The sequence below is a fragment of the Dermochelys coriacea genome, chromosome 7 (assembly GCF_009764565.3).
Source record: "Dermochelys coriacea isolate rDerCor1 chromosome 7, rDerCor1.pri.v4, whole genome shotgun sequence".
Lineage (NCBI taxonomy): Eukaryota > Metazoa > Chordata > Testudines > Dermochelyidae > Dermochelys > Dermochelys coriacea.
The window spans coordinates 883136-951043 of record NC_050074.1 but is presented as its reverse complement, the minus strand read 5'-3'; the positions used below and the strand labels follow the sequence as shown (position 1 = coordinate 951043).

At 59.8% G+C, this 67908-nt stretch overlaps 3 protein-coding genes across 11 annotated transcripts; 1 reads left to right on the top strand and 2 right to left on the bottom strand.

Moving 5' to 3' along the window:
* Positions 1-8439: 8439 nt before the first annotated feature.
* On the top strand, positions 8440-21554 carry PRRT3 (proline rich transmembrane protein 3). 4 transcript variants are annotated; one of them, XM_043519226.1, is made up of 4 exons: positions 8440-8533; positions 12324-13882; positions 14128-14259; positions 16408-21554. In XM_043519226.1, exons 2-4 carry the CDS (start codon positions 12346-12348, stop codon positions 18420-18422), a joined length of 3684 nt encoding a protein of 1227 aa, XP_043375161.1. In that variant the 5' UTR covers positions 8440-8533; positions 12324-12345; the 3' UTR covers positions 18423-21554. The 4 variants fall into 4 exon arrangements, with proteins under 4 accessions (XP_043375161.1, XP_038264623.1, XP_038264622.1 ...); XM_038408695.2 differs by having other exon boundaries at positions 8446-8540; XM_038408694.2 differs by lacking the exon at positions 8440-8533 and adding an exon at positions 8548-8669.
* A 998-nt stretch (positions 21555-22552) lies between these two features.
* On the bottom strand, positions 22553-37364 carry CRELD1 (cysteine rich with EGF like domains 1). 2 transcript variants are annotated; one of them, XM_038408721.2, is made up of 11 exons: positions 37250-37364; positions 35576-35722; positions 35225-35307; positions 33608-33718; positions 33126-33217; positions 32231-32407; positions 30577-30672; positions 29596-29679; positions 28942-29037; positions 28546-28689; positions 22553-27078 (listed from the first exon to the last, which is right to left on the bottom strand). In XM_038408721.2, exons 2-11 carry the CDS (start codon positions 35702-35704, stop codon positions 26858-26860), a joined length of 1233 nt encoding a protein of 410 aa, XP_038264649.1. In that variant the 5' UTR covers positions 35705-35722; positions 37250-37364; the 3' UTR covers positions 22553-26857. The 2 variants fall into 2 exon arrangements, with proteins under 2 accessions (XP_038264649.1, XP_043375180.1); XM_043519245.1 differs by lacking the exon at positions 37250-37364 and having other exon boundaries at positions 35576-36069.
* A 649-nt stretch (positions 37365-38013) lies between these two features.
* IL17RC (interleukin 17 receptor C) lies at positions 38014-60150 on the bottom strand. 5 transcript variants are annotated; one of them, XM_043519244.1, is made up of 19 exons: positions 60028-60150; positions 54645-54666; positions 47356-47508; positions 46207-46281; positions 46000-46109; positions 45438-45549; positions 45098-45142; positions 44572-44702; positions 44160-44219; positions 43782-43836; positions 42680-42864; positions 42439-42489; positions 41989-42034; positions 41762-41883; positions 41554-41619; positions 41409-41466; positions 39822-39917; positions 39384-39422; positions 38014-38981 (listed from the first exon to the last, which is right to left on the bottom strand). In XM_043519244.1, exons 3-19 carry the CDS (start codon positions 47438-47440, stop codon positions 38287-38289), a joined length of 2031 nt encoding a protein of 676 aa, XP_043375179.1. In that variant the 5' UTR covers positions 47441-47508; positions 54645-54666; positions 60028-60150; the 3' UTR covers positions 38014-38286. The 5 variants fall into 5 exon arrangements, with proteins under 5 accessions (XP_043375179.1, XP_038264640.1, XP_038264639.1 ...); XM_038408712.2 differs by lacking the exon at positions 60028-60150 and adding an exon at positions 59363-59864; XM_038408711.2 differs by lacking the exon at positions 60028-60150 and adding an exon at positions 59363-59820 and having other exon boundaries at positions 41409-41619.
* Between the last annotated feature and the right edge of the window lie 7758 nt (positions 60151-67908).

Here is a 67908-nt window from a genome sequence, read left to right as displayed (position 1 = left end):
TCATAATGCCACTATATAAATCCATGGTGTATCCAGACCTTAAATACTGTGTCTGGTTCTGGTCACTCCATCTCTAAAAGGATATAGTGGAACTGGAAATGGTTCAGAGAATGGCAACAAAGGTGATCAACAGCTTCCATACAAGGAAAAATAAATATTACTGGCAGTGTTCATCTTGGAAAAGAGACGACTAAGGGGGGATATGACGGGGGTCTATAAAATCATGGCGGGTGTGTTAATTGAAGAGAGAAATGCTATTTATCCTTTCCTGCAATACAACAACCAAGGATCACCTGATTGAAATGAATAGGCAGCAGGTTGAATACAAACAAGTGGAAGCACTTTTTCACACAACGTACAATTAACCTGTGGAACTCACTGCCAGGGGAAGTTGTGAAGACCAGAAGTATAACTGGGTTCAAAAAAGAACTAGATAAGTTCATGGAAGATAGGTCCCTCGATGGGTAGTAGCAAAGATGGTCAGGGATGCAACCCCATGCTTGAGGCCATGCTAAAACTCTGACTGCCAGAAGCCGGGAGGGGAAGCCTGGTGGATCATTCCAGCTGCCTTGTTCTGTACACCCCTGTACACCCTCTGAAGCTCTGGCACTGGTCTCTGCCAGAGACAGGACACTGGCTTAGATGGACCATTGGTTTGACCGTGTATGGCCATTCTTAGGTTCTTATGCTTTGAAGGCATATATAGCTGTACGACTTTTACATTAGTGTGGAGCCCCTCGAATAAATGTAATTGGTGGAATTATTTTGTATTGCAAAACATTCTATTTCAAAGTGATTTTGGCTGTTGAATTAGTATTTGTTGAATTGTTGTTACATTTTGGTTAAAGGAGGTGCCTTCTTTAAGAACAGGTGGGGCACTGGATTGCAGAGGGAGTCTGAAGGAGATGGAGCAGCATGTGGAACATTTTGCCCGTGCATCTGGTATACCTATGCCACTCCAAAAAGCTCAGGACATAATTTAATTGACTCCTCTTTCCAGACAGCAGCCTGGTTCTTGAAAGTGCAACATTAGCTCTAGCTCTTCTTGGGGGACAGACTGTTTGAAGTTTTTGCTCATGCACTACAGGTTGCCTTTCACGTGGAGTCACCAGTCAGAACCCCGCCCAGCTCATTAGCCTTCCAAGCTGTCCCATCTAATGGAGATTTGATGCCCCTGTTTGAGATGAGTTTGGTGGGGCTCAGCTCCAGGTTTATTCACACAGCTTCACCACCAGGCTTTGTACTAATAACAATGGTGCATATTTGTCAGCCTAGTGGCATAATGCTGCCCTCAGGCAGACGGTGGGCAGAGAGGGCTTTTTAAGGTCCACATCCTTCTGCTTTTTGGCCCCATTTGCTGCAGCTGCCTGTGTGGGGCACTGTGGCTAAGCAGAGTGGGGCTGGCAGTCTTTCCCCTCCTGCCAAGGCGTGGCCCTCAGAGGCTCTGTGCATGAGGCGAGTCAGGGTGCAAGTGTAACCCACACACATCCTGGGTGTGGTGCTCTGACCCCTCTGGTCTGCTACAGCCTGAGCTATGTGCTATGTGGCTTTTCGCTCATGCAGTAGAGGCTCCTGTATTTAGCTCCAGAGGTCCCAGGTTCAATCCCACTCACTGACGACGGGGGTCTGTTGGTGTTACACAAGGCAGAATCTTGGGGATCAGAAGGGATGCTGAGGGCTAGTAACTAGCAGTAGCAATGCTGCAGAGGTGGGGTCCTGCTGGGCACCTCGTTGTGAGGTCAGGGTGTCAGGAAGGGATCACTTTGAGGTTTGGCCCTCCTTCCTACCTACACATGCAGCTGATAACTTCACCAGAGCCGTGCATCTGCAGAGACCTCACTTGCCTATTGTTTAATTGCCAGCTGAAGTGACACTGGTATTATGTTTCCATGGTAATATGTATGTCAGTGCTGTTATTTTGGGGGCTAAGAATGTCTATACAAAGGAAAACAAAATAAGAAACCTTGTCAGGTTTGTCAGGTTTAGAAAGTTTTCTGCTATTGAAAGTAAAGAAAATGTTACCAAACATTTCCCACTCTTCTCCCCTGCCCTTACACACTGGGGTGAAACACTTGGGTTATGTGTTCTCGTGGCCTCCGTGCTGGAAAGCCCAGCAACTGACTCCAAACTCTGCCCTGAAATCCAGAGTACAAGCTAGAGTCTTACAGTGCATCTTCACTATAGCACCCTTTGGCTGTGTACCGGGTCCCTGAATCCCAGCCCCCAGTCTGACAGCCCCACCCCCTCCACCTGGGGCTGACATTTTGATTGTCCTTTCACTATAATGAACACAAGGCTTGGACCCGGCAGGTTCTTTATAGCAAGGGTGTTCTGTGCTTGGTATGAGGCCATCCGGTCCCAGTCTAGAGGACTACACAAACCAGTCCCTGCAAAGCCCAGGGGGCTGCATCCTGGGAGAAGGTGGAACATCTGGAAAAACAATGTGAGTTGCTGCAGAGAAGACAGCAGAGCTGAGCACTTGTCATTCCCACCATCCTCCGGGGGAGCTGGGCCTGCTCAGCGCCTCTGAAAAGCAGGCCAGTGACAATTCAATGCTGTGCTGTTAGCAGGGATCACTGGAGATGACCCAAATGTTTGTTGATTGATTACTAAGTATGCAGGCAGCTGTCTGCAAAGGGTGGGAGTGCGTGCGCTTCATTTCTCACTGCAGAGGGCTCAATTAAACTTGTTCCATGGTTACAAACAGCCTGGCACAAGCTGCAGATGAATGATGTGTGTCTATGCATTGTTCTGCACTTCCCCCAGCAATGTAGCCTAGGTGTGGGGCTCTCTTTGCTGGCTGGGTCTAGCCTTTGCCACTTCTACCTCCTTTTGCAGCCTCTCAGAACTGATTGCCATGCTGCCCGTCCACGTGCATGGCCCACGGCTAGGCCCTGTGGAACGGAGAGCACTCCCGCATTTCCAATGCCAGGGAGAACGTCCTGGCATGGCTACAGAAATGAGAGATGGAAAGGGCTTTGCTCAGCTCTGCTCCTCTCTCCCCTGCCACTGCCCAGACAGGGTCAATCCCTGCAGTTAATGCTCTAGGGCAGTTTTCAGGGGCGCATTAATCAGGGTTGCCAGCTCTAATAAGCACTGTGACTTTGGCCTTATTTGTGGACTGTCTCACAGGGATGTGAAAATCTGCGGTCTTTACCAGATTTGAGAGAGACAGAGAGACTGACCAGCAGCCTTGTGGAAGGTGCACTACTAAATAGAAGCCCCTTATGCCACGAGCTCTATCTTGTTTCAGTTTTCACCAAGAGGGTTGGTGGCGATTGGACATCTAACATAGCGAATGCCAGTGAAAATGAGGTAGGATCAGAGGCTAAAATAGGGAAAGAACAAGTCAAAAATTACTTAGACAAGTTAGATGTCTTCAAATCACCAGGGCCTGATGAAATGCATCCAAGAATATTCAAGGAGCTGGCTGAGGAAATAGCTGAGCCATTAGCAATTATCTTTGAGAAGTCTTTGAGAGATTCCAGAGGACTGGAAAAGGGCAAATATAGTGCCCATCTATAAAAAGGGGAATAAGGAAAACCTGGGGAATTACAGACCAGTCAGCTTAACTTCAGTATCCGGAAAGATAATGGAGCAAATAATTAAGCAATCAATTTGCAAACACCAAGAAGTTAATAAGGTGATAAATAACAGTCAGCATGGATTTGTCAAGAACAAATTGTGTCAAACCAACCTGACAGCTTTCTTTGACAGGGTAACAAGCCTTGTGGATGGGGGGAAGCAGTAGAAGAGGTATATCTTGATTTTAATAAAGCTTTTGATACAGTCTCACACGACCTTCTCATAAACAAACTAGGGAAATGCAACCTAGATGGAGCTACTATAAGGTGGGTGCCTAACTGGTTGGAAAATCATTCCCAGAGAGTAATCAGTGGTTCAGAGTCATGGTGGAAGGGCATAACGAGTGGGGTTCTGCAGGGATCAGTTCAGGGTCTGGTTCTGTTCAATATCTCCATCAATGATTTACATAATGACACAGCAAGTTTGCGGACAATACCAAGCTGAGAGGGGTTGCAAAGTGCTTTGGAGGATAGGATTAAAATTCAAAATGATCTGGACAAACTGGAGAAATGGTCTGAAGTAAAAAAGGATGAAATTCAATAAGGACAAATGCAAAGTACTCCATTTAGGAAGGAACAATCAGTTGCACACATACAAAATGGGAAATGACTGCCTAGGAAGGAGAACTGCGGAAAGGGATCTGGGGGCCATAGTGGACCACAAGCTAAATAGGAGTCAATAGGGTAATGCTGTTGCAAAAAAAGCAAACATCCTTCTGGGATGTATTAGCAGGAGTATTGTAAGCAAGACACGGGAAGTAATTCTTCTGCTCTACTCCACATTTGTTAGGCCTCAACTGGAGTATTGTGTCCAGTTCTGGGTGCCACATTTCAGGAAAGATGTGGACAAATTGGAGAAAGTCCAGACAAGAGCAACAAAAGTGATTAAAGGTCTAGAAAACATGACCTATGAGGGAAGATTAAAAAAGTTGGGTTTGTTTAGTCTGGAGAAGAGAAGACTGAGTGGGGACATGAGAACAATTTCCAAGTACATAAAAGTTTGTTACAAGGAGGAGGGAGGTAAATTATTCTCGTTAACCTCTGAGGACAGGACAAGAAGCAATGGGCTTAAATTGCAGCAAGGGCGGTTTAGGTTGGACATTAGGAAAAACTTCCTACCTGTCAGGGTGGTTCAGCACTGGAATAAATTGCCCAGGGAGGTTGTGGAATCTCCATCATTGGAGATTTTTAAGAGCAGGTTGGACAAACACCTCTCAGGGACGGTCTAGATAATACTTAGTCCTGTCATGAGTGCAGGGGACTGGACTAGAGACTTCTCGAGGTCCCTTTCAGTCCTATGATTCTATGAATGGCCCCAGTCTAAGATGGACTCCACCCCATGGCGGGATGGGAGCTGGGTCAGCAGGTTGGAGCAGGCGGGCTGGGAGTCAGGACTCCTGGGTTCTGTTCCCAGCTCTGGGATGGGGTTAGAGCCTTGGGTCAAGACTCTTGAGTTCTTGTCCCAGCTCTGCCAGTAACTCTCCAGTGATGTTGGCCAAGTCCTTTCCTCCCTCTGTGCCTTAGTTTCCCCATTTGAAAGATGGTGCTAGAAGCCCTGTCCTTCCGAACTCCAGGACACAGCACTCTCTGACCCCCTGGCCAGAGCGGAGAGGTACACAGGTCCAGCAGAACTAGTGCTTTATGCTGATTTCTGCTGGCTGTCCCTATGCAGGGGCCCAAACTGGGTCTGTGTGCTCTGCCCCACCACCCCGTCTGCTCTGCCCTCCCCTCCCCCTCTGAGCACCGCTCTCCCCTCTTGGCTCCCAGCCTCCCCTGCACTGATCCCTTGGGATTAGTTGCCAGGCCCCTCTGAAGCCGGCAGCGCCTCTGGCATTGCCCAGCGCTGGGCTCACAGCCCCTGCCAATCACATGCTCTGCAAATCCCTTGGAGATTGGGGTCATGGGGCTCTGCTGGGCGGCTGCACGGAGGGCGGGGGCGGGGCCGGGAGCAGCTGTGCTGTGGGGTGAGACACAATTTGCAGAGGTCTGTGGGTCTCCTGTGGGTCCTTGAGGGGCCCAGGTGCTGCCCACGCCTCCCCCAGCCAGCTCCCAGCTGCTCTTCTGCCTGAGATCCAGGTTGGGTCCGTGTCTCCTCCGTGCTAGGGGGGGTGGGGGCACTCATGGGGGAGATGCCCATTTCCCAGGGGCAAGGGCCGCAGGAGGGGGAGGTGCCCTCTTCCTGGGGTGCTAGTGGGTGTCTGTGGCTCTGTGCCCTGACCTGCCTAGTGAGGAGAAAGGGCTCGGTGCCCAGGGCATCCCCTGTGTCTGGGGCAGGTCCTGAGCTGGGAGCTTGTCCCCCAGCCCCTCCTGGCAGGTAGTAGCTCTGTGCCCTCACCCCTCTCAGCTGAGCCAGGTCTCAGGGCTCTGCCACAGGAGTAGACATCACACCCCCATTGCGGGGTGCATGGCAGGCAGACTGCCCTGACTGTAACCACTAGACAACACTGCTCCCAGAGCCAGGCCAGCGCAGGAATCCTGCTCTCCGACATTCCTCCCGTGACACCCTCCACACACAGGCAACTGCCTCGTCCTCCCCCATTGCTCCCGTGCCCCAGGGGACGAGGGTCTAGGCTGTAGAGTGGCAGGGCTGGAAAATAGCATGGGAGCATGTGAGTAAGGATTGGCCCAGGGCACACACTCGGCTGGGCAGGTACCCGGAAAGCTGGTGTTGCCTAAGGGCTGAGTGCCTGACAGTGCCACCTACACTGTGTGTGTGCACGCTGGGAGGGGTGTGCACATTGGGGGTGCGCATGGGGGTGTGAGTATGTGTGCAGGTGTGTGTGTGCACAGGGGTATGTGTGAGCGCAGGGAGAGGGGGTGCACACATGGGGTGTGAGCGCACGGGGGGTGCGCATGGTGGTGTGTGAGAGCAGGGGGGTGCATGTGGGGGGGTCAACAGGTGTGCGTGTGTGTGTGCAGGAATAAGCACGTGTGTATCTACACGCATGTGGGGGGGTGCACTCAGGGCATGAGCGTGCAGGGGGATGAGTGGGTGTGCGTGTGCAGGAATAAGCACTTGTGTATCTACACACATGTGGGGGGTGCTGAAGTTTCTGTGAGGCTACACGAGTGGAGGAATTGCAGTTGTTGACATGATGTTCTTTTGCCACTGCCTGTTTGCCAGGTGTGTTGCGTTGCAGGGTGGGTGTTGTTTGCCCCTTAGGCACTACTGGGGCCCTGCACTGCAGCAGCCGGGGGGAGACTGTGTCAGCTCCAGCCAGCCCAGGTCCTTGTCTGAGAAACGAATCATCCAGACAACAGCTGGTACCTGAAGGTGCAACATTCGCTCCTTGGGGGACCAGCTGCGTCAGGCCCTGAACTGCAGGTCACCTTCCCCGTGGGGTCACGGAGCTCCGCACTGCTCCCCTCTACTGGTGGGCTCAGCTCCAGCTCTTGCATGCGACGACCTACGAAGAGGGCAGGAGCTGCTTGTTTCCCCTGCGGCAGCCCCCGCTCAGGGCTGGCCACGCTGGCAGGGCGGCATGGGCAGGCAGTCTGTCCTGTAGACACACAGCTCCGTTCTCCAGGGCCTGGCACTACAGTCCCCCATTTGTAAATGGCAGGGTTAGAAGTGAATTGTTTGCAAATTATCTCACACAGGCTGCAGCCCAGGGGTCCCGCCACAGAATCCGCTTCTTCCCGGATTCCCTAGGACTGTGGCCTGCTAACCCTATGGGGAGGTGGGGGCTCTGGCCTGCTCACTGACCTACACGACCATTACACAGCCCCTCAGGCAGCCTGGGTTTGCAGTGCAGACACACCCGGAGTGTCACAGCTAATCACAAGGTGGACAGATTGTTCAGCAGAAGTAAACACGTATTTCATGGTGCCTTGGCCCATTAGTGCCTCTCTCCTCACAGGACAACGAGGGCATTAGTGGGGTTCCGCTTGTGTCTTTCTTAAACCCATGAGTTTTAGTGTCTAGCAAAGTGGGGAATTGACGCTTCCCGGCTCTGCTCTTGAAGGTTCTGGGCAGGCTCCTTGGAGGAGGAGGGCCGAGAGGTCAGACATGGAGGGATCATTTGGGGAAGTGTTTTCCCCCAAGCCATGGCGGAGTCTTATTTTTTATCATTTTCCTGTGAGTGCCTTCGAAACCCCAGTGACTGTCTGAGCTCAGAGCTGGCACTAGGGCGCTGAATGCCCTGGGCGAGGTGCCCATATGTTGTATGCTGGCGGGTGTTCATCAGTGTACCAGTGGAGATGTGGCTGCAGGTTTTGCCTCTGTCCTGGCAGGGTCTGGTGCTGCGCTGAGTCAGCGCATCCTGACTTGTGGGGGGGGGGCTTCTGATGATGAGCTTGGGGGGTTGTTTGCAGGCCGGAGAAGGGGGTTGGGAAAGATTTCTTTCCGGATTGGGTCCTTATCGCGTACGGCTTGTAATTGTTCAATGACACCCCAGATGGGCTCCTGTGGCAGGCAGCAGTGGTCAACTAAGGGGGTGCAGCCAGCAAGTTTGGATTTCTTCCCTATATTAAAGCAGGTTCTTGCTGCCCCCTTCCATGATGTGATCTGCTTCTTGGGTGGGGGGGGCGAGAATCCTTTTGGTGAGGGCAGCTTTAAGTGCAAGTCACCCATTTAGACAGACAGATGGGCAGAAAGAAAGACGGAGCTGGGCAGACATCCTTAAACCCTGTCCAAACCCTGGGATCCCCCTCCCCAGAGCTCTGCCGGTGCCCCTCGCTCCCGACCCGCAGCCCCCTGCCAGCCCAGCCCTGCCCCCCAGCCCTGCCGGTGCCCCCCGCTCCCGACCCTCTAGCCCACCGCCCCTGGGCCCTCCATATGCCTCAGTCCCCCTCCTTTCTACCCCCCCGTTGCTCCGGCTCGGGGCAGGTTGAAGCCCACGTGGCCCGTGACTAATCCCGGCGCGGGGGGGCCCGGCCCGGCCCAGTAGCAGCTGGTGCCGCGGCACGTGACTGAAGCGACCCGGGATCCCCAGCAGCGCCGGAGCCAGGTGCCAGGTGAGGGGCTGGGGGCGGGAACCGGCCGGGGGGCCCCGCCACGGTGATGGGCGCGGTTGGTCCGGCGGGGCCGGGCCGGGCGCTTCTGCGCTTGGCGTCGCTGCGGAGCCGCAGGAGCGGAGGCCCCAGGTGAGGGGAGGCGGCCCCGGGGGGGTCTGTGCTGCCCCCCCCCGAGGGGGCCGGGACTGGGGCGGGCCGAGCTGGGCACTGGCCCCTGCTTCTGCCGGGCGGACGGGGGGGTGGGGGTTGCACTGGGGGGATGGGAGATGCGAGGGATGGGGGGGTTATGGGGCAGGAAGGGGGTTGTGTGGGAATTGCACTGGGGGGATGGGAGATATGGGGGTTATGGGGCGGGGGGTTATGGGGCAGGAAGGGGGTGTGCACGTAGCATGGGGAGGGATGGGAGATGCGGGGGGTGAGGGGATGGGGGTTATGAGGCAGGAAGGGGGGTGGAAGTTGCACTGGGGGATGGGAAATATGGGGGTTGTGAGACAGGAAGGGGGAGTGGGAATTGCACTGGGGGGATGGCAGATATGGGGGGTTATGGGGCAAGAAGGGGGGTGGAAGTTGCATTGGGGGGATGGCAGATATCGGGGGTTATGGGGCAGGAAGGGGGGGTGGGAGTTGCACTGGGGGGATGGGTTTCAGAGTAGCAGCCGTGTTAGTCTGTATTCGCAAAAAGAACAGGAGGACTTGTGGCACCTTAGAGACTCACAAATGTATTTGAGCATAAGCTTTCGTGAGCGACAGCTCACTTCATCGGATGCATTTGGTGGAAAAAACAGACCTCTGTATTTTCCACCAATTGCATCCGATGAAGTGGGCTGTAGCTCACGAAAGCTTATGCTCAAATACATTTGTGAGTCTCTAAGGTGCCACAAGTCCTCCTGTTCTTACTGGGGGGATGGGAGATGTGGGGGATGGGGGGATTATGGGGCAGGAAGGGGGGTGTGGGAGTTGCATGGGGAGGGATGGGAGATGCAGGGGATGGGGGCTTATGGGGCAGGAAGGGGGGATGGGGGGATCTGGCACGTTCTCCTGGTGAGGTCATACAGCATCCTAGCCCCTGGGGACAGCTCAGCGCTGACTCAGCCCAGCCACGCTGTTTGTGAACGCTGAGCTAATGCCTGGGTGTGCTCCCCGCACGCTCCCCGCCCAGCAGCCCCCCACTGCCCTGCTGGGCACATTCTAGCCAGCTTGGGCCTTGGGTGCACACCAGGCCCAGGGCTGCTGGAGAGAGGCAGAAAACAGAGTCTGAGAAAAGTGAGGCTGGAAGGGACCTGGAACGGTCGTCAAGTGCAGCCCCCGCGCTGGGGAAGGGCTAAGTAACCCCAGACCCTCCCTGGCGGGGGTTTGTCCAACCTGTGCTCAAAACCCTCCAGTGACAGGGATCCCACAGCCTCCCCTGGAAGCCTATTGCAGAGCTTAGCTCCCCTCAGAGGGAGAAAGGGTTTCCGAATATGTGCCCGAGATCTCCCTGGCTGCAGATTGAGCCCATCACTTCGTGTCCTGCCTTCCGTGGACATAGAGAACAATTGATCCCCGTCCTCTTCAGAACAGCCCTTAACAGACATGACGACTGTTCTCAGGTCCCCCTCAGTCCTCGTCTCTCCAGGTTGACAGGTCCTGGTTTTAAACCTTTCCTCACAGGGCAGGTTTTCTAAACCTTTCATCATTTGCATTGCTCTGCACTGGATTCTCACCAGTTTGTCCACATCTGCCCTACACTGCGGCCCCCAGACCTGGACACGAACCCCCACTGAGGCCTCGCCAGTGCCGAGCAGAGCTGGACAATCACCTCCTGTGTCTGACACACTCCAGCTAATGCCCCAGAATGACACCAGCCCTTCTCCCAGCTGCAGCTGGAGGCTGATGTGCAGTGCAGGACCCCCAGGTGTGGGGCCAAGAAGGGCAGCACCAGCCCTCGCTAGCTATACACCTCACCTCAGAGCTTCCAGGCCAGCCCCACCATAAGCTGGGAATTCCCCGGTGGTCCGAGCTGGCAGCCACTGCTCTCTTCGCATCTTTGCTGGCTGACTATCCTCTTGCTCTGAGATGTGGGGCGAATGGTACTGCTGGGCTGGGCTCCATGGCTACGGGGACAGTAGCGCCAAAGCCAAGCTGCTGATGGCAGCATTTACCTGGCCTAAAACCTGCCATGCCCACCAGAGACAGCCTGGGCCCAGCTGGAAACAGGCCAGAGAGAGGAGGGGCGTGGGGCATCCCTGGCCAGCCTGGCCCGGCGGCTGGGCAGTGAGAGCTGGGGCATGGCATGTGCATGCGTGAGGGCAGTGTCTCACCGTGTTGCAGGCAGAGACTCTGTGTGCAGCTGTGGGGCAGCAAGGATATCAGGTGTGGGTGATGTGTGGGGCAGGGAGGGGGAACCCATCACTCCAATGGGAGTTCGCGCTGCCCAGGACATGTCAGAGGGCAGGGGAGAAGAGCCTGGCTTGGCTGGAGACTCTGTCATTCAGCAACAGGTCTGGGTGTTCATCCCACTGCAGACCTCAGCCCTAGCCCTTTGGGGGCAGCCCTGGCCCCACAGGATGTCGAGGGCAGAGGCAGGGTCAGCAGTGTCCAGTGCTTCAGCCATGGTGCTGGTCCCCCCTACCCGGGCACTCCCAGACCCTGCACTGCCCCAAGATACCCGTGAGAGAGGCCAGACTGGGTCAGACCAAGGGTCCATCCAGCCCAGTGTCCTGTCGGCCAACATTGGCCAGTGCCAGGTGGCCCAGAGGGGCCTGTACAGAACAGGTAACCATCAAGTGATCCCTCCTCTGTCGCCCATTCCCCGTTTCTGGCAAACAGAGGCCAGGGACACCCTCCCTGCCCATGTCAGGCCAGGCCCCGCATTGCCTGGCACAGGCCCTGGGCAGGAGGTGCCTGGGGCTGGAATTCAGGATGCCCCAGGCCTGTGCTGAGCCTGCTAGCCCTGTGGCGGGGAAGGGTTAACAGCTGTTTCCGATCAGGTGTGCTGGGCTCCATTAGCTGTGCCTGAGCATCCCCATCACCGGGCTGCTGCTGGAGCTGGAGGATGCTGCCAAGGTGAACTTGGCCCTGGGCTGCCAGGGGAGAGGGGCCGTGGCCTCAGGCTGGCACATCCCTGCCCACGGGCTGTGGTGCCTCGAGGCAGCCAGCTGCAACTCCTGTGCCCCTGCGTGGCGGCCCCAGGGCTAGCTGTCTCTTCCAGCTGGCTGGGGGTGGCCTGCGCAGGGCATTGCTGCAGGGAAGTGCACAACAGGGTGGTGGCTGTGCATGGCACCCAGCGGGACCCTCCCCAAGGAGGACTGATCCCCACCCCTAGTGGTCCCACTGCCCCCACCTGCGCGTGCTGGCTCTGCAGCAGTGGGTGCCATGGGCACTGTGGTGGGAGCTGAGGCCTTGAGCCCAGCCCTGCAGTAGGGGCTGCTAACAAGGTTCCTCCGGTGGGGAGGGGAACCCTGGGGAAGGAACAACAGGCCTGAGCGTCCCCTTTTCCGGGGCCATGGGCAGGCCTCCTTCTCAAGAAGCTGCCTGGTCCAGCTGGGGAGGCTGGTGCCCAGAGTTTTGGCAGGCAATCCAGCAGCTGGGGGTCCTCGCAGCATCCAGAAGAGCAGATGTTGGGGGCACATGCAAGCTGGGGGTGCTCCTGCATGTGTGCATGGCTCCTGGCTCTGCCTCCTTTGCAGACACCCGTAAGTTGGCTGCAAGGCCCGACCTGTCCCCGAGAGTGGAGGGCTGCCCGGGCTGGCTGCTCACTTGCGGCCAGCTCGCCCTGAGGCTGCCTCTTGCTTTCCCTTGCAGGGTGAAGAGCGAGGAGTTTGCCATGGCGGCTGCAGTGCACCTCCTTGCCTGGAGCCTAGTCCTGGTGCCGGCGCTGCTCCCAGTCTCTCCCCTGCCCCACACCAGGCCGCAGGCTGCAGGAGCCTCCCTGGGCCCCAGCTGGGTACAGAAGCTGGCTGGGTGGCCCCTTCTGGGCAGCCCCTCCCAACAGGCTCTCTGGACCCGCCAGGCTCTGCCAGCCCTCTCCCCATTGGCTCTGGCTGCCCCTGGGGGGAGCCTGGTCTTCAGTGGGGCTGGGGAGCCAGACGATGAGCTGTCGCAAGGCTCCAGCCCTGGCCACTCTGCAGCCACCAGCCACGACTCGGGGACCTCTCCTGCCCCAGCAGAAAGCTCTGTTCTCCCACCCCCTGTATGGCCCCTGCTCCTGGGGGCTGATGACTCTTGGCAGATGCTGGAGGTGCCCCCGGCTCTGGGACCTGCTGGCACTGAGGGGGCTCGGGTCCCTGGCCCAGCCACTGCCACGTTCCAGGGACACACTGGACTTGGCTCGGGGAGCTGGCTCCTCACACCCGCACCTGGCTCCGGGGCTCTGCTGTCCCCTGGTTGGGCTCTGAGAAGCGGAGGCAGCCCGGCAGCCTTGGCTTTCGAGAGCAGAGAACTGCCCTCAGGCTCGGAGCCCAGGAGCCTGCAGCCAGCTTCCCCCAGCCCAGCCAGGCTGCCCGGGGCAGGGAGCGGCCCAGGCCCTGCTGGGCAGGACAGCCTGGGCACACCCAGGCCAACGGTGTCCACCGTCGCCTTGGCGGCCAGGCCAGGCTCCACGGCAGGAGCCAGCAGCGCCGAGTGGTGGCAGGCGGCAGACGCGGGTTCTGGGGGAGCGGGTCAGGAGGGCCGGCCTGTGAGCTGGGCTTCAGGGAAGGGGCAGCCTGTACCTAGGGCCAATGCCCCCTGGGAACCGCTGGAGCATGCCTGGGGAAAGGGCCAGGCTTCCTACACTCAGGGTTACTCCCTCTCTCAGCGCAGGGGCAGCACCCTCCCTCCCTGGGGTGATGCCCCGGGGCTGCTCCCGTACCCAACGGGCAGGGATGGCCAGCCTCAGCCAGAGGCGCGGTGGGTCCCTGGAGCCAGCCTGGCTGCCCTGCCTGCTGCTACCTCCCAGCCGCAGCAGACGGCGGGAGCAGGGGGCTCCGTGGCCGGTAGGTGGCCTGGTCTCGCTCCTGCTGTGCTCAGCGCTGGCCGACTGGAGCTTGGGGATGGAGCCTGGGAGCTCCCGCCAGGCCTGGCTCCAGTGCAGGGCCGCCTGACAGAGCCGGCTCCCCCGGCACAAGGGAGCCCCGCCTGGAGGCTCACCCCAGCCCGGGCAGAGGGGGCCATGCTGGAAACCAGAGCCCCGGCCTGGACAGAGGGGCTCTCGGCTCATCAGAGAAGCACTCGGCGGGCAGTGCCCGGATCCGCGACCCAGCCACCGCACCTCCCCGGAAAAGCTGCTCCTGGTGCAGAACAGGGACTGGAGCACCCCCACGCCAGGCCTGCCCTCCACACCAGCCTGGGAACGTCGCCCGCCCCAACGTCTCCTCGCCCAGGTACGTGTGACCAGCCCTGGGCTCCCTGTGGCTGGTGGGGGCTGCTCCCAGGGGTCCCCTCTCCTCCCTCCTTTGGAACCCCAGGCACCGCACCATGTTCCCACAAGCCTTCTGCCACCCCCTGGCCCCTCTGCCAGAGGCACCGGGACGCCCTGTTGCTGTGGGCGAGCGAGGCTGTGTCTGCACGGCTGTGGGGGCAGCAGGTGCAGCCACCTGAGGCCCCCGGGCCCTTGGTTCTGTTTCAGGGGCTGCAGCAGAGGAGGAGATTGGGGCCCCGCAGCAAGTCCGGGGAGCTGTGGACCCAAGGGCCCCCGTGAACAACACCTCCACGGCCACCTCTGCCCCCAACCTGCTGCCTCCGGGGACCAGGCACTCAGGTGATGGGGGACCCCGCCCCTGTGACTCAGCCAGCCCTTTTCTCCCACCACCATGGACGGCTGGGCCCGGGGGTTGCCCCTGGCAGGGCCTGGGCACTGGGGGCTCAGAGATGGCCCCAGTGGGTCCCAGACAGCCCAGTCCTACCTAGCCCTGCGGGGACTAAGATTGCCGAGTTTAGAGGCGCTCCTCGGGGGGGCTGCTGGGACCTGCCTTGCGAGGTGCCCGTGGGAATGTCTAGGTGCTCTCCACCTGGCACCTCTGGGGTGGGGCAGGGGCAAGCCCTGGCAGCCTGAACGCCCGCAGAGCAGGGAGGTTCGTCAGAGGCCTGGCCCGGACAGGAGCTGTAGGGCCGGCTGGGCTTTGGCCCCCAGCCAGGCAGTCTGGGTGCTCCCCCCCATGGGCGGTTAGGCCAGAGCATGGCTGGACCCTGGGGGTCACAGGGGGCACTGATGCCGTCAGAAGCACCAGGCTGTCCCTAAGGGGATGGGGGGGGGCAGGGAGCAGCTATATCTGGCTGGGGCTCAGTGACAACTTCCATCAGGGCTGTGACCAATGATGGCGCCTAATCCCCTCCCCCCCATGGGGATCAGCGCTGGCTCCCGCCTGCACCCCCATCCCCCCATCTGGTTGGGCTTCCAATGGACCCTGATCCTGCCTGGGACAAACCCTCATTCCTGGGGCCTGCAGCCCCTACGGTTCCTGGGGGGTGGCCCTGAGTACAGGCCTGGCCCAGCACTCACGCTCTGCATGCCTGGCCCTGGACCCAATTCTCCCATCTCTGTGATGGGAGCAGCCCTTTCCTGCTGCCCCCAAAAGCCATGGGCAGGAGGTGCCCCACATCAGGGCTGCCTGCAAGAGCCCTATGGGGGCAGGACCAGGCCTTGCCCAGGTGCTGGGAACAGAAGCAGGTGGAAGCAAATGCGAGCCAGGGCTGGGGACAGGCTGGGTTGGAGCCAGCTCTGCCGAGCGGGAGCCGGAGCTGGCAGTGCCGGGACCTGGGCCAGAGACAGGGAGCAGGCCCCCCCTTGTGCAGAGCATGGGTGCAATGCGGGGGTCTGGCCAGTTCTGACTGGCCCCCAGCACCCTGGGCATGGGGAACGCCCGGGCACAACCAGAACCTGAGCAGGGCCGCGCTCTGGGGAGTGGGGGCCAGTTACTCACAGGGGCTTGGCAGTGGAGGCACTTGGGCTGCGTGCCCAGAGGCCGGCGGGGGGAGGGGGATGTGAATGGTCCAGCCCCAGGGGATTCCCCCCAATGCAAGACAGGGCTTGGCCCAAAGTCCTCAGCGAGCTGGTGGGGGGAGCGGAGCTGGGCTCCCTGCTGGTGATGGGCTCGGCCTTGCTGGGAGCAGGGACATCCTGCCCCATCCATGGGCAGCTGGCGACTGGCCCAAGGGCGCCTGGGGCTGAACTCGGCAGGGAGAGAAGGACAGAGCCCCTCTCCCTCTCTGCTCCCAGCAGGCCAATCTGGGGGGGCACTTGACCCCGCATGCCCCCCCTAAATGTCACATCTCTGCTGATGCCCCTCACTCCCGACCCGCAGCCCCTGCTAACCCAGCCCTGGGGTCTCTACTCCCTGCCAGTGTCCCTCTGTCTGCATTCCCGTGCTGGGGTGCAACAAGGCGATGGTGGGCCTCGAACAGGTGGAGGCAGGCTGCTGGGGTTTGGGGCTTTTAAATGGGTCAGCAGCGGGTCTGCCAGGGCAGGGGCTGTTCCCCCTCCCCCCCGCCTGCCCCAGCACTCAGGTATCTCCCACTGCAGCCCCATGCCCCTTGCTGCTCCTGCTGGTGCCCAGCTCCGTTGGGAGGGCTGAAGGGCCATAACAGGCAGCCCACGGGACGGGTGAGGGGCTCAGGCTGCTGTATGGCGAACCCCGGCACCAGCTGATTGGAAGCTGCTGCAGGATGCAAGTTGCGATGGCAACGTGGATGCAAGGAATGGGACTTGGATGCAGGGAGCCTGGCCTGCTCCTGTATCTGCTGGCAGAGCCATACAGAACGGGCACAGAGACCAGGGGGTGGGGTAAAGGGTCCAGGGGCCCCTGGGCCCGGAGAGGGCTAGTGGGTGGGGAGCAGCCCAGCTGTGGGATGTTCTGCAGGGAGGTGGCACACGCTGCCCTGGTGACAATGTGCTCCTTGCTGTTTGCAGATGGGACCCAACCTCCTGGCCATGGCAGCACCATGGCCCCTGTGCCCACCTCGCCCCAGCCCCCAGCCACTCCCCGGCGGGGCCTGATCAGAGTCACCACCCAGCGAGCTCTCCAGCGCCCCCCTCTGCCCGAGCCTGGGCCCAGCCTCCCAGCTGTAGCGCCTGCCTCCAGCCCACCCTGTCTCCGTGCCAGCGGGGCCTGCAGCCTCCTGCAGCCTAACCGGACGCTGCTGCGCTGGGCCGACCTGCAGCACACGCTCGGCTTTGCCTGGGAGCTGCACCTCTATGGCACCAGCACCCTCTTCCTGCTGCTCAGCCTGCTCTGCATGGCCAGCCTCATCAGCTCACCCATCCTGGGCCTGCCCCACCTGCCCTACACCCTGGGCGCCAGCGCCCTGCTGCTGGGCGTCGGCCTGCTCCGTGCCACCTTCCTCCTCGCCGACCCCTACGGCGCCAGGGCCAGGCTGCCCGCCCCGGCGGTGCGGCTGCTCTACAACGCGCCCTTCCCGCTGCTGCTCAGCGCCTTCGCCCTGCTGCTGCCCCTGCGCATGGCCCAGCGGCTGCTGCTGCCGCGCCCCCTGCGGAGCCTGCCCCTGCTGACCGCGCTGGCCTCGCTCCAGAGCACCGTGCTGCTGGGCGCCGACCTGCTCTCGCCCCTGCTGAGCCCCATACTGGGCATGGGGCTGCACCTGCTCTCCTGCATCTGCGGCACCTCCCTGCTGCTGGCCAACCTGGCTGCGTACTGGCAGCTGCGGCCTGGCAGGCCAGGCGAGGCCCAGCGCGTGTCGCTCGGCTGTGAGGAGCCCCGGGAGCTGCCTGGGCATGGCGGGGCTCTCCAGGGCCTAGGCCCCTGCCCGCGGGTGCTGCTGGGGTGCAGTGCTCTGGGGCTGCTGTGCTGTGGGTTCCAGGTATACGGGGCCCTGTGGCTGGGGGGGGTGCTGGGCCCCCCGGGGGAGTTCTCCTGGCCCTGGTGGTTCGTGCAGTTCTGGTTCCGGATCTGCGAGCTGCTGCTGGCCTTCGCCCTGTGCTTCGTGGCCTCGCACCCCTTCTGCCAGCGCTGCGGCTCTGCTGACCACACCTGCTGGGCCAAGCTCGTCCGCTACTTCTGCACCTACCGCAAGGCCGAGGGGCCCGAGTACCCCAACAGCTGCTACAACTGGGCCAACAGCGCGCAGGAGCAGGCAGCCAACGATAGCAGTGGCAAGGGCCTGATCCGCAACCCGCCCGAGCAGGTGCACCTGCAGGTGCTGAAGGACAGCAACGAGGTGAGGGTGACGGGGGCCTTCTCGGCTGGGGGCTCCCCCTCCTCGCTGTGCAGGCCTGGCATCAGTCCCACGTGCCCCACCGCCGCGCGCGTGGGGCACTCCCACACCAGCGTCTGCTTCGAGAGGGAGTCGGTGCTGTCGCTGGGGGCACTGGAGTTCCGCCCGCCCTCGCCCATCAACCTGAGCCGCAGCATCGATGAGGCCCTCTTCAAGGAGCACCTGGTGCGCGATAGCATCTTCCTGCACTCCAGCCTGCAGTGCCCCGGGCGCCTGGCGCGCCAGGACTCCTGCTCCTCGCTGCGCAGGAGCTCTGCCCTCCAGCCCACGGCTGAGCCGCTGCTGCCCGCCAAGGCCTGGCAGCGACGCAGCGGCGACCCTGACCAGTGGTACAGCCTGGCGCGCTGCAGCTCGCTCAGTGACCTGCCCTCCCAGAGCGCCAGCCTGCCCCCGAGCCAGGGCCTGCCCAGCGAGCCCCCCACCGAGGGTGCCATCTCAGGCAGCTCCCTCGACAGCTTCTCCAAGGGCTCCCTGAAGATCAGCTGGAACCCCTGGCGGCATGGCCTCTCCTCGCTGGAGAGCTTGCCCCAGGAGGAGACTCCCAGCCGGGCCCCGTTGCTCCCTGAGGAAGCCCCTGGGCCCAGCCCCACAGGAGGGGCCGGAGACTCTGAGTGTGAAGCCGGCAGGAGCTTCCTGGCACTCAGCAAGCAGGTGGATTCCCGCAGCCTGTCGAGTGACACCATTGAGCTGTGAGGGGCTGGGCCAGGGCAGGCCTTCGGCGCAGCGCCTAGGCCAGCAGCTGGAGCCCTGCCGGGGGCAGTGCCAGGGAGAGCCCACAACCGGCAGGCCCCCGCATGGCCCTGCCCTGTGCCAACCCCCCCCCGTCAGTGATGTTTATGTAGCTCTAGTTTCCCAGCTCAATTTTTGCACCTTGTTCCGGGCTGCACGGGGCTGGGCCAGCCCGGGATGAATCAACAGCGAGGGGGCAGGACGTGCTTTGCCAGCACACGCTGCAGAGCCAGGCCCGGGGGGGCAGCACTGGCTCTGGCTGAGCGAGGGCCTAGGCCAAGGCCAGGGAGGAGCCTCCTACCGAGCAGGCCCGGAGGTGGCGGGGGGGCATCAAGCCAGGGCTGTTACAGCATGGGGGGGACAGGTGGCCTTAGCCCTGCTGTGCCCATGGGTCCCACTTGGCTGAGCCCCCCACAGGCCAGACCCTAGGGAGAGGCTCTGGGGTGAGGTTGCCCCAGGAACAACACTGCACACGCACCACGGCACTGCAGCAGGAGCCACCAGCCCTGACCCTAAGGAGGCAGCCCCACCTAGCCCTCTCGGTGCATGCCAAGGGGGTGCCTGACCACTGCAGGGGGGGGGGGGCTGTTGCTGTGGGTCGGTTTGTGCCAAACACAGAAATAAACTGAGCCTCCCAGGCCCCCCGCAGTGCTGGAGCGATTCTTCCCAGGAGTAGGGTCAGCAGCTCCGGGCTAGGGGTAGCCTCTGCCCCACCCCAGGGACAGGTGCCAAATGCCTTGGGGCAGAGGCATCCCCATGAGCTACGCAGTTGCAAGGCGGGGAGGACAGGCCCTGCCAGTGCCTGGGAAGCTGAAGGAAGCAGCCCCACACTGTGGCCCAAGCCAGGGTGGCCTGGTTTACGGTGCCCCCACTCCTGCAAGCCCAAAGCTGGCCCAAGCCCCCCTTCCACCAGTCTCACAAGCTGTTTGCCCCAGGGCACAGCAGGGAGCAAGCGCCTCCAGGCCCGGGGCCACAGGGGGGAGTCTGGTACTCGGGCATCCCCTTCTGCCAGGGATGGGGGTCACAGGAGCTGGCCAGCAGAAGCCAGTGGGGGGCAGGTGCCCAGGGCCCCATGGCTATTCTGTCACCTGGACCCAGCATACACAGGGCTTGAACCTTCAGCTGGCCAAGCTAGTGCATAACCCACCCCTGGGAGCCCCTAGACACATGGGGGCCCTGGCTGCGCACAAGCTCCCCCCCCCCAATTGCTGGCACCCAGCAGGAGGTGGGTTCCTAACTTCCCCCCCCAAACTAGGGCTGCCAAGGCACTGACCTGCCAGGGAAAGGGCAGGCACTAGCAGGGGGGAGGGGACTAGTCTTGGATGCTGCCCCACCCACTGGGCTTGCTCACCCCACCTCCCCATTTGCCAGCCCCATCCAGTAGCCCCACACATGCTGAGCTGCCCCAGACCATGTTCCTGTAACACCAGGCACCCCTATGGGCTGGGGAGGGGTCTGGGCACAGGACTGTGTCTCTGGGGGGGGGCAGGGCAGGGCAGGGCTGTGTCTCTGGGGGGTGGCCCTTCTGGGTTTGCTAGGCCCAGGGAGACCCATCACAGGGCCACTCAGCTGTGTACCCCCCCCAAGCGTCTTTTGCCCTGGAGCACCAGCTCCCCTGCAGTCTGACTCTGACTACCCCACATACACAGAGCACCCCAGGGCCTCCTCCTTGCTCTCACTCCCAGGTATCTCTGCCATGCCTGGACCCCGGGCTGCAGTCCCCCCCAACAGGCCAAGGACCACAGCGCCCAGCCAGGCGTGAACACATTTATTTTCCTGAGGCAGACAGACAAACAGCCATGCCAGAGCCGGACAATGCAGCAGCCCTGGGCACGGACAAGGTTGGGGCCCGCTGGCTTGTGCCACCCCCACTGACAGCTCAAGGAAGGGGTGGGAAAGAGTGAGACTCGGGGTGGAAGCAGCTGGGCCTGGAGAGCACGCCCCTGCAGTGGAGTGGGGGCTCTCAGTTCAGAAAGAAACCAAGCTGGGGGGAGAAGGGGGCCCCATTCTGACTTGAGGGGGAAGCTCCTCAAAGACCCACAGCTGCCATGACCAGCCACTCCCACCCCAGTGCCCCTTGTTTTCCATCCCCCCTCCCTGCACTGCTGGTCTCCCCCAGCCCCAGCCCACTGACCCCATGAGCTCTGTTAAGCAGGCTCCTCCCATGCACCCCACCAGACTTCATGTGGGGGGCTGAGGGCAGGGCCTAGCCCCAGCCTGCACTCTGCAGGCCCCAGCCTTCTCTTTGTCAAAGCACATGTGGATCCCTGCCTGGTGCAGATGCCTCCAGCCAGTGCTTGGTGCCTCTGGTTGGCAGGGTGCCTACCCCACATGTGCAAACACTTCCTCTCTACCCCAGAGCAGCATGCACGTGCCCCGGCAGCAGAATTAAGGCAGGGCCTGTTCTTGGTTATACACCCCATGGACTGGTACAAATATAATCACAGTTAGCTCTTACCATTAACCCAGAAAAACTAATCACAATTTTTTAAATTGTGATTAATCACAATAGAATACCAATTGAAATTTATTAAATATAGTTGGATGTTTTTCAACATTTTCAAACATATTGATTTCTATTACCATTAATTAAATACCACCATTACCCACCATTGAAGCATGAAGGGACATATGAATTTTAGCACATCTGGCACATAAATATCTTGAATACACTGCTCACTTTATGTTATTTTTTAATTACAAATATTCACATGGTAAAAATGATAAAAAAGTATTTTTCAATTCACCTCATACAAGTACTGTAATGCAATCTCTATCACGAAAGTTGAACTTCCAATGTAGAACTATGTACAAAAAATGCATTAAAAAATAAACATGTAAAACTTTAGAGCCTACAAGTCCACTCAGTCCTACTTCTTGTTCAGCCAATCGCTCAGACAAACAAGTTTATCTCCTGCAAATGTAAACAATGCTGCCCACTTCTTGTTTACCATGTCACCTGAAAGTGAGAACAGGTGTTTGCATGAGACTTCTGTAGCCAGTGTTGTAAGGTATTTAGATGCCAGATATTTGTATGTCCCTTCGTGGTTCAGCCACCATTCCAGAGGACATGCTTCCATGCTGATGACACTCATTTAAAAAAAAAAAAAAAAAAAAGTTCATTAAATTTGAGACTGAACTCCTTAGGGGAGAATGGTATGTCTCCTGCTGTTTTACCCACATTCTACCATCTATTTCATGTTCTAGCAGTCTTGGATGATGACCCAGCACATGTAATTTTTAGAACACTTTCACTGCAGATTTGACAAAATGCAAAGAAGGTACCAACGTGAGATTTCTAAAGATAGCTACAGCACTCGACCCAAGGTTTAAGAATCAGAAGTGCCTTCCAAAATCTGAGAGGGACAAGGTGTGGAGCATGCTTTCAGAAGTCTTAAAAGAGCAACGCTCCAGTGTAAAAACTACAGAACCTGAACCCCCTAAAAAGAAAATCAACCTTCTGCTGGTGGCATCTGACTCAGATGATGAAAATGAACATGCATCAGTCTGCACTGCTTTGGATCGTTATTGAGCAAAATCTGTCATCAGCATGGATGCATGTCCTCTGGAATGGTGGTTGAAGCATGAAGGGACATACGAATCTTTAGTGCTTCTGGCACATAAATATCTTGCGACACCGGCTACAACAGTGCCATGAGAATGCCTGTTCTCACTTTCATGTGACATTGTGAACAAGAAGTGGGCAGCATTACCTCTTGGAAATGTAAACAAACTTGTTTGGCTGAGCGATTGGCTGAACAAGAAGTAGGACTGAGTGGACTTATGGGCTCTAAAGTTTTACATTGTTTTATTTTTTAATGCATTTTTGGTACATAATTTCTAAATTCAACTTTCATGATAAAGAGATTGCACAACGGTACTTGTGTTAGGTGAACTGAAAATAACATGGCTGCTACTCTGAAACCCATTTCTTTTGTCTTTTTACAGTGCAAATATTTGTAATCAAATATAAAGTGAGCATTGCACACTTTGTATTCTGTGTTATAATTGAAATTTATTTGAAAGTGTAGAAAACATCCAAAAATATTTTAATAAATGACATTCTATTAACAGTGTGATTTTTTTTTTAAGTCGCTTGACAGCTCTAGTGCTAATGGATCTAGGCTGCAGGGGCTGTATTCATACTAACCCCCTTTGCCCCTCCAGTGCCTGGCCCTTCAGTGCTGGAGGGTGGAGAGGGCGCAGGCATGGCCAGGGCCCTGAGCAGCACCAGAGTGAAGGCCTGGGCCAGGCCTTGCTGATCAGGGCACCATCTCAAGCTGTTGCTCCTGGGGCAATCACTGTGGGCTAGGCCACAGCCAGCTGGCCCCACTCCCCAAACCCCACCCAGCTCCCACAGGACCTGGGGGCAGTCTGGAGAGCAGGCCCCGCGGCTAGTATTAAACCTGCTTTTCTAGGATTGGGGCCCCGCATCTGGCACTCAGCCAAGACCAGCCCTCACTTTCTCCAGTATTGGCTCGGGGTCATGAGGCCACACATGCAGGGGCAGGACAGAGCACTCTTTAAAAGCCCCCTCCCCCGGCCCCGGTGCCTGCCCTTCCCAGACTCTGCGAGTGGCCACTATATCTGGTCCTGCCCCATGGGCCCTGGGCACTGCCAGATGGTGAGCTCCTGGCACCACTCTGCTGCCCCCGAGAGACCAGAGCCCCAAGAGTCTGGGGCCTTGTGCTGAACAGGACCACTGCTGTTCTCAGCTAGCCCAGTGCCAGCTCCGAGCCTCGCTGGATGCTCAGCTCCACTACTCCAGCAGGACTTGGCCCTGCCCACAGGCTCCCGTCCTTGAGCAGGGACCCCGCTCCTGCATCCCACCCCCAACAGGGCAGGGCAGGCTCCAGCCAGGGATACAGAAGACAAAGGCTCAGTTCCCAGTCACTTCATCTCCCTGTGCCTCTCTCCCCTCAGTGCCAAGGGGGGCACCCCCCTGCATTGCCAGGCCTGTAATTACATTCTACATGGCAAGGTGCTTCACCACCACGGTGATGGGTCCCTAGACCAAGGCTCATTCCAAAGGGGCCACCTGGACAGATACTGGGGCGGGAGCCTCTGTTCAGCCGATTCAGCCACGTGGTGAGCAGGATCTCGGTCCCCTGCTGTGTCCAACCCAGGGACACCCCCACACCGAACGAGGACAAGTTAGAAGAGGTCGCTGGGGAGGAGTTTCACAGTCCGGCTCTTTCTCCACGTAAGGACCCTTCATCCTCACCCCCTATGGAGCAGGCATCAAGACCCTTGAGCAGAAGAGCAGATGCTGGAGACTGAGATCACAGCCGTACAAGGGAAGGCTCAGCAGCAGCTTGATATTCACCCCCCTTTGCCCAGGGCGCTGGCCATGCACGGCAGTAGGGCCTCTGGGAGACAGCAACCCACAGCAGAGTCCAGCACGCTCCTCTCCACAGGTACATGCGGGCACACTTAACGCTCACCCTGCCAGGCCACATCCTCCTCCACCTGCCAGCGGGAAGTGCCAGGCGCAATGTGACAGACAGAAGTGCTTCACGTGGGCAGGATCACGGTCCCACAAGGCTGAGCTGATTTCAGTCAATGGAGTCAGGCCTGATCCCCAGCAGCCCCAGGAGAGTGTCATGGCTTCAAGCCTCTGGCTCATGCAGGGGTTCACACTCCAGTCAGTCCCCACAGCGACTCCTCCCTCATGCCTTGAAGGGCTCTGGGCAACCTCAGGATCCCCAGGACTAGGGACTCCAGCGCCCAGGGCCAAGAACATCTGCCCCTCAGCACCCCACGGTCCGTGCAGATGCAGCCTGTTTTCCAGAGCACCTGCATTCAGCCTCCTTCCTCAGCCAGGAGCTGGTCGGACATACAGGGCAAGGGCCTCCTGCCCGGCCTTCGGTGTCAGCTCACCTACATCTTCCGGGCTTGGTCTGGAACCAGCCAGCTGTCGGCTAGAGTTTGTTTCCAATAGGCTCTCCAGACACCGCCAGTCTCTGCCCCAAACACTCCCGCTCCCCACCTCTTCAGGGACTCTCTCATGACAGACAAGCAGCAGCCTCCAGACACCCCTGCCCCCCATTAAAATACCTGGAGACTTTGGGGGGCTGCTTCATATTCTGGAGCCAAGCCAGCTAAGCTCAGTGCTGCCTCCATTGTCCTCACTGGAGATGCTCAAGGTTGGTTTGTGGCTCTGGCTATTCCCCCTGGAACCCAGTGCACCCGTGGCGACCGGTTCTCAGCGCAGCTCTGCCGGCAGGAGCCAGAGCCTCCCCCGCCGAGTCAACAGGGCTGCTCACAACCACCAGTGTCAACTGGCTCAACTGAGGGAAATCAGGAGCCCTCCAGAGACTCAGGGTTCAAGGCCAGAAGGGGCCATTCGATCACATCTGACTCCTGTCCAGCACAGGCCAGTCACCCCTGTGCTGGGCACAGCAGCTTTCAGAGCTGGTCAACCCCCCCGTTCCTGGGGTCAGTCACGTGCCCGACTTCTGATTTGAACGTGTCTGGCCTCCACTGCCAGCTGCCCAGCACCACTCTCCGTTCCCATCTGCCCCACTCCAGGCAGACACCAGTGCAGACCGCATAGCGCTGAGCAGGGCCCCCCCCCGGGGGAGACACCCACCCCACCACCACCTGCAGGGCAAATCCCAAACCGCACCAAAGACCTGCCTCAAATGACTGGGCCACAAGCCAGCCTGGGCATATGCTGTACCTCCTGCCAGACTTCCCCGGGACCCCTTCCTGGCCACTCAGATCCGTGTCCCAGCCCCCAAAGATCACATGGGCCCTGACCTCGCAGCTCTGCCCTGGTGCAGCCACCTCCATCCCCATGTGCAGCCCTGAGCAGAGCCTTCCACGGCCACATGGCAAGCTCCCCAAGCCCTCCAGGAACAAAGGCAGCTGTGCTGGCACTCCAAGCCATCCACCACCACCTCATCTACGGTCCGGCTCCTCGCAGACAGCACTGCCGCAGAGCAGTCAACAGATGGGAGACGCCTGCCCCTCCTCTTGGCCAGCAGCAGTGTTGAATCCCCAGGATAACCCAGCCACTCTCCATTGACCAGCCATCAGCCTGGCAGACTCTCCACAGCCAGCACATAGTCAGCCTGAGAGGTCCCCGGAGGACTCTGGTCTCAACCCCCCTCTGCAACTAGGGCTCTCGGGGACTGCCCTGCTCGCCACTGACAGACACAAAACACCCCTATTGCACTCCAGAGCAGGCCCCTGCCGGGGATCCCACCAGGCCCTTCTCTCACTCCTTCCCCATCCCAGAGACATGAGATCAGGCAGGCTGCAGCCACAGGAACTCACAGCCTGACTGTGCAACTCTCCATCCATCCACCAGTTCCCGCTCTCCCAAGACCCATGGCCGTGCTCTCCACCCAGAGCCCCAGGCTGCACCCGAGGGCTGGCTGAGCTCTGCCAGGAGCCTGCATGGGGAGCTCTGCTCTGCCCTTGGCCGAGGCAGCTCGGACGGTCTCAGCATGCCACCCTCACTCAGTGGGGATCCCACGGCTGGACTCCGGCTGATGGATCCCCATTCCGGCCCCTGCTGCAGTGCTCTCTTCACGTCTCCCCCAGCTGGCACGGGCCTACCCTGCACCACATGTGGAGATGTGGGCACATTCTACGTCAATCCGCCAGCCACCCTCCCTGGTGTCTTTCCTAAAGCTCCAGCCCCAGACAGCATGAGAGGCAACAGGACCAAACCCGTCAGACAAGTCCCTGCCTCTCGCATGGGACAAAGCCCCTGGCCACCCCTGCCAAAGGTTGCCGGAGTGGCACCAGGCGGTACCAGCAGCCTGTGCACCCGGACAGCAGCCCGTTCCCCCAGTCGGCAGGCTACTCTCTGCATGGGGGGCCCTGGCACACTGCCCATTGCTGTGCCAGACACAAGGCCCCCGACTGGGCAGATGACATCTTCAGACTGCTGCACTCGGTCTCCTGTGGCCTGCCTGCTGATTGGGCACCACCAGCGGGAACCACCACCTACCCTGCAGCCCCATGCGCGGAAGGGGGGCACACACAGGGCACAGCCCCAGTAACACGGCATGAAGCGTTTGCACCGCAAGTGGGATACACATGGATGGAACATCTCCAATGGGAAAGCGACTTTCTGAGAACCCTGGCACAGGCCTGGCCAGGGGGTGCCAGATCCTGCCCTGCACCACCCCACCCCCTGGGGCCACCCAGAGCCAGGGACCCCCACCAGCTTCCCACCCCACCCTCAGGCCTGGGGCCCCCTGTCCCTCAGGCCACCCAGAGCCAGGGACCCCCACCGGCTTCCCACCCTACCCCCTCAGTCCTGGGACCCCCTGGAGCCAGGCGCCCCCTGCTCCCCATCACAAGGACAGTCCCCAAGCTGGTGCTAAGAGCCTCGCCCTCCCAGGCCCTGTGGTGGGGGGCAGGAAGGAGCCCCCCACCTGGAACTATCTGCCCTTCAGGAACCCGTCGAGCACGCGGTCACTGCGCTCCGAGAGCCAGTAGCCAGCCATGGCTGCCACCGCCCCAATGAAGATGGCGGTGAAGACCATGTCGCCCTTGGCAGCCAGCGTGGCCAGTGCGCAGATCACCACGCCGAAGAACATCTGCTGCAGCACCACCACCTCGTCCTCCGTCACCTCGTCAAAAAAGCCCTTTGCCGGGGTGTCTGCGGGGAGCAAAGGGGGGCAGTCAGGGGGTAAAGCCCCAGGCCAGGAACCCATGGGAACGGCCAGACTGAGTCAGACCCAAGGTCCATCCAGCCCAGTGTCCTGTCTGCTGACAGTGGCCAATGCCAGGTGCCCCAAAGGGAATGAACAGGGAATCCCCAAGTGATCCATCCCCTCGCCCATTCCCAGCTTCTGGCAAACAGAGGGTACTGCCGGGATCACCTCCAGAGCCCTTTTTAAAAATTGGCGTCACTCAGCTATCCTCCAGTCATTTGGAACAGAAGCTAATTGAAATGGTAGGTTACGGACTACAGTTAGTAGTTCTGCAATTTCATATTTGAGTTCCTTCAGAACTCTTGGGTGATACCATCTGGTCCTGGTGACTTACTACTGTTTAGTTCATCAATTTGTTCCAAAACCTTCTCTAAAGACACCTCAATCTGGGACAGTTCCTCAGATTTGTCACCTAAAAAGAATAGCTCAGGTTTGGGAATCTCCCTCTCATCCTCAGCTGTGAAGACCGATGCAAAGAATTTATTTAGTTTCTCCGCAACGGCCTTATCGTCCTTGAGTGCTCCCTTAGCATCTCGACCATCCAGTGGCCCCACTGGTTGTTTCATAGGCTTCCTGCTTCTGATGCACTTAAAAAAAATTTCCTATTATTTTTTGCCTCTCACTGCTTCTTTTACTTCATTGTTTAGCTACCGTGGCTCTTTTTTGGTTCTCCTGCTATGTTTTTTAATTTGGGGTATACATTTAAGTTGAGCCTCTATTATGAGTCCCGGACAATGGGAGCTGTGTGGAGGCAGCACACAGAGCTGCCTGGCCATGCCCTCGCCTAGCAGCTGAGTGAGGGGGATGTCACTGCTTCTGGGGAGCCCCACTGGTAAGCACCACCCAGAGCCCCCTCATCCTATCCCATGCTCCAACCTCCTGCTCCCTCCCACACCCTGCTGGGGGGTGGGGTGGGGAGCGCGGTGGCCCAAGACTGCCCCAGCAGCGGCTGGTACGACTGGCGCAGGGACTGCCTGAGCTGCCCCAGAGCCAGGTGCACTGGCCGCTGCAGAAGTCACGGAATCTGTGACCTCCGTGACAAACTCTTAGCCTTACTCATCAGATCCTGCCTGTGTGTTATCTTCCATCCTCTCCTGACTAGGACAGAGAATCTCCAGAGAACCACCCCCACCCCCAGGAGCAGCTTCCCACCCCCCAGCTGCAAACTCCCCTCCCCCTGCCCCCGGGAGCAGCACTGCGCCCCAGGCTGGAACCCCAGCCCAGCCCCCGGGGCCAGAAACTCCCACCCCTCTGGGCAGCAGCAACACCCTCAGCCCAGAACCCCCCACCAAGTTATCCCCCAGAACCCCATCAGGTAGACAGTGCCACCCTCATGTGAGACCCCTCCCACCCAGAATCCCCCCAGAGTCCACAGAGGGGGAAGAGCCAGGGGGGTCCCTGCAGAGTCTCACCTGGGGGTTTGTCCTCCACGCACTCGCCATCCCTGCGCACATGGCCCTCTGCACACATGCACCAGTAGCTGCCATCCGTGTTCTCACAGACCTCTTGGGCCCCGGCACAGACAGGTTCCTGCACGCTGGCACACTCGTCCACGTCTGCTGGGGTAGCGGAGATTAGAACTAGTGGGGTGGGGCGGTTAGAGTCGGTGAGGAGGGGCAGGGCTGGGGAGGCGAGATTAGAACCGGTGGGGCAAGGGGTGGGGTGGGGGAAGATTAGAACTGGTGGGGCGGGGTGAGACGAGATTAGAACCAGTGGGGCAAGGGGTGGGGTGGGGCGGGGGGAAGAGGTTAGAGCTGGTGGGGCGGGGGGGAGATTAGAGCCGGTGGGGCAGGGGGCACGGCACTCACCCAGGCACTTTGCTCCGTCCCGCTGGTAGCCTTTGTTGCACCTCTTGCAGCGGGCAGGCCCAGCGCCCATGCAGCCAACACAGGCCGTGGAGCAGTCTGGGGACAGAGCAGGCATGAGGGCACCGCCAGGCACCCACCCGTCCTTCCCCCGGGGACAAACAGACCCACCTGGCCGTGGATTGTGGTGGCCAGAGCAGAGCATGCCCAGGCCGGGCTGGCCAGGGGAGCCACAGCCGAGGTGCATGGGGTGCCGGGCGCTGTCTCAATCTGCACGGGGCGACGAAGGGGGCTGGAGCCTGCAGAAGGGTTCTTCCAAGCACCTGAGCATGCTTGGGGGAGGGAGGGGAGGGGCGGCGCAGTACGGAGTCGCATTCCCTTCTGCAGAGAGCGGGGTGCCCTGTGGGGGGCAGCAGCGCATGGATCCTGACCCAGCCATGCCCCACAGGTAGTGCCCCGCCCCCACCCATGTCAGCCCCTGGGCACTGGGCCCACCCTACCCCGTCCCGTGCCGGGCACTGGGCCCACCCCACCAAAAGCCAGGGCACGGGCACGGCCAGGGCCAGGGCCAGGGCCAGGGAGCCAGTGCTCTCCCCCCACCCAGGGCACAAACGCCAACGCACTGCACACGCCATGCCCCCGGGGACGAGCTCTGACCTCGGCACTCGTAGGAGCCCTCGGTGTTGACGCAGAACTGGTTAGGCCGGCAATGCGCCATCTCCGTGCCACATTCATCTATGTCTGCAAAGAGAGCGGCCTCAGGCCCTGGGAGTGCAGCCCACTGCCCCTCCCCCCCACCCCACGGCCCAGCCCTGCCCCATGGTCCAGCCCTGCGCCTCACAGCCCTGCCCCTAACCCCACCCCTTCCCCCTGCCCCACGGTCCAGCCTTGTGCCTCACAGCCCTGCCCCATGCCCCAGCCTTGTGCCTCACAGCCCTGCCCCATGCCCCAGCCTTGTGCCTCACAGCCCTGCCCCATGCCCCAGCCTTGTGCCTCACAGCCCTGCCCCAAACCCCACCCCTCTGCCCCATGGCCCAGCCCTGCGCCTCACAGCCCACCCCATACCCGCCCATCTGCCTCATGGCTCAGCCCTGTCTCTCCACTCCCTGCCCCACAGCCCATCCCCATACCCCATCCCTCTGCCCCACAGCCCAGCCCTGCACCTCACAGCCCACTCCTTACCCACCCCTCCCCTTTGCCCCATGGCCTAGCCCTGCACCTCACAACCCACCTCACCCTTCCCCTCTGCCCAACAGTTCAGCTCTGCTCCTCACAGGCCAGCCTCATAGTCCACCCCTCTGCCCCACAGTTCAGCCCTGCACTTCACAGCCCACCCCATACTCCACCTCTCCGCTCTGCCCCATGGCCCAGCCCTGCCTCCAGCAGCCCCGAACCGTAGCCCTTCTGACCCCTCTCCCATTTATATCTCTTATGACAAGGGACCAGGGTGCGGAGCCATGTACCTTTCACTTCAGCCCTGTTCTGGGGGGCACAACACCCAGGCATGGGTTAAAGCACACCCAAGGGCTCCTAGGCAGCAGGGCCTTGGCCTCCCCATCCATGTTCTGTTCCATTGGCCCCCACTAGCCTCGCAGGGTGGGGCCAGACCCTGAGTTCTCAGAGGGCAGCGGAACTCACCAATGCACCTGTGCTCATGCAGCGCCCAGCCCCTTTTGCAGCGCAGACAGCTGGAGTCCTCTGGCCCTGAGCAGCGCCCGCATGCCCGGTAGCACTCTGCCAAGACAGGAGAGAGACTGGCCATGAGCGTGCAGCCCAGCCCAGCCCAGCCCCTCGCCATCTGCCCAGGCAAACCCAGCCCCACAGACTGACAGATCCAGTCACCTGGGGCTCCACCCAGCCAGCCCTTGCACAATGGCCAGACTGGGTCAGACCAAAGGTCCATCCAGCCCAGTATCCTGTCTGCCCACAGCGGTCAATGCCAGGTGCCCCAGAGGGAATGAACAGAACCAGGTAATAATCAAGCGATCCATCCCGTCGCCCATTCCCAGCTTCTGGCAAACAGAGGCTAGGGACACCATCCTTGCCCATCCTGGCTAATAGCCATTGATGGACCTATCCTCCATGAACTTACCTAGTTCTTTTTTGAACCCTGTTATAGTTTTGGCCTTCACAACATCCTCTGGCAAAGAGTTCCACAGATCGACTGTGTGTAGTGTGAAGAAATCCTTCCTTTTGTTTGTTTTAAACCTGCTGCCTATTAATTTCATTTGGTTACCCCTAGTTCTTGTGTTATGAGAAGTAAACAACACTTCTGTTATCTACTTTTTCCACACCCGTAGAGATTTTATAGACCTCAATCGTATCCCCCCTTAGTCGTCGCTTTTCCAAGCTGAAAAGTTCCAATCTTATTAAATCTCTCCATCCATTCCATACCCCTAATCATTTTTGTCACCCTTTGCCAATTCCAATACATCTTTTTTGAGATGGGGCAACCACATCTGCATGCAGTATTCAAGATGTGAGTGTACCAAGGTTTTATACAGCAGCAATGTGACATTTTCTGTCGTATTATCTGTCGCTTTCCTAATGGTTCCCAACATTTTCTTCCCTTTATTGACTGCTGCTGCATCTTGAGTGGATGTTTTCAGAGAACTATCCACAATGACTCCAAGATCTCTCTCTTGCGCGGTAACAGCTAATTTAGACCCCATCATTTTATATGTATAGTTGGGATTTTGTTTTCCAATGTGTATTACTTTGCGTTTATCAACATTGAATTTCATCTGCCATTTTGTTGCCCAGTCACCCAGTTTTGAGAGATCCTTTTGTAGCTCTTTGCAGTCTGCTTTGGACTTAACTATCTTGAGTAGTTTTGTATCTGCAAATTTTGCCACCTCACTGTTTACCCCTTTTTCCAGATCATTTATGAATATGTTGAACAGCACTGGGCTCAGGGCAGACCCCTGGGGGACACCACTAGTTACCTCTCTCCATTCGGAAAACTTACCATTTATTCCTACCCTTTGTTTCCTATCTTTTAACCAGTTACCAAACCATGAGAGAACCTTCCCTCTTCTCTCATGACAGCTGACTTTGCATAAGAGCCTTTGTTGAGGGACCCTGTCAAAGGCTTTCTGACGATCTAAGTACACTATAGCCACTGGCTCCCCCTTGTCCACATGCTTGTTGACCCCCTCACAGAACTCTTGGGCAGCACCATCCCAAGCAGCAGGGGCAGTGCAGTTCGCACTCCAGCCTGCCAGGGCACCCGCACGGTCCCGTCCCAGCCCAGCCCAGCCCCACCCGTGCCGTGCCGTGCCGCACTACATACCAGCACATACCAGGTGGCTCTCGTTCCTGGCTGCCTCATAATAGCCGTCCGCGCACTCAGAGCAGAAGGAGCCGCCGTAGCCCAGGCTGCACATGCACAGGCCAGTGCCCGCACGCGTCCCCTCGCCGTCACATTTACCATTCCCGCTGCACGGCTGCTGGTGCCCACCAGCACATGCTGCCGGGAGACGGGTCGCTGTGCTGATCGCTGGTGCCAGGCACAGAACTTGTCCTGTCCCACAGTGCCCCGCACCCACTTCTGGCCCCCTGCCCATGGCACCTGTCCCTCTGCCCCAACCCTACCCATGGTGCCACCCCTCAAAGTCCCAGTTCCTGCCCACAGCACACACCCCCTCCCTGGGCATCTGTCCCCCATCCCAACCCCTATCCACAATGCTGCCCCTCCCAGGCTCCAGTTCCTGCCCATGGCACCTGTCCCTCTGCCCCAACCCTACCCATGGTGGCACCCCTCAAAGTCCCAGTTCCTGCCCACAGCACACTCCCCCCCCCAAGGGCATCTGTCCCCCATCCCAACCCCTATCCACAGTGCTGCCCCTCCCAGGCCTCAGTTCCTGCCCACAGCACACTCCCCCCCCCAAGGGCATCTGTCCCCCATCCCAACCCCTATCCACAGTGCTGCCCCTCCCAGGCCCCAGTTCCTGCCCACAGCACACTCCCCCCCCCCCAAGGGCATCTGTCCCCCAAGGGCATCTGTCCCCCATCCCAACCCCTATCCACAGTGCTGCCCCTCCCAGGCCCCAGTTCCTGCCCATAGCACCTGTCCAGGCCCCCATGCCCGGCCTGCTCCTCCATCTCTTCCTATGGTGCCCTGCCCATGGCCCCCAGCTTGGCCCTGAGGAGAGGTGCTCCAGAAGCCAGCAGGGCTGGTGACTCACGCAGGCAGTCAGGGCCATAGGTGCCAGGTGGGCAGCAGACCTTCAGCATGTCCATGCAGAGCCACTGGAAGAAGTCAGGGTGCTGCTGCTGTCTGAGGGATACAGCAGGAAACACTGTTACCCCCACAGCGGAAGCCTGTTAAGGTAGGTCCTACATAAACGCTGCACCCTGGCTACCACTGCAGGCTGTGCCCATCGTCCAGGCACCTGGACATGGACATCTGGGCAGGATGCAAAGTCTCCCTCCTCCTCCCTGCACCCTGCTGCCCTGGACCCCACCCCTGCCTACTCAGCTCCGCCCAGTGGCTGCCACCCGGGATGGGGCACTGCACAGCCCATCTCCAGGGAGGTGGCAGCTGGTGGCCTGTGTCTGGATGGGGGTCACCCAGGTACTTGGCCCAGAAGAAGGGAAGCCTGGGCCAGGCCCAGAGCAGAGTCCCAGTGTGGGACAAACCTTGCTGCTCCTTGTCCCAGTCACTCACCCCTGGAACCACCAGCTCTCCACGTGCTCTTCACTCTGCTCCAGCAGCTGGTGACACGCAAAGTCCGACTTTCCACACACGCTCTCCAGCACCTCCAGCAGGCGCGTCTCACTGCACAGGAACAGGGGTCAGGGCATGGCAGACACTGCCCATAGCATCTCCCCAGGCCATCAGCCCATAGGACTCCCCGCCCCGCCTCGCCCACCAGACCCCATAGCGCTCCCGCAACAGACCAGCAGCCTCCATAAAGCCCCCTGGCCCTATCAAGACCAGCAGCCCCCATAGTGCCCTCTTCTCTGTGACAAGAGTGGGAGGTTTTTTCTTAAATGTTTTGCATGAATACTGTGGGTGCCTCAGTTTCTCTGTGTGTTACCCCAATGCCTAGGTGGTGGGACAAAGATGTGTGATTTTTGCTGAGACCCTAGTGGGCAGGTGGGGCTGCCTCTAGCTGTCTGCATGTAGACAATGGCCAAAACACTCCATAACCTGGCAACTGATGGTCTGACAAGTTGGAGCAAAGTGAGAGGTGGTGACCTGTTTGCCCAGGAAGGAAGAGGAGCCACAGGTGTGTCTGAGGCTGAGCTGGTGGAAGCTGGGTGGGCAGTCTCCTGCCTCAGGACTCAGGGGGAGAGCCCAGGGCCCTGGATCCCCCCCAAGCTGGATTTTGCTGCAGGTCCCTGATTTCTGTGCTCACAAGCTCTGTTCTACACTGGGTTCCAGACATCTGGCAACCCATCCGTGTCACATGCTGGGAGTCACTGCTGGCTGCGGAGTTGGAGGCAGGGAATTTTGGGGACACATGAGACTCCCCAGGGGTCCTGTCCAGGGGGACTCGCTGCAGGGAGCAAACAGGGTGAGTAGGGGGGCTGACCGCTCCAAGGTCGGACCCAAGAAGTGCCGAAGCCAGGCAGGCTCCTTGTGCTGGTGAGCGTGGCCCTGAGACTTCATGCAGAGCCATTCCTGAGCACTGAGACTGACTCCACCGCACCCACTGGCCCCATAGCAACCCCCCTCCCCCCCCCCAGACCACCAGCCTCACGACCCAACCTATGGTCTCATAGTGCTGCCCGGACCATCAGACCCATAGTGCCCCTCTCCTTCCCTGACCCAACTACCAGCCCCATAGTGCCCCACAACTAGCTCTTTAGCACCCCTTTGCCCAGACCACCCGCCCCACAGTGCCCCTCAGACCACCAGTCCCTCTTCCCCACCCAGACCACCAGCCCCAGAACACCCTCCTCCCTCCCATGACCCAACCACTGGCCCCACAGTCTCCCCTGACCTCCCCATAGTCCCCCCTTGCCTTGACCACTAGCTCTATAGGGCCTCCCTCCTCCGACCCAACCCACCAGGCCCATAGCACCCCCACACCAGACCACCAGCCCCATGGTGTCCCCCCCCCAAAACTACTGGTCCAGCCCCCAGCTCATGATGGTAGCTGGAGCTCCAGGAAGCCTGCTCTCTGTGGGATCTTAACCTCCAGGGCGGAGCCCCAGACTGGAAGGAGGGGCGGCACTGAGCTCCTGTCCATACACACACACACCCCCCCCCTCCCCCATGGGTGAGCTGGGGCAGGAGTCGGGCAGCGTCCCCCTGCCTATTATGCCACCCGCTCACCTGTGCGCATATTTCGCCAGCTTCTCCTCCTCCCAGGCCGTGTTCCCTCCCCCGAAATTCTCCCGCTCAGTCCGCTTCAGGCCCTGGGGAAGCAAGGGCAGGTCACAGCCTCGGGCCCAGTCCCACGTGCCCAGCATCCCCTGCATCCAGCCACAAGCCTCGCCCAACCCTAGCACCCTCCCAGCCCAGCTGTGCCCCATAGCCCCAACCCCATGCTCAGCTTCTCCCTGGGTGGGGGGAGGACAGTGCTGTGTGGGGAACCCAGCACTAGTGCCCATGGGGGGCACCGATCCTTCTGCGCTCAGGGACTGGTCCTGGGAAACACCCAGCTGCCTCCCTCTGCCCCCGCACCTTGAGAAAGCTGCTGGCGAGGTCCCGGCAGGTCCGGCAGGGCTCAGGTGGGGAGGAGCCGCCTGTGCACCAAGGGCCCAGCAGCAGCCCCAGCAGCAAGGGCAGGAGCCTTCTCCAGTGCAACCCCATCCTCAGGGCAGGGACAGGCTGAGGAGAGAGCAGCAGCCCTGACACATGGGCCCCGCTAGGGGATACGGGGCCTGGGCACAGCCCCTCCTGGGCGGCCAGCTAGGGCCACATGGAGGGCACGAGGCAGGTCCCAGAGGATGCCCCCCGAAGCTTTATCCCCCCTCCCCCTTGTGGGGCTCCAGCACCGAAGGATGGGGATGACGCCTGGGGGCTGCCGGGAGAGACCCAGCAGCTACTGGGGACAGAGCTCCCCTCCCGAGAGCTGACCCTGGGGGTCACAGGCCCTCCCCCCAGTTCCGGTTCCCACGCCTTGCTGCTCCGTAGGCGCTGGGGGAGGAGACCACCTGGCAGGGGGGCCAGGCGGGACTGCGGGGTGCCAGACTCAGGGGGGCGGGGCGGGGCTGGGCCAGGGGGCCGGGGAGAGCGGGGAGGGGGGCAGGACCCGCCGGGAGGACTGGCGGGGCTGGGAGGACTGGGGGCACTGGTGGGGGCTAGGAGGACTGGGGGGAGGGCTGGGGGCACTGGTGGGGCCGGGGGGGCTAGGAGGACTGGGAGGAGGGCTGGGGGCACTGGGGGGGCGGGGCCGAGGACACGGGGGGGCTAGGAGGACTAGGGAGTGGGGCGAGGCCGGGGGGAGGCCTGGGGGCAGTGGGGGGGCTAGGAGGACTGGGGGGCGGGGCAGGGCCGGGGACACGGGGGGGCTAGGAGGACTAGGGGGGCGGGGCGGGGCCGGGCCGGGGGACACGGGGGGGCTAGGAGGACTAGGGAGTGGGGCGAGGCCGGGGGGAGGCCTGGGGGCAGTGGGGGGGCTAGGAGGACTAGGGAGTGGGGCGAGGCCGGGGGGAGGCCTGGGGGCAGTGGGGGGGCTAGGAGGACTGGGGGGCGGGGCGAGGCCGGGGGGAGGCCTGGGGGCAGTGGGGGGGCTAGGAGGACTAGGGGGGCGGGGCGGGGCCGGGCCGGGGGACACGGGGGGGCTAGGAGGACTAGGGAGTGGGGCGAGGCCGGGGGGAGGCCTGGGGGCAGTGGGGGGGCTAGGAGGACTAGGGAGTGGGGCGAGGCCGGGGGGAGGCCTGGGGGCAGTGGGGGGGCTAGGAGGACTAGGGGGGGCGGGGCGGGGCCGGGGACACGGGGGGGCTAGGAGGACTAGGGGGGGCGGGGCGGGGCGGGGCCGGGCCGGGGGACACGGGGGGGCTAGGAGGACTGGGGGGGCGGGGCGGGGCCGGGGACACGGGGGGGGCTAGGAGGACTAGGGGGGGCGGGGCGGGGCCGGGCCGGGGGACACGGGGGGGCTAGGAGGACTGGGGGGGCGGGGCGAGGCCGGGGGGAGGCCTGGGGGCAGTGGGGGGGCTAGGAGGACTAGGGGGGCGGGGCGGGGCCGGGGACACGGGGGGGCTAGGAGGACTGGGGGGGCGGGGCGGGGCGAGGCCGGGGGGGGCCAGCTGGACGCTCAGGAGCGGGTCAAAGCCCTGGGGCGGGGGAGCGGGGCAGGCGCGAGAACAGCCCCGCCCGGGGGGGAGCCCGGCGCCGATCCCGCCCCGCCCCCACCTGCCCGGCCCAGCGCGAGCGGCCGATGCCGCAGCCTGCGACTCCCTGCAGCGCCCACGCGCTGCGCCGCGCTCCGCCAATAGCAGCGGGCCCTGCGCAGCGACGTCACCCACCGATACGCAGCCAATCAGCGCGCCCCGCGCGATCTGCACCTGTTAAAGGAGCAGTGCCAGGACCCCGGGTCTCCTTCCTCCCGCCCCTACGGGCCGGGGCCGCCCATTGGCTCCTGCGGCCCGCCAGGCCCCGCCCTTTTCCCATCTCCCTCCCACCCCCGTCCACCCCGGCCGCGCCCCGCCCCCATGTAGCCAGGCCGAGTCCTAGTGCAACCCCACCCCCAGCCCCGCCCCACTCGTGGCCACGCCCCGCCCCAACCCCGGCTCCGCCCCACTCGTGGCCACACCCCACCCCCAGCCCCGCCCCCCTGGTGGCCATGCCCTGCCCCACCCGCAGCCCCGCCCCACTCACGGCCAGGCCACATCCCACCCACAGCCCCACCCCACGGGTGCCCATACCCCACCCCACCCCCAGCCCCAGCCCACTCATGGCCAGGCCACATCCCCCCCCAGCCTGCCACAGCCCCGCCCTACTGGTGGCCATGCCCCGCCCCACCCCCAGCCTGCCATAGCCACACCCCACCGGTGGCCAGGCCCCCCTGCCACACCAAGCCTGCCACAGCCCCGCCCAACACCTGGCCCTCCTGCCACTGGTGGCCAGGCCTCAGCTACTTGCTTCTAGCCTGGAGCCCAGGAAAAGCCTAGGCACCATTAGAAAAATAACCAGCCTTTATTAGGAGCGTGGGGCAGTGACCCGCAGAGCCCGCCGCAGGGCAGAGGCCAGGCTCCGCCAGCCCAGGCTCCAGCCAGGGGCCAGCAAAGGTTTGCCCTCCCTGCCCAGCCCAGGTGGTGCAGAGACAGTGGCAGGCCCACTCTGGCCTGGCAGCAGAGCATAAGAATGGCCAGACTGGCTCAGGCCAAAGGTTCATCTACCCCGTATCCTGTCTGCCGGCAGTGCCAAGAGTCTCGGGGACAGAGCCTCAGTCACGTGGAGCTCCTGGCTGGAGGGAGCTCCCCAGTCCCATTCTTGGCACCCATCAGTACCTGTCCACCCCCAGGCAGGGTGGGCGCCTGTGCTGGGCAGTGCCCATCAGGCTTCTGCAGCTGGCACTCTCTGATGGCGCGCTGCAGGCTGTCGCCAATCCACAGGGAGTGCTTCTTCAGGCCGCTCTTCTGCTCCCTGCCTACAGCAGTGCCAGCCAGCGCCAGGAGGAAGGTTGGCAGCTGGGAGGGCAACGTGAAGATGGGCACGGAGCGGAAGAGCTCCGGGACGTCGGCCGGCCGGAGGAGATCCTCAAAGCAGGCCACCAGGTACCGGCCCCCAGCCTTGCCAGCCAGGAAATCGGGGAGGACACAGTTGAGGGAGGCCGAGAAAGCGCTGTACGGATCGTCCCGGGGCAGCCGTTCCCCCTGCTTCCAGAGCAGCCACTCGGTGCACCTGGCCACGGCACCCCTGGAGAACAGCAGGACCACCGTGCCACCCTCCTGTAGCACCCGCAGCCGCTGGGCATGGAACCACTGCATGGGGCCGATGGCACAGAGCTCAGCTCGGCTCCAGAGTTCCACTGACACCGCCAGCTGCAGCCGTGTCAGGGCACAGGCCAGGGTGCTCACCAGCCGCTCGAAGCTGGCGTGGTCGGGCGAGTAGAGGATCAGGGCGCGCCGGCCCCGCAGCACACCTGCGGGGACAGAGAGGGCTCTAGTGCTGAGTGCCAGGCTGGGCTGAGCCATGGAGCAGGCAGGCATGCAGCCCAGTTGCCACCCCCGCCTGGCCCCGTGCTCTGCTCACTCAGGCTCTGGCAGCTCTGCCAGGCAAGGACAGAGCCCTGAGGGCAGGGTCATGGAGCCCTGAGGGCAGGGTCATGGAGCCCTGCCCCCATCCCAAGCCCAGGTGTGAGGGCACAAGTGCCCAGGTGCAGCACCCCACCCTGGAGAACTGTGCCAGGGGCCCATGGCCCAGGAAAGGAGAGGCTCCTGCTCCTCCTTGCTGTCTTGGCCCTAGCTCCCAGGGGCCCTGAAGCTCAGCACCCCACTCAGGCCTGCTCATGCCCCCATAGGACACCCTCTCCCCAAGCACTCACCCCCAGAGCTATAATCCTCCTTCAGCATCTTCAGCCACCCTGGAAGATGAAAGGGGGAGCCATGGTGAGTTAGCTGGTTGGGCACCGCTCCCGCACCCACCCCAGCAGAACCAGACCCACAGAATCTAGGGTGCAGGGCAGAAATGGGTGGAACAAAACCCAGCTTGGTCTAAGGTACATCTTAGATCAGGGGGTGGGAGGACAGTGGCTCAGTAGGGGGTGCTCTCCCCCTGTAGCCAGTGCTGGCCCCAGTGTGGTGCTGGGGAGGCCTGTGCTCTCAAGAGGGGGGCTCAGTAGGGGGTGCTCTCTCCCTGCAGTTAGTGCTGGCCCCAGTGCCCCACGCAGCACTAGGGATCTGTGGAGAAGGGGACTTGGCAGTGCAAGGAGTGGGGAGGGCAGCGCTGTAGCGCAGCCAGGAGGGTGTTGGGGAGCTCTGACCTTTCAGATTTTCCTTCTTGAGCAGGAGCAGGAGCAGGATGCAGAAGGTGCTGAGGAGACCCCCCATCCAAGCTAGCGCCCAGTGGGCACGGAGATCTGCCAGGACACAGGGGTTAGGGTGGCCAGGTGTCCGGTTTTCAACAGGAATGCCCAGTTGAAAAGGGACCCTGGCGGCTCCAGTCAGCACTGCTGACTGGGCTGTTAGGCTCCCTCCCTGGCTCCATGTGGCTCCCCAGAACCAGTGACATGTCCCTCAGCTCCTAGGCAGAGGCGGGGCCAGGGAGGCTCTGTGCACTGCCCCGAGTGCCGGCTCCACAGCCAATGGGAGCTGTAGGGGCAGTGCCTGCAGGCAGAGGGAGCATGCAGCAAGCAAGCACCTGGCTGCGTTTCTGCCTAGGAGCTGAGGGACAAGTCACCGCTCCTCGAGGAAGAGTCGCCAAGAACCCACTGCCCAAACCCAGAGCCCCCTCCCACACTCTGAACCATTCATTTCTGATCCCACCCTGGAGTGCACTCCCCCAGCCAGAGCCCTCACCCCCTCCCACACCACAACCCCCTGCCCCAGCCGGGTGAAAATAAGCAAGGGAGTGAGGGTGGGGGGGGAGCAAGCGACAGAGGGAGGGGGTGGTGTGAGCGGGGGTGGGGCCTCAGAAGGGACAGGGCAAGAGTGTTTGGTTTTATGCGATTAGAACAGGGGCAGGTGGTGCTCAGGACACCGGGGGGGGGTAAGAGAAGAGGGGTCACAGCTGGGGCCCCTGGTGGCAGCAAAATTATCCCAAGGCAGGCTCAAAGGACACGGACACAGCTTTGGACTGGCAGCTCAGCAGCTTTCCCTGCTCCTTCCAGAATCGCCAGAGCCCAGGGAGTGCCTGGCCACAGGCTGACCCCTTGCCTAAGGCCCTCCTGTCACGGAGTGAGGGGGAGTCAGGGCCCAGCACCTCCACTTCCTGCGATTCACCGTGACTCTCAGCCAGCCAGTAGAACAGAAGGTTTATTAGCCAACAGGAACACAGAGCTTGTAGGTACAGAGAACAGGACCCCTCAGTCAGGTCCATCTTGGGGGGCAGGGAAGCTAGAGCCCCATCTGGGCCTCCCTCCATTTCCTCAGACAGCTCCAAACAGCAGTCTCCCCCAGCCTCCCCCCCAGCTCCTCCTCCAGCCTTTGTCCAGTTTCCCGGGCAAAAGGTGTCACCTGGCCCAGGTTACAGGCTCAGGTATCGTCCCTCAGGTGAAGTCATACCCTGGTATCCCATCCCCAATGCAGACAGTCCCATAAAACTCCCCTGCAATATTCCCTGGTCAATCCTCCCCACTCCGTCACACCTCCTCCAAGCCCTGCCCCTTCCAGGGAGCTGCACCCCTATCCCTCCCTCCCTCCCAACAGGGCCACTAGGAGCCCCTTCACAAGGCAGGAGGGAAGGGCGGTCCCTCGGGGTCCAGCATCTCCCTTGCCCCAAACTGGGCCCAGCACCAGTGGCTGAGCACCAACAAGCGTTCAGCTCCAGAGCAGACAGGCCCTGGCACAATGGGGGCCAGGCTGCCCCCTATCCTCCTCCCCCGCAGGAGCTCCCCCCCCGACATACTCACACTTCTCCAGTGAGCAGGCCCAGCCGGTGCCCACCACGCTGCCCTCAGCATGCCAGACCTGTGGAGACAGCCGCCTGTTACTGACACGGCGCAAGAACCCATTACACCCACGCGTGTGACAATACCACTCCCGCACAGCACTGACCTGCAGACACTGCCCTGACTGCACATCCCGTTGCAGCTGTGGCTCCAGGGCCCCCACCGCAACTCCCTGCACAGGAGGTAAAGAATGAGAATGGTACAGGAGCTGCTGGGGCCGCAGCCTGCGGGCAGGGCCTGGGGAGGGGGCCCCTGCCGGCCCTGCCCAGGGCCCCTGCCCTCCATGGAGCTGCATAGGGCAAGGGGCCCCTCACCATGCAGGTGGAGCTGGCCAGTGGAATGCAGGTGCCTCGCTCCATGGCACAGAGCAACATGTTCCCCTGTGGGTCCCTGGTCTCCATTAGCAAGAGGTCGGCCGGCTGGCCCTGCATGACACCTAGGGCAGAGGAGAGGCTGAGCGGGCCACCAGGCTCAGGGAACCCCAGCCCAGCTAGCCCCACTTAGAGCAGAGATGGCATCCACGCCCCAGCGTGGCACTCACCTTCCAGCAGGCACTGCATGAGCTGGACCCGCCCACCACTCCACACCTGGAGAGACAACAGGGTCAGCAACTAGTCTAGGCAAGAGAAAGTTGTGAACTGCAGAGGCACAGCAAATGGTTGCAGGGATAAACCCAGGGACAGGGAAGCAGCTGCGAGGGTACCTGGGGCATCCTGGGCCAGCCCTGAGGGAGCAGGTGCTGCAGAGCCCAGCCCTATGGCTCTGCTGGGGGACTGGGGGATCCCGGCTCAGCCCGGAGGGAGCGGAAATGCCGAGCCCTGGCCCTGTGGCTCTGCTGGGGGGTCCTGGCCCAGCCCGGAGGGAGCGGAAATGCTGAGCCCCAGCCCTATGGCTCTGGTGGGGGATCCTGGCCCAGCCCGGAGGGAGCGGGAATGCCGAGTCCCGGCGATGTGGCTCTGCCAACTGGTGCTCCGTGTCCAGGGTCTCCTACCTGGACACACAGGTTCGGATGAGGCTGCAACGTCCCAAACTCATGGAGAGTCTGCAGGGAGGAGGGAGGGGTTATGACATGCAAACCCCCAGTGCCCGAGCACACACTGCTCCACCCAATCTCTTCTCTTGTCCCCCCCCCGATGCCCATCCCCCCACCTCGCCCTGCCCTTCCCCCATCCCTCCCCCAAACCACTGCCCCTTTCTCCACCCACCCCATCCCGGCCAGCAGACACACTCACAGGCAGGGTGAGGGCCTGACGCAGGTGTGGCAGCTCATGGCAGGGCCCAGCCCTCTTCAGCCTCCAGCAGGGCACGAGCTCGGCTGGTACAGCGCATGGCACCGACACAGAGCAGCTCAGCCTCCCCGCGGTGAGACGCAGCTTCAGCTGGGCCTGTGCCCACAGCCGGGTCCACGCCGTAGGGTCTGCAACAGCCATGGGGCAAAGGGCTCAGCACAGCCAGTCCTGGACACACCCCTCTGCCACCCGCCTGCAGTTCCCCACTCCCTCTTGCCAGCAGCGCCAGCCTGCTCTCCGCAGGAGCCAGCCTGGCACGGCTCACTACCCCTCCACTATCTGACCCCGACCACCCAGAGCTCCCCAGCTCACAGATATAACCCCTGCCCAGACCGCCACCCCAACACCCACCCAGCTCACATGCAATCCCTGCTGAGAGCCCCCCGTCATGAAGTTTGGGGGAGACAGGGCCCTGCACACACACACCCCCCACTTCCTGCGATTCACATGACTCTCAGCCAGCCAGTAAAACAGAAGGTTTATTAGACAACAGGAACAGGGTCTAACACAGAGCTTGTAGGTGCAGAGAACAGGACCCCTCAGTCAGGTCCGTCTCGTGGGGGGGGGGGGGGAAGAGCCCAGAGCCCGGTTCTGGCCTCCCTTCATTTCCCCCTCCAGCAGCCTCACCCAGCCACGCCCCCCCCCCGCTCCTCCTCCAGCTTTGTCCAGTTTCCAGGGCAGAAGGTGTCACCTGGCCCCATCCCCCTCCAGGTTACCTGCTCAAGTAACTCTCCGCAGTGAAGTCACCCCCTGACATCCCATCACCATCTCGTACCAATGCAGACAGACAGTACCAGCAAAACTCCCACACAACATTCCCAGGTCAATCCTCCCTACTTCGTCACCCCCCCCCCAACACCTGCCCAGAGCCCCCCACAACTCCCACTCGCAGCACAGACACGACCCCCTGTCCAGAGCCACCCCAAGCTCCTGCCCCACACCCACCCAGCGCACAGACAACTTCCCATCCCAGCACACAGACAGGAGCCCTGCCCCCCAGCACACCCCTCCCCAAGACAGGTATAGATGACTGTGGCCTAATTACCCTGTGTAAAGGGGCAGCGGCTGGTCCTGGGGGGATCCGGGATATCTGGCCAGACCTGGGCAAGAAACAGTGCAGCACAGTGATCCTACCCCACATCCTGGGGACAGCACCCCCTGCTGGGGCCCCCCCACGCTGCCCTGGGGAACCCCTGGGCTCTCAGTCCCCCCTACCACCCTGGGGACAGCGCCCCCCTGCTGGGGCCCCCACTCCACTCTGGGGAACCCCTGGGCTCTCAGTCCCCCCTACCACCCTGGGGACAGTGCCCCCTGCTGGGGCCCCCCACTCCACCCTGGGGAACCCCTGGGCTCTCAGTGCCCCCCCATAAGTGCCTGCCAAGTGCCAGGCCCCATGAGGAGCAGTTCCCAGCCCAGGCCCTACCTGCAGACAGAGGCAGGGCAGCAGCTGGGCAGAGGGCAGGCTGTAGTTCTGAGGCCCCCTCTGCAGACAGGAACAGAGGAGACATTGGTCACTCACCACCCCCCCCACGCTGCCAGTGCCACAAGGTGTCCCTGTGGCCCAGAGCAGGAAACTGAGGCTGCTGGTAACGCTGGGACAGAACCCAGGAGTCCTGGCTCCCAGGCCCTGGGGCTAAGCTTGCAACCCCAGTCCCCTCCCATGAAGAGCTGCAGGGAATAAGGGCCAGAGTGCTGCTGGGGGCATGGAGGTGGTGGGCTGGGCCACAAGGAGGTCCAGAGGAGTGGGGTGGGGGATGAAGGGCACAGGGGATAGAAGGGGGGCAGGGTATGAAGTAGATAGGGAAGGGGGGTTCTGGAGCAGGCACCTCACTCACCTCTGTCCTGAGTCCTTTGAGTCCACTTGTCTGGTTCCAATAGAACCACATGGTGAAGTTCTGCCCTGCGTTCACATCCTGCAACTGCACCACCATGTGCTCCGGCCCCACAGAGAAGTGCAGCCTGGGCACTGCCATGGGACAGCGAGTGAGACCCCAGCCTAGAGAGCCCCACCCCAGGGATCCCCTCACTGCCCCAGGGACACCCAGCCCAGAGAACCCCCACCTCGGGAACCACTCACTGCTCTCGGGATCCCCAGCTGAGAGAGCCCCTGCCCCGGGGATCCTCCCCCTTACTTATTGCCCCAGTCCTGCCAGGGCCTCAGTGGGTGACCCCTGATCTCTCTGTGCCGAGGGGCTGGAACTGACCCAGCTGACAGGCCCAGAGGGCCATGTGAGACAGCCCCATGGGAATGGGGGAAACAGGCTGCAGTGGGGGGGTCTGGCTCCCACAGATGCTCAGCAAGGGGGGGCCCCATTAGGGAGTTGGTGACACCCCCATGAATCAGGCATCACAAGCTCCTACCTTGGCACAGCCGGATGGCAGCCCGGGCTGCAGGCCAGGAACAGTCTGGGGAGGAGGGAGGAGACAATGCAGGGGGGTCAGCAGGGGCCACAGACAGCTCTGGGGACAGGGGGAGGGGCTGGCAGCCACGGAGGGGGAAGGGCAGGGAGAGAGACCCTGGCAGTCATGGTGGGAAGGGGCTGACAGCCATGGGGCAGGGAGAGGGACCGGTGGGCATGGGGGGGCGGGGAGAGAGGGAGGGCAGGGAGAGGGGCCAGCAGCAGGTTACCAATCCTGGAATCCCCCCTGCTGCTCCAGGCCTGGGGGCTGCACCATGCTGGCACTGCGGGCGGGCACTCACCGGGCACACGGTGCATCTGGCTCAGCACTTCCCGGTACCGGGGACTCGTGTAGGACGTGATGTGCAGCTCCCCTCGCAGGACCGCCTCAAAGCAGTGAAACCACAGCGAGCCCTGGGGGAGCAGGGGTCACTCAGTCAAGGGGGCCCAGCCCAGCCCCTCCCCCTCCCCTTCCTCCGGGGGCCAGGGGTCACTCAGCCAAGGGGGCCCAGCTCAGCCCTTCCCCCTCCCCCACCAGGGGTCACTCAGCGAAGGGGGCCCAGCCCAGCCCTTCCCCCTCCCCCACCAGGGGCCACTCAGCCAAGCCCAGCCCAGCCCTTCCCCCTCCCCCACCAGGGGGGCCAAGGTTCACTCAGCCAAGGGGGCCCAGCCCTGCCCTGCCCCTCCCCCCCCGGGGGCCAGGGGTCACTCAGCCAAGGGATCCCAGCCCAGCCCCTCCCCCCACATCTGTCCTGGGGCCTGGACACAACACCCTTTCAGTCCCCACTGGGGAGCTGAGCGCGTCCCGCGGGGTGTGGGGTCAGTCCATTCTCCCCAAAGCCCCAGCAGGGCTGGGCCACCTACCACCGTGTGGTTGGGGCGTGCCAGGGTGCGGGGCAGCTGGACCTCGAGGGCGACACAGCGGGAGGAGGGGTACGTCTGCACCGAGAGCAGCACCCAGCTCCGCAGGGGCCCTGAGAGAGCAGGGAGCAAAGGGAGCCGTGAGCAGCAGGCAGGGGCCCAGCAGGCAGGGAGAGGGGCACGGGGTCGGGGCTGCCCACAGGCCCTCACCACTGTCCTGATGCCGCAGGGCGTCCATCCCAGGTCCGTCTCGGTTCCCCTTACCGGCCACCTCTTCCTGGGGCCCTAAAACAGAAACAGCCACTCAACAGGTTGTGCCCCACAGCCAGTGAGGCAGCATGTGCCCGGAGCGGGCCCCAGCCAGCCACGCTCGCACCTCCAGGACCTGGTGCCCAGCCCCAACCCCCTGACTGACCAAGAGCAGACGTGCCTGGCTGGCTCAGCACAGGCCAGGCTGGGGGGCCCATGGGCACCCCGCACCGGGGGCTGCACTAAGGTGAGGGAAATGCTACTCCTGCCTCCACCCTGCCCCTGGGGGGACAGCCCCAAGCCGCTGGCACTCACACACCTGGGGGGCACAGCAGGGCTCTGGGGGGAGGAGGCGGAGGGAGTGGATAGAACTGGGCTCTGGGGCTGCCTTTCTGCCTGTGATGAAGTGGAGATTTTCCCTTGTTATGTTGTATGTGAGTCTTACTGTTTTGCATGAATGCTGTGTGTGCCTCAGTTTCCCTGTGTATTGCACCAATGTCTGGGTGGTGGGAATAAGCATGTGTGACTTGCAGGGGCTGCTCTAGCTGCCTGCAGGGATGCTATGGCTGCCCCTTCGTAACCTAGACCCAGGAGGGGGATGACACCAGGTGACTCTTAGCCTGGGAAGCCAGACAAAGGCCGGAGAAGGAGCAGGGCAGGGGCCAGGTAGCTGGAAGTGAGTCAGTCTCTGCTGGCTTGGGGCTCAGGGGGAGGACCAGAGCCCTGGTTCTGGGCTCCCCTCCTGCAAAGATGGACTTGGCTGAAAGTCACTGATTTCTGTGCTAACAAGCTCTGCCCTATACTGTGATCCTGTCAACAAATAAACCTTCTGTGTTACTGGCTGGCTGAGAGTCACGTCTGACTGCAGAGTTGGGGGGCAGGACTCACTGGCCCCTCCAGGGTGGACTCGCTGTGGGAAGCGCACAGTGGGGCAGGGGATGCTGAATGCTCCCAGGTCAGACCCAGGAAAGTGGAAGCCATGTGAGATTCTTGCCCTGCAGACAGGCTGCTCCCAGAGAGGAGGCTCCCCCAGAGTCCTGCCTGGCTTCGTAGGGAGCAGCTCCAGAGCATTGCCCAGGGACCCCGTGACAGCCCCCAACCTGCTCTCACCCAGCACTGCCAGCTGTAGCTCGACCTTCACGCAGGGGGAGCAGTCGAACGCTGCTGGGCAGTGCAGCACAGACTCCATCCTCATTTGGGTCGGCACCAGAACTGGGCCAGAGGCCAGGCCCACGGCCCCAGGGCTGCACAACACGTCTGCCTCTGCAGAGTAGAGAGAAAACCCTTTACCCTGACACATCCCACCCCAGAACAGGAGCAGACCTAGCACCGGCACAGCACCCCCCAGCGGGCGCGGGGGCTGTGACAATGTGGGGATTGTCTGTAACACTGTTGTGAACTGTGTGACTGTGCCCAGCCCTTGGCATTGCTGCCCTGCAGGTGCAGAAGGGTGAAAATGCTGCTCCTCGGGCACAGCAGGAGACAGGAGGGTAGGTGGCTGGGGCATAGGAAGAGGGCGGCATGGACTAGCTGGCACCAACCCACAGCCATGGAGGACTAGAAAAGACCAGGGAGCCCCACAGCCTGAACAAGGGAGAGCTGCCAGTGGGACGCTCTGGATGCTGGACACATGAACTCAGGGGCTGGCAGCAGGCCAGTGGGAAGAACAGGTCTCTTACTTGGAACCAGTCTGAGACAGAGCGACAGACACAGAAAGGAAACCAAGGGTCTTCCCACAGCAGCCTGGCTCCTGGGCACCCTGGGCTCTGGCTGCCCCTTCGCTGCTCTCTGCTGAGCCAGGACTGGAACCCGGCACCGGCTGGCGTGGCACAGGGGGACGCTCCGAGCGGGGGCTCGCTCAGCGGCCTGGCTGGGCAGAGCTCCCGGCGGGAGGCAGGGGCTGCAGCCTGGAGGCTCGGGCTCAGAGCCATTGTTGTGACCTGCCCTTGTTGAAGAGGGCACACTGAAGGGGTAACCCTGGTGCCCAGGCCAGGACATGGCACAGCCAGTCACCCACATGGCTGGCGATACCAAGGGAATTAGCCAGCTGGCACCCGATGAGGAAAAGCCTGCAATGGGAGGAAAATGGCCCATGGCCAACACAGCTGCCAACTCTTCCTCTGCCTGCCCCTGGGGTCCCCACAAGACAAGCATCCTCACGCCGGGGCTTCCAGCCAGGACCTGGGCTTGCCTTGCTGGGCAGGGGTACTAGCCAGCCCGAGAGGTGTCAGGTGTGGTGTCCCTCGGGAAGCAGGGAAGTGCTGCTGGAGGAAGTGGCTGGCTGCATGTCCTCCAGGAACATGGAGACTTCATGGGCAGGACGCACGTGGAGCCATCTGGATGGAGTTGCTGGCTAAGCCCAGACCACTACAGCAGCACGAAAGGAGGAAGGAGAACTGGCCACTGGCCCTCTCAGGCAGTAGCGAGCCTCCTTCCCCCATGCAGGTCCCCCCCATCCCAGCAACGGGAGGGGACGGGAGGGGAGGGACAAGTCCCAGTGGCTGAGGAGCAGGAGACTCCAGTGCACCAGAGAGGAGGATGCGCAGGGTGCCGGAGCGTCCATCTGCCCCAGAAGCTGCACTCCCTGCCTGGAGCCCACACACGAAACGTCACGGAAAGTCACCAAGGCTCATCCGTCCCTCTGGCCAACACCCCGTGTTGCTGAGCCCTGTGGGCACCGCTGCTGCCCGGCTGTCCATCGGCAGAGCAGCAGTGCCCGCAGAGTTCTGGGAGTGAGGGCCAAGGCTGGGGCCCAGGCAGGGACGCTGGCGGGAAGTGCACAGCTGCGCAGGCGCGGTTGGCAGGAGAGCTTTCCCTGACCGTAACTGTGGGGTGCTGGCCCTGGCACAAGGGCTGCTGGGAAGAGACGGGATCCACCGGACCAAGATGGGGAAGAGCATCTTCGTGCACCGACTCCCCAGTCTAGCGAGTGGGGCTTTAAACTAGGTTCAAAGGTGCAGTGAGAAAAGCCCACAGGCAGGTGTGGAAAGGCCTGAGCAGAGAGTGAGCTGCTGGGCCGGGGGGGTGGGGGGCATGGAGAGTCCGTAGGGTCAGAGCTGCACCAAGGCGGGAGCGGAGGGATCTCTGCAGTCTGCACACCACGGCAGGGCACACAGGAAGAACTGGATGCAGCAGTACCTCAGGGGCATTGTGCCTTAAATGGCCCCACAGAGCTATGGGGGGGGGTACGTCTCCGGACAGGGTCCTGGCACAGAGGGGCACTGCTTGTGCAGAAAGGACCAGGCAGGCTAGAGAGAGAGGAGGGGTCTACACTTGTTCTGGGGGCCAGATGGAGGTGAGAGGCAGGCTGGTTGAAAGTCTCTAAGTAAAGACAAAAGGGGTAAAAAAGAGGGGGGACATAATAATAGGGGTCTCCTCTAGCCCACCAAAGCACATTTCTAGAGCTTACAGAATCACCCAAAACACAGTTCCTGGTAATAATGGGGGACGTCAGCTCCCCAGACAGCTGCTGGAAAAGTCAAACTCTCCAGTAAGTTTTTGGAACGTGTTGGGGACAACTTTTTTGTTCTGGAAAGTGGAGAAAGTAACCGGGGGTAGCCACTTTAGTTGGGATTCTGACCAACAGGGAGGAATTGGTAGCGAATCTGAAGGTGGAAGGCATTGGGTGAAAGCAACCAGGAGAGATTTCAGGATTCTAAGGAAAGGACAGAATAAGCAGCAGATTAAGGACAATGGAATTCAAAAAAGCAGACTTCAAAAACCTCAGAGAACTGGTAGGTCAGGGCCCATAGGGAAATCAAAGGAATAAAGGAGTTCAGGGGAGGCACAAACACACAATTACAAGCTATCCTGACATGAAGAAAAGGATAGGAAGAGTATTCAGAGGTCAGTATGATTCCATCAGGAACCTTTAATGACCTGACAATCAAAAAGGAATCCTACAAGAAGCAGAAACATGGACAACTTCCTAAGGAGGAATACAAAAGAAAAGCACAAGCGTGTAGGGACAAAATCAGAAGGGCCAAGGCACAAAATGAGTTACACTAGCAAGGAACATAAAAGGCAAGAAGAAAAGATACTATAAATACACTGGGGAAAGAGAAAGACAAAGAAAAGGGCAGGTGTTCTGCTTAGCAAGGTAGGAGAGTTAATAACTAATGACATCTAGAAAGCTGAGGTGTTTTATGTTTGCTTTGCTTCAATCATCATTAAAAAGGTTAATGGTGACCAGATACTCAACACAATTAATATTAACCAGGGGGAAGGAATGCAAGTCAAAATAAGGAAAGAACAGGTGAAAGAACATTTAGAGAAGTTAGATGTATTCACCTCAGCAGGGCCGGATGAAATTCACCATGCGATACTTAAGGAACTAGCTGAAGCAATCTCAGAACCACTAGCAGTTATCTTTGAAAACTCCTGGAGGATGGGTCATGACCCAGAACATGGGAGAAGGGCAAACTTTAAAAAAGGGGAACAAAGTGGACCCAGGGAATTACAGTCCAATCAGCTGAACTTTAATACCTGGAAAAATACTGGAACAAACTATTAAAAGTTCAATTTCTGAGCACCTAGAAGATAATAGGGTTATAAGGAATAGCCAGGATGGATTTATCAAGGACAAATCATGCCAAACCAACCTAATTTCCTTCACGGACAGGGTTACTGGCTTAGCGAATGGAGGGAAGCTGTAGATGTGGTAAAAAGAATGAGGAGTACTTGTGGCACCTTAGAGACTAATGCTCAAATAAATTTGTTAGCCCACGAAAGCTTATGCTCAAATAAATTTGTTAGTTAGTCTCTAAGGTGCCACAAGTACTCCTTGTTTTTTCTGCTGATACAGACCAACATGGCTAATCACTATGAAACCTGTAGATGTGGTGTATCTTGATTTTAGTCAGGCTTTTGACACAATCCCACATGGCAGCCTCATAAGCAAACTAAAGGGAATGTGGGCTACAGCAGGCATTTTCAGAGTTTTTTCATTTGTAGACTTCTAAAAATGTCAAATGGAGATGCAGACCACTTTGGAAATCTTAGGCAGTCTGCAGCCCCCCAGGGGTCCACAGACCACAGGTTGAAAACCACTGGACTAGATGAAAATATTATAAGGTGAGTGCACAACTGGTTGAAAGCCTGTAGTCAAAGAGTAGTTATCAATGGTTTGATGTCAAACTGGAAGGCTGTATCTAGTAAGAACATAAGAACAGCTATACTGGGTCAGACCAAAGGCCATCCAGCCCAGTGTCCTGTCTTCTGACAGTAGCCAGTGCCAGGTGCCCCAGAGGGAATGAACAGAACAGGTAACTATCAAGTGATCCATCCCCTGACGTCCATTCCCAGCTTCTGGCAAACAGAGGCTAGGGACACCATCCCTGACCATCCTGGCTAATAACCATTGATGGACCTATCCTCCCTGAACTTTTTTAGTTTAAGGTAGTGCAATCTGTCGTAACAACTTAGCCACCAATTACAATTATTGCCACACAGCTGCCTTAACCTGTGCTGTCTTTACCTTGAGACTGTTCAAAGAGGCAGTAAAACATTTGTCTCCATGGATGCCCATGGATCTTTTACTCCAAAAATTCCAGTGGAATAAAGCAGACCTCCCTCATACTTTGTCCAAAATAACCAAAAACATCTCATATAAGTATCCAAAGTACCCTCCATTAAAACTTCAGAAAAACAAAAGTGTTGAAAGGCAGGGGGAAATAAACCAATTAAGCCTGTCAGGTCAGTTTAAAGTATAGGCTACCAGCAGCAAATTAAGGAAAGGAAAAGAAGAAAAGGACATAGTTAGCTCTGAGCCAAGAGTAGGCTCCCTGGGTGGAAACAGTTGGGAACCCTTATCCCCAGGTTCTCATGCTGGCTCTGGGAGAAGAGTGGGGGTGGTACCTGCTCCTGCAAACCCTGCCATTTTTCACTTTGAAACTTTTTTTTTTTTTCCTCCTCTTCTCTCCACTCCCCCAGGACCAAGTCCCAGCTCTAGTCTCTAAAGGTAGTCTGTTAACTCTGCTTTGGACTCTAAACCCTGTTGTGCCAAATCATGTTTAACCACCCCTAACTAATTTACAACCCTTCAGCAGCCCTTGCTGAAGCAGAACCAAACTTAAAAGATTCCTGGCAGCTTCCCATAATGCTGCCCTTACTTCAAACCTCTCACAAGCGGACTGAAGTGCCTCCTTTCCTTGGAGGGCATTCAGTACCCATGGGCATGGACCTTCTTCCACTACCCATATACCAAAGGAGGGTGGGCTCCTCAGCTGCCCCCGCATCCCTCTGGGTCCTCTAACACTTCCTCCATTTCCTTTTTAATCTCATCCCAGGTTGACCCCTGAACCTGGTATGGGCCCTGATTCTTCCTTATTCATTTATCCAAAAAATCCTTTACCCTGGCTTGCCAGAACCCGTAACTACCATCACGAGAGTTCGCTATACCCCTCCAAGAAGCTGCGTGGACTGTTGGGGAGGGGGACTTACAGGCTGCCACTCACCTATCCGATGCGATGCATCCAAGTCACGGCACCAAGGTGTTAGGGGGCTTATTCCTTCACCCACTTACTTCCCTGGTCCTTGTTGCATGAACAGAGAGCAACAATACCCGAAGTCCAAAGGTGCAAACAATTCAATGTTTATTGGGCTGAACTTCCAGCAAGCATGATTCCACTTTCCTTCCTTAGTGTCCCCTTCCCAGCTCTAACACCACAGATCCTTACACCTGTGTCCCTGTTCCCATTCCTGCCCTTAGCCAAACGTGATTCCAATTTCCCCAGCCCCATTCCCTGTTCCCATTACACCCACGCACCCACCCCATTCCTGATTGACTGCAGACTATATAGTAAAACTTGAGATCTGCTTAGCTATACCTTAACCAATCATTTTACTGAAATTTAACTAACCAATCCTAACATATTTCAGAGTACCAGCCATGTTAGTCTGTATTCGCAAAAAGAAAAGGAGTACTTGTGGCACCTTAGAGATGCTCAAATAAAGTTGTTAGTCTCTAAGGTGCCCCAAGTACTCCTTTTCTTAATCCTAACATATTGTAACATGATTATGTAACCAATTATATCCCACCACCTTAATTAATTTACACCCAGCAAAATTAATTATACAGCAGACAGGAACAATCACAGAACCAGACAGAGATTATACAGACAAACAATGGGGAAATGGGGACTACAGTGACAGAACAACACAGAAATGAGGATTTCACATCCCAGCTATTGAGAAGTGAGTTCTTGCCAGACAGGATGCTATCAAACTAAATTTCCTTTTACATTTTCTAGGCACTTCCCTTTCTCTGGAGGCGATCAGCATTATCAGGACAGGATTGTATCCTAACAGCCCAATAGCACCTTCTTTCAATGTGACAAGGTTGGGATGTGAGGAGGTGACCGGTCGCTTCCCAGCTTATGGCTGCCTCCGTTGCTTAGCCAAAGGCCTTGGCCTAAGAACAGGGCCTCAGACTGTCACGGTGAGAGAAGGACCTGACACCGGCAGACAGTGATTTTGATTCTTTCTTTTATACGTCTAGAACTAGCCAAGTGATAAGAATACACCTAAATTCTTAGAGTCTAGGCCTTTACAGACGGGCCTGAATATCTATATCCTAACAAGAAAAGGAGGACTTGTGGCACCCTAGAGACTAACAAATTTATTTGAGCATAAGCTTTCGTGAGCTACAGCTGTGGACAAACTGGCGAGAATACAGTGCAGAGCAACAAAATGATGAAAGGTTTAGAAAACCTGCCCTGTGAGGAAAGGTTTAAAACCAGGACCTGTCAACCTGGAGAGACGAGGACTGAGGGGGACCTGAGAACAGTCGTCATGTCTGTTAAGGGCTGTTCTGAAGAGGACGGGGATCAATTGTTCTCTATGTCCACGGAAGGCAGGACACGAAGTGATGGGCTCAATCTGCAGCCAGGGAGATCTCGGGCAGATATTCGGAAACCGTTTCTCCCTCTGAGGGGAGCTAAGCTCTGCAATAGGTTTCCAGGGGAGGCTGTGGGATCCCTGTCACTGGAGGGTTTTGAGCACAGGTTGGACAAACCCCCGCCAGGGCTGGTCTGGGGTTACATGGCCCTGCCCTAGTGCAAGGTCTGAACTTCACTAGTTGCCCTTTCAAGGTCCTTTCCAGCCCGACACTTCCCTGATTTCTATTAACTCTGTGACAGGGCACAGCTGAGCACCGGGGACCCTCAGACCCATTGAGCGGGAGGAGTAGCTGTGTCATGTGCATCTCCACTGTGCTTGATGGACAGGCTGTGGAAGCCCTAGTGACCCTGGGGACCCAGACACCAGGGTCATGTGCCCCCACCCCACCTGGGGAGAGAGCGTGGCCAGACCTCTGCCGGGAGGGGAGGGAGGAATTCCACCTGCCCGCCCACCCACCCACCCACGTTTCCCCAGAAACGGCGCTGCAATAGGGCACTTACCCAGCAGCCGGCAGGACAGGTCCTGCAGGAAAAGAAGGGAAAGATCAGGGAGCAACCAGGTCCTCCCCATTCACATGCTGCCCCGGCTCCATGGAGCTCCCCTCAGCAGCGCCGCGCCCCACCCCACAGCACCCCCTGCTAGAGCCCCCCCTCAGCCAACACCCCGCCCCACAGCACTCTCTGCTTGGACCCCCCCCACAGCCAACGACCCATCCCCACGGCGCTCCCTGCTGGGAGCTCCCCCCCACAGCCAGCGCCCTGCCCCACCCCCACGGCGCCCCCTGCTGGGACACTCCCTCCCCAGCCAGCGCCCTGCCCCGCCCCCATGGCGCCCCCTGCTGGGAGCTCCCCCCCAGCCAGCGCCCTGCCCCGCCCCCACGGCGCCCCCTGCTGGGACACTCCCTCCCCAGCCAGCGCCCTGCCCCGCCCCCACGGCGCCCCCTGCTGGGAGCTCCCCCCCAGCCAGCGCCCTGCCCCGCCCCCACGGCGCCCCCTGCTGGGAGCTCCCCCCCAGCCAGCGCCCTGCCCCGCCCCCACGGCGCCCCCTGCTGGGAGCTCCCCCCCAGCCAGCGCCCTGCCCCGCCCCCACGGCGCCCCCTGCTGGGAGCTCCTCCCCAGCCAGCGCCCTGCCCCGCCCCCACGGCGCCCCCTGCTGGGAGCTCCCCCCCTGCCAGCGCCCTGCCCCGCCCCCACGGCGCCCCCTGCTGGGAGCTCCCCCCCAGCCAGCGCCCTGCCCCCCCCACTGCGCCCCCTGCCGGGATCCCCCAGCCAGCGCCCTGCCCCCCCCACTGCGCCCCCTGCTGGGATCCCCCAGCCAGCGCCCTGCCCCGCCCCCACGGCGCCCCCTGCTGGGAGCTCCTCCCACGGCCAGCGCCCTGCCCCGCCCCCACGGCGCCCCCTGCTGGGACAATCCCTCCCCAGCCAGTGCCCTGCCCCGCCCCCACGGCGCCCCCTGCTGGGAGCTCCTCCCCAGCCAGCGCCCTGCCCCGCCCCCAGGGCGCCCCCTGCTGGGACACTCCCTCCCCAGCCAGCGCCCTGCCCCGCCCCCACGGCGCCCCCTGCTGGGAGCTCCCCCCCAGCCAGCGCCCTGCCCCGCCCCCACGGCGCCCCCTGCTGGGAGCTCCCCCCCAGCCAGCGCCCTGCCCCGCCCCCACGGCGCCCCCTGCTGGGAGCTCCTCCCCAGCCAGCGCCCTGCCCCGCCCCCACGGCGCCCCCTGCTGGGAGCTCCCCCCCTGCCAGCGCCCTGCCCCGCCCCCACGGCGCCCCCTGCTGGGAGCTCCCCCCTGGCCAGCGCCTCTCTGTGCCCCACGGCGCCCCCTGCTGGGAGCTCCCCCCCAGCCAGCGCCCTGCCCCGCCCCCACGGCGCCCCCTGCTGGGAGCTCCTCCCCAGCCAGCGCCCTGCCCCGCCCCCACGGCGCCCCCTGCTGGGACAATCCCTCCCCAGCCAGCGCCCTGCCCCGCCCCCACGGCGCCCCCTGCTGGGAGCTCCTCCCCAGCCAGCGCCCTGCCCCGCCCCCACGGCGCCCCCTGCTGGGACACTCCCTCCCCAGCCAGCGCCCTGCCCCGCCCCCACGGCGCCCCCTGCTGGGAGCTCCCCCCCAGCCAGCGCCCTGCCCCGCCCCCACGGCCCCCCTGCTGGGAGCTCCCCCCCAGCCAGCGCCCTGCCCCGCCCCCACGGCGCCCCCTGCTGGGAGCTCCCCCCCAGCCAGCGCCCTGCCCCGCCCCCACGGCGCCCCCTGCTGGGAGCTCCCCCCCAGCCAGCGCCCTGCCCCGCCCCCACGGCGCCCCCTGCTGGGACACTCCCTCCCCAGCCAGCGCCCCGCCCCGCCCCCACGGCGCCCCCTGCTGGGACACTCCCTCCCCAGCCAGCGCCCCGCCCCGCCCCCACGGCGCCCCCTGCTGGGACACTCCCTCCCCAGCCAGCGCCCCGCCCCGCCCCCACGGCGCCCCCTGCTGGGAGCTCCCCCCCAGCCAGCGCCCCGCCCCGCCCCCACGGCGCCCCCTGCTGGGAGCTCCCCCCCAGCCCGCGCCCCGCCCCGCCCCCACGGCGCCCCCTGCTGGGAGCTCCCCCCCAGCCAGCGCCCCGCCCCGCCCCCACGGCGCCCCCTGCTGGGAGCTCCCCCCCAGCCAGCGCCCCGCCCCGCCCCCACGGCGCCCCCTGCTGGGAGCTCCTCCCCAGCCAGCGCCCCGCCCCGCCCCCACGGCGCCCCCTGCTGGGAGCTCCCCCCCAGCCAGCGCCCCGCCCCGCCCCCACGGCGCCCCCTGCTGGGACACTCCCTCCCCAGCCAGCGCCCCGCCCCGCCCCCACGGCGCCCCCTGCTGGGACACTCCCTCCCCAGCCAGCGCCCTGCCCCGCCCCCACGGCGCCCCCTGCTGGGAGCTCCTCCCCAGCCAGCGCCCTGCCCCGCCCCCAGGGCGCCCCCTGCTGGGACACTCCCTCCCCAGCCAGCGCCCTGCCCCGCCCCCACGGCGCCCCCTGCTGGGACACTCCCTCCCCAGCCAGCGCCCTGCCCCGCCCCCACGGCGCCCCCTGCTGGGACACTCCCTCCCCAGCCAGCGCCCTGCCCCGCCCCCACGGCGCCCCCTGCTGGGAGCTCCCCCCCAGCCAGCGCCCTGCCCCGCCCCCACGGCGCCCCCTGCTGGGAGCTCCCCCCTGGCCAGCGCCTCCCCGTGTCCCACGGCGCCCCCTGCTGGGAGCTCCCCCCCGGCCAGCGCCTCCCCGCCCCCACGGCGCCCCCTGCTGGGAGCTCCCCCCCAGCCAGCGCCCTGCCTCGCCCCCACGGCGCCCCCTGCTGGGACACTCCCTCCCCAGCCAGCGCCCTGCCCCGCCCCCACGGCGCCCCCTGCTGGGACACTCCCTCCCCAGCCAGCGCCCTGCCCCGCCCCCACGGCGCCCCCTGCTGGGAGCTCCCCCCCTGCCAGCGCCCTGCCCCGCCCCCACGGCGCCCCCTGCTGGGACACTCCCTCCCCAGCCAGCGCCCTGCCCCGCCCCCACGGCGCCCCCTGCTGGGAGCTCCCCCCCAGCCAGCGCCCTGCCCCGCCCCCACGGCGCCCCCTGCTGGGAGCTCCCCCCCAGCCAGCGCCCTGCCCCGCCCCCACGGCGCCCCCTGCTGGGAGCTCCCCCCCAGCCAGCGCCCTGCCCCGCCCCCACGGCGCCCCCTGCTGGGAGCTCCCCCCCTGCCAGCGCCCCGCCCCGCCCCCACGGCGCCCCCTGCTGGGACACTCCCTCCCCAGCCAGCGCCCTGCCCCGCCCCCACGGCGCCCCCTGCTGGGAGCTCCCCCCCAGCCAGTGCCCTGCCCCGCCCCCACGGCGCCCCCTGCTGGGAGCTCCTCCCCAGCCAGCGCCCTGCCCCGCCCCCACGGCGCCCCCTGCTGGGACACTCCCTCCCCAGCCAGCGCCCTGCCCCGCCCCCACGGCGCCCCCTGCTGGGACACTCCCTCCCCAGCCAGCGCCCTGCCCCGCCCCCACGGCGCCCCCTGCTGGGACACTCCCTCCCCAGCCAGCGCCCTGCCCCGCCCCCACGGCGCCCCCTGCTGGGAAAGGCCAGGGGCCCCCAGGCCTCCCTCATTCCAGCAGTGGCTCTAGGCGACACAGACTCGTGGGCACTCCGTGCCCGGCTCTGTGGGGCGCCAGACCGGGGTCAGCGTCACCCATGCTGTGTGATGGGACAGAGCAGGGCACCAAGCCCAGTGGGGGGATTAGTGGCAGCCTGAGCCCCACGGCCCGACCCCCGCTGGCTCTCCCCTGCCTGCAAGCAGGGTGCTGCAGCCCAGAGCCCGGCCCCTCACCCATGGGGCCGGGCACCCGGCCAGCCCTGCACCAGCTGGCCCCGTCTCCATGGCCACCAGCACCAGGCCGGGGTTTATGGCCTCCGCACACCGAGCTGCCAGGCCTGGCTGGTTTGTTAGCTCAGCAAACAGCAGCGCCCAGGCCCACGCCCAGCTCTCCCTGTCTGGCGCAGGGCCTGCTCCACAGCCCTGCGTCGGGGCCCACCCTCCCTGCCACTGCCCAGTGCCGGGGCGTCGCCCCCATCCAGCGAGGATGGGGGGCCGGGCCCCCTCACACTCATCGCCTGCTCAGAGTGGCCGAAGGGGCTCCCCAGGCCGACCGAGCCACCCCTCCGGTTCCGCCAGGGCCAGGCCCCCCCACGTCCCTCCCCAGCTCTTGTGCCTCAGCCCCTCCGGCCACTCTCACCGCAGCAGGAGGGCGTGTGGGGAGGCATTCACGGGGCATTTCTCTTGGCAGGTGGTTTGGGGGTGAATTAGCTCTGGGTACCCCTCCCCCCCACACAGACCAGCCCCAGGACACAGCCTGTCCCATCCCAGTCCCCAAATCCTTGGCACCAGCCAGTGGAACACAGACCCACTCACCCCATTTGCTCCTGGGGTATCTGTCCCCAGCCAGGGCACCCCCCCAGGAATTGCCCTTCCCTGCCCCCCTCCTGCCAGGAGAGGGACCCTCTGCGGCAGCCTCCCAGGCAGGGGCTGGATCGGGCCCCGGGCGGAGCAGGCAGGTTACCAGCGTAAACAGAGACCAACGCCTGCAGGCCTGTGGGTGGTGAGGATGGGCCAGGGGAGGCAACCAGGGCTGGAGTGTCGGGGGGAGCACTATCTTTTCTCAACAGCCGCCAACCCGCCCACACCCCATCACTGGCCCCCCCACAGTAGAGCACCCCCCCGAGCAGCAGTAGGGAGCCCCAATCCCAGCTCATACACACCTGGGAGCAGCTGATAGAGTCCGGGGGGGCGCCGAGCCCCACTCTGGGCAGGAGCAGGAGGAAGAGCCCTAACCCCACAGCCTGCATCTCCGGGGCCTGCAGGGTCAGAGCCAGCGCCAGGGGCTGTCCCCGCCAGCCATGAGTGGCTCGAGCCAGCACCCAGCTCAGGCCTCTCTTCAGACCGGGCTCCCAAGTCCTGGGGTCCTCCAGGGAGTAGCCAGCCCCCACAACAAGGGCACCTGACTCAGGACTTCCCACTCAGCCCCACAGCCCCAGCCAGGCACCGTGCAGAGGGGGTTGGCATAGCCAGCCCAGCCCTGGGATCCCAGCTGGCTGAACTCAGCTCAGTGCTCTGGTCTGTGCCGCACTGCACACAATCCCAGCTCTGCCCTTTGCTTTGCTTTGCTTTGCTTCGCCTGCCTCCCTTCCCTCCCCTTCCCGTCCCGTCCCATCCCATCCCATCCCGAGCCTCAGGCTGCCAGGCAAAGGGCAGGTGGGTTCAAGCCCAGCTTCCTGCTGCTGCTCCCACACACCTGGGTCCTAGTGCAGCCGCCAGGGGTAGGGCGTGGCCAGCCAGGTGCACACAGGCCCTGACTGGGTTCATGGGTAACCTGGCCTGGACTTAGGGGTGTTGCGGGAGGAACGATATCTTTTATCCGCCCTACCTCTGTTGTGAGGGAGACAAGCTCCGGAGCAGCTCTGAGCTCTTCCTCAGGGCTGGGAGAGGGGCTGTGGGGGTCCCAGCCACACAAGGGGAAAGGGATTGTTTGTCTTCAGCAGTTAACACGGATTTCCAGGGCCCATTCTAGGGGAAGCGGGCCTATTAACTTAAGCCGCCCCACCCCCCAGTCACAGCGGGAGGAAGGGGGGAAGCAGCTGGGGGCGGTTGTTAGCGGGTTACAGACTGTCGTAATAAGCAGAGTCATTTGTAATGCTTGGTTTGGGATAATTGCAACCTCCCTGTCATGCTGAGCCCTCACTTCCTGCAGCCCCTCTCGCTATAACTCCATCTCCCAGGCTGGGGGGGAAGGGACTGGAGGAGGCATGTGGCCTTTGTGCTTTTAAACTATCATAAGTTTCAGACTCAGGCACTAAACAAGAGACTCAAGCGGATGTACCCCTGTGGTATTTTTCTGTCCTAGCAACCCTCCCACCATTTTTAGAGGTACCCCAAAGCTGTGTAGTGCTACCAAAGCTGTGTTAGTGAGGGGCAGGGAGAGGCCAGTACCCGAGTCCCACTGCCAGTGGCTCCCCGTGTACCTGCCTTCCTGCACAGCAGTGCCGTGCGAGCCCTTCGAGCACTGAGGCCCAACCCTCCATGCAGCCACAGGCCCCCAGAACAACGGCATTGGACCAAGTCATCTCGCACTCACGCCGCTGATCTTGTGACCGGTCTCCCTCCACCGCTGAGTCGGTGTAGGAGAGAGTGGTGCTTGGTGAGGTATCGCTGAGGTCCCACGTCAGAGGTTCCAGGAGCCAGTGGAACCGCAGCGATTATCTACAGCCACTGTATTATCAGTGCAATTGAGGAGCCTCTTTGGCTCTCTCCGGTCTGTCCTGCTCTGTGCAACGCAGAGCAACGTGCACTGCCATGCATTGCCCTAGACGTGCAAGTGTCTACACTGAAACTTGCCGTCCCCCCCACCCCTGATGGAAGGGCCCCGTTACGCCGCCAGAATAACTGCAGCTCCCGAATGGTGCTGAGCCACACTCGATGCACCAAGGCTGACGTAGCGCAAGTGCTGACACTGCGTTACCTATGTCAACTCTGACAGGCCTCCAGCAGCTGTCCCACAATGCCCCACGCTGACTACTCTGGTCACAACTGTGATCGCCACTGCCCAGGGAGCCCCCTCCCCCAAAGCCCCTTTTCCTGGTTGTCCCACTTGGCGAGAGCACCTCTATCTGCTCTCCAGTGATGTGCACAACTTCCCAGATGACCCTCTCAGCTCCATGCTCCAGCCACGGTCTCCTGGCCCCAGGGGAGAGGCAGCTCCAACCAGCTGTAGAAGCGTTGACATCTAGGAGCAGATTGCACGGGGGATGCAGAAGCAGGGGCACGCCAGGGCAACCAGCAGTGCTGCGTGACAGCCAAGGAACTGCAGCAGGCAGAGCAGAAGGCCGGGGAGGCCAACAAGCGATCAGGTGCCAAGCACGCCATCCTCAGCAGAGCTCCCTCCGCCACCCCAGAGACCACTGGGAGCCCAAGTCCCAGGGCCCTGCCATGAACAGCAAGAAGGAGGAGGAGCATGTGTTGTGATGTATATGTTGTAATATGCTATAGGCCATATGGGGCTAGTATAAATGCTGTATGCTTGACATGAGTATGTGAGTTGAGTGTTGGCAACTGAAGCAAAGATTTAAGGTTATGAGCAGTCAAGAATTGTCTGTGCAAAACAAACTTTGTCATGTCCATAAGAGGAAATGGAATGTCTTGTATTATGGCGGCCTTCCCAGAATTGCTCTCCTGGAGTTATGAATGAAAGGCTTAGTAAACAGACAAAGAGCTAATCACGTGATGGTCTGGTCTATAAAAAAGGTTGCTTGCTATAGCTGAAGTTGAAGTCAGACTCCAACCCAGAGCGCTGAAAAAGAGGCGTGTACTGTGCGGCTCCCCACACCTTGTGATCAGACTGAATTTCAGCTGGCCATCAGGATTTCCTTCAGATCATCAGACTCTGGTGTAATATGAAAGGAGTGTGAATGTGGACTGAGTGGGGTTTCTATTGTAATAATAAAAATATTTAGAGTATTATATACCAACACTGTGTCCGGTATCTGCCTGCTCCCCCATCCCGTAGGGAGGCCTCTATCAGAGCCTAACATTTGGTGGAGAATGCGAGCATCGATCCCGCTACCTCTCGCATTTGGTGGAGAATTGCAGGTGAGGAAGGAGAGATATAAGGAGTGCCGGATTGTGAGACAGGGTCTGACAGTGTTGGGGGAGTCTAAAGAGTGACTCCTTATTTGTGGGATTTGTGAGACTAAAAGTACGCATGGGGAGATACTGCGTGGAGTTTTGGGAAAGTGCTATATTAAGTATAAGTGAGTGCATGCGGGGAGATACTGTGTGAGCTTATTGAGATAATGTTTAAAAAGAGTAAAGGGGTAGAGGAGACACCCCAACGGATTAAAGTTAAAGCCCCTTCTATGTTAGGGAAGGAGATTATTGCATTTGGGACCTGCCCTTGGATGGAGGGTGCAGTGGAAACTGATGTGATAATTGATACATTAGAAAACATGTTGGAAAAGTATGTACACCTATACAAGCCTAATGCCAGCAAGAAGCAGGCAGCTGTGATATGGTTGTTGTGGTGGGGTACGAAAAAGGTAATTGAATACAAGGGGGAGGCCTGTGCAGGGCTACAGACCCTGCAAGAACGTTTTAAAATCTGCCAGGAAATTTTAGAGAAGGAAGTGAGGCAAGCACAAGTAATGCAGACTCATTTGGAACAGCTGGGAAAACAAACTAGAGAATTGGAAAGGAGAAGGATGGAATGGGGACATGGGCAAGGCTCTGCAGCATCAGCTGGGAAGGGAATATTGGGAAACAGACTCTGCCCATGTGTAGCGCTATGAATATGTTTGCTTGGACTTAACCCCAAAAAACATCATTTTGCCTACACTTTGGACTTCTGGTCTTCTGCTCTCTGGCTGTGTGACAAGAGCCAGGGGAGAGGGTGAAGGAAAGGAGGCACTTAAGGCAAAAACAAAGTTAATAGACCATCTTAAGAGACAGGAGCTGTGACTTGCTCGGAGTGAAGAAAAGAAAAAAAAAGGTTTTGAAGTGAAAAAGGGAGAGTGAATAGGTTAACCTGTGAAGTTGCTCAGAAACAATTAACTGCAACAGAGAAAAGGAGTACTTGTGGCACCTTAGAGACTAACAAATTTATTAGAGCATAAGCTTTCGTGAGCTACAGCTCACTTCATCGGATGCATTTGAAGTGAGCTGTAGCTCACGAAAGCTTATGCTCTAATAAATTTGTTAGTCTCTAAGGTGCCACAAGTACTCCTTTTCTTTTTGAGAATACAGACTAACACGGCTGCTACTCTGAAACCTGCAACAGAGAATGACACTTCTGCAATTCAACTGAGTTGCAAACAAAAGCAAAAAAAAAAGCCCAGGGTAAGGCAGCTGTACTGCACCTTAAAGAACTGAATGCCGAAGTAAGGGATTTCAAATAAGTGAAGAGTTACAAGTAGCTTTGGAAAAAATTAATACTGCAGACTTTGTAGGGAAGTAAACACTTAGGAGTTGTGAAAATGTTAAAAAGTAACAGTTGTGTTATAAAAAGGGAATTGATTATTTATTATTATTATTTTATGATGATGATGATTGATTATTGGTTTAATAATAAAACCCAGTTATGTCAATATAAATATATGTGAGGTACAGTCACATTGAGTGGAACCGTGATAGTTAAACAAATTATACAAGGGGATCAGGTAGAGTGGCTACTGCTACCACGATGTGTTATCCCCAGAAGTCTTTAAAACTATTCTGAAGGGAAATGGGCCTTTTTCCCACAGAAATAATTTGTAATCAAAATCACTAGATATGTATATATATATTGTGACAGAGCAGGGAGTGGGGCAGATTGACCTGGAAATGTCACAGGGGAGTTTTACTGGGACTGTCGGCATTGGGGATGGGATAGCAGGGTATGACTTCTCTTGAGGGACGATACCTGAGCCTGTAACCAGGGCCAGGAGGGGGGTTGGGAGCGTGGTGACACCTTTTGCCCAGGAAACTGGACAAAGGCTGGAGGGGGGGGGGGGGAGGCTGCGTGAGTCAGCTGGAGGGGGTTTTGAGATGGGAGTGGACTGGGGAAACGGAGGGGACCCCAAGTCTGGGATCTAAGTTCCCTGCCCCCCCAGAAGGACCTGTCTGAGGGGTCCTGGTTGTACCTACAAACTCTGTTTGGGACTGTGTTCCTGTCGTCCAATAAACCTTCCGTTTTACTGGCTGGCTGAGAGTCACGGTGAATCGCAGGAAGAGGGGGTGCAGGACCCGGACTGCCCCACACTCCGTGACATACATATATATATATATATATATATATATATATATATATATATATATGGATAGGTTTGTGTGTGTGTGTGTGTGTGTGTATATACAGGGTTTTTATTGGAACTTAACTTGACTGCCTTTGATTATACAAGATGGAAATGTAATCTGGTGCCGTATTATACAAAAATAATTAAAGCATTGCAAGGGATAGTAGGCAAAAAAGAATTTGTGTATGTAAATATATTTGTGTAATTTATGTAAGGTTTTAAGGACCTAAACCAACACTCATGGTTCGTAAAATCCTGTTTGTAGGTTTAAGATAAATTGGGTTTGTTTTGTTTTTAAATAAAAAAATAATGCCACTAAAGCTCCATTTGAACCTTGCATCCAAAGTTGCAACATTGCCAGACCCTTTTGCCAGACAGGGCCAGATAGTGTGATGTGGCTTTGGTTTTAAGCATTTAACCCTTTGGGTACTTCGATGTGTTTATAAAGTTTAATATCTTTTAAAATGAGGACCAAAGAATATGGCTATGGCAGGGACAGCCACAACTGGGAAAATGGAGAGAGATTCTGGATCCCTTTTATTTGTTTGTTTTTTTGTAATAGATAGCAGCTAAGTACTGCAGGAGGGGCACAAAAAGTTAAAAGACAGACAATGTACCTCTGAAGCAAGAGCAGGAGTGAAATGTACAAAAGAAGCAATGTCAGAAACAGGAGCCTTGAAGTGGCTCTAAGTAATCAGACTATCACAATGTTAAACCTTGAAATAAATGCGAGTGAGTAACCTTGTAACAATGTATAATGTGTGTAATTTGGGGGGGGGGGGGAAATGTTAAGCATGCTAAAAATGGTAATTGAAAATAAATCTTATGTTCAAAGATCTCATATTTCATAGTAGCAGCCGTGTTAGTCTGTATTCGCAAAAAGAAAAGGAGTACTTGTGGCACCTTAGAGACTAACAAATTTATTAGAGCATAAGCTTTCGTGAGCTACAACTCACTTCATCGGATGCATTTGGTGGAAAAAAACAAAGATCTCATAGTAATACTCTCAGTTATTACCTGTGAATAAATGTAAAGCTTGGCACAGCAGAGAAGCCATTACAAACCTGGTCTGCTGTACAAGAAGGGAAACTGAGGTACACCACCTCATGAATTTCATAAATGAACGATGGGATAATTCACCTTTTCTTTAAGGGTAAAAGCCACTAAAATCTGTCCTGTCTATAGAAAAAATCACAGGAAAGTATGGAGATAATTTCTCTGTTTTTCTTGCAATCAGCAAGGAGATTTGTAAAAGAGAGAGATATTTTTAAGCAATAATCTGTCCCCACGAGGGGTGGGGCTAGGAAAAGTTTATTTTGGTTTTCAAACACTACAGGCAAGCTGGTGCCAACAGAACAACCTAGAAGACCACGGATCTACTGTTGTGACAAAAATTATTTTGTGTGTTTTGTTGTTGTTTGTCTTCTTATTACCATTGTTTTGATGGATGTTGTACAAGAAGGGTTAACACATAGCAGCAGCAAAAGTCAACGCATTCTATGATCTGCCTAGAAAGCATGGTCTACTCAAGGTGGGAGCTTAAGTGATACACCAAATTCCAGGAGAACACCATCTATTCCGAGCCTGCTGCTATTGGGAACAGAGAATGGGGGGTAGGAATAGGTTCCTTGTATGCAGTGAACAAAAAAAAAAAAAAAGGACAGGAGAGGTAAAGTGGGTACCCGGAAAAAAAATGCAAAGGGAAGAAATGATTAATGTCTGCCACTCCATGGCACATCAAGGAATAGAAAATATGCTTTTTAAGATAAAACAAATTAGAATTTGGCCTAGAATATGGGAAGATGTAGACAGATTTGTTAAAAATTGTATAAAATGTGTGACAAACAGCAATAAAACACCTAGTGCGGGGCCATTGTTACAACAGAGAATTGTAGGGCCATGGAGTAGGATACAAATTACTATATCAATATGTTGCCGAAAACTTCCAGAGGAAATCAGTGTTTACTGATGGTGGTGGATTCTTTTTTCTGGATGGGTGGAGGTGATTCCTACCTGGAACCACACTGCAGAGACAACCACTAAGAAACTGTGGGAAGTTGTTTTTAACAGGTATGGAACTCCGAGAGTAATTGATTTGGATAATGGACCACATTTTGTGGGGGAAGTAGTGAAAAGCTTATTGAAAGCTTTAGGAATAAAGCAGCAGTTACACATTCCTTACCATCCTCAATCATCAGGATCAGAAGAGAGAATAGGAGTACTTGTGGCACCTTAGAGACTAACAAATTTATTTGAGCATAAGCTTTCGTGAGCTACAGCTCACTTCATTAGATGCATGTAGAGAGAATGAATCAAACAATTCAGAAGGCTCTACGAAAGGTGGTACAGGAGACAGGTAAAGATTGGGATGAGAAATTGTTACGAAGTGTGGGGGAGTCAGGGTCCTGTACCCTTCTTTCCTGCGATTCACATTCACCGTGACTCTTGGCTGGCCAGTATTAGAGACGACAGGAACACAATCCAACCCAGAGCTTGTAGGCATGAACAGGACCCCTTAGTCAGGCCCTTCTGGGGGGTAGAGACCTTAGACCCCCACTCTGGGGCTCTCTCCTCTTCCCCAGCCCATTCCAAACTGAAAGAAAAACCCTCCAATGTCCCAAACAGCCTCCCCCCAGCTCCTCCTCCAGCCTTTGTCCAGTTTCCCAGGCAAAGGTGTCACCTGGCCCCAACCCCCTCCTGGCTCAGGTTACAGGCAGGGAGGGGGGAGTGTTTACCAGGGAATGTGGCAGGGGAGTTTCACTGGGGATGGGAGACCTGAGAGCCTGTCACCTGAGCCAGGAGGGGTGGGGGAGGTAACACCTCTGCCCTGGGAAACTGGACAAAGGCTGCAGGAAAGAGCCTGCTAGGGGGGTTTAGTTGCAGTTTGGTGCTGGGTGGTGGAATCCAGGGAACCTCAGGGCTGGGTCTAAGCTCCCTGCTCCCCCAGAAGGACTTGACTGAGGGGTCCTGGTTGTACCCACAAGCTCTGTTTTAGACTGTGTTCCTATTGTCCAATAAACCTTCCATTTTACTGGCTGGCTGAGAGTCACAGTGAATCCCAGGAAGAGGGGTGCACGCCCAAGACTCCCCCACACTCCGTGACAACTGGTGGCAGTGGTGGGATCTACTGCACCCTGTGAACAGCGCTTCCTACAGTAAGTGACTGGGGAACAGTAAAACGAAGGGGGATTGACAGGGACCAGGCATGCTGAAGATTCAGAGAGAGACAGTTTCCGGGGGCGGTTAAGCCCTGGAGGTGTGGGACCAGAGAGAAGGACTTTTGCAATAACAGGGTCCCCCGGGGATTGCAGCGAGCAGTCCCGGGGCGGAGGAGTCTGCAGCTTGACCCTGGCAAAGAAGGGGTGACCTCAAGAAGGACTGGCACCCTAGGGATTCTTCCTGGAAACCGTGGGAAGCTGCCCAGGCCTGCGAGTGGCCAGCAGGGAGATGTTTGCTAAACGCCATAAGAGCAACCTGGGGGAGCT

Coding starts and splice junctions, on each gene's coding strand:
- PRRT3 (XM_043519224.1), top strand. CDS start 12,025: ATGGGCAGGCCTCCTTCTCAAGAAGCTGCCTGGTCCAGCTGGGGAGGC. Junction 13,883..14,127: donor CCCAACGTCTCCTCGCCCAG/GTACGTGTGACC, acceptor GTTCTGTTTCAG/GGGCTGCAGCAGAGGAGGAG. Junction 14,260..16,407: donor TCCGGGGACCAGGCACTCAG/GTGATGGGGGAC, acceptor TGCTGTTTGCAG/ATGGGACCCAACCTCCTGGC.
- CRELD1 (XM_038408721.2), bottom strand. CDS start 35,704: ATGGGGTTGCACTGGAGAAGGCTCCTGCCCTTGCTGCTGGGGCTGCTG. Junction 28,690..28,941: donor GGACGGAGCAAAGTGCCTGG/GTGAGTGCCGTG, acceptor CTACCCCAGCAG/ACGTGGACGAGTGTGCCAGC. Junction 27,079..28,545: donor CGTGGAGGACAAACCCCCAG/GTGAGACTCTGC, acceptor TGCTCCCCGCAG/ACACCCCGGCAAAGGGCTTT.
- IL17RC (XM_038408714.2), bottom strand. CDS start 47,752: ATGCCCCAGCCACCTACCCTCCTGTCTCCTGCTGTGCCCGAGGAGCAG. Junction 42,035..42,438: donor ATCCGAACCTGTGTGTCCAG/GTAGGAGACCCT, acceptor TTGTCTCTCCAG/GTGTGGAGTGGTGGGCGGGT. Junction 41,620..41,761: donor TGGCCAGCTCCACCTGCATG/GTGAGGGGCCCC, acceptor CCTCCTGTGCAG/GGAGTTGCGGTGGGGGCCCT.